The sequence below is a fragment of the Pinus tabuliformis genome, chromosome Q (assembly GCF_031772625.1).
Source record: "Pinus tabuliformis cultivar Carrire ecotype Pingquan chromosome Q, CPIR1, whole genome shotgun sequence".
Classification (NCBI taxonomy): domain Eukaryota; kingdom Viridiplantae; phylum Streptophyta; class Pinopsida; order Pinales; family Pinaceae; genus Pinus; species Pinus tabuliformis.
In genome coordinates this window covers 1066491432-1066563520 of record NC_142296.1, presented here as the reverse complement: position 1 = coordinate 1066563520, position 72089 = coordinate 1066491432, and the positions used below count along the sequence as shown (strand labels likewise).

Below are 72089 nucleotides of genomic sequence, written 5' to 3'. Positions count from 1 at the left end.
GGCTAAGTATTGGCCAAAGGAAGTCATCAGGCGGAGGATAGGAAATACTTGTGCAAGTTAAGCTCAAGGTTGAGCATAGCATAATGTATTCATCAAAATTCTTTGACCAAGGGTGCAAGGAAATAGGGACTTGGAGAGCTGCGGAATTGGCTAAGTGTTGGCCAAGAGTTTGCTTGTGAGTTGGAGATTTATTTTACTGAGTGCTGGGATTGTTCTTGTGAGAACAATCATTGTAATCTCATCTTGATTTTTTGATATATGCAATACTAATAGTGGGGTTTTGAGCTGTGGCTTTCCCCATATATTTTTTGTGTTATGTGTATTTGATTTTCTTCCTCTTGTCAATTATTGTTTTGCTCGATCTTTATGTGCTTCCATTATAAAGAGTAGAAATAGATTCTTGTCTCTTGCTTTAGTACATTGCATGAGCTTGTGAATCTATGGGAAAATATATACACTCATGTGTACCACGATATACCAACACAAAATTAACAAAACACTAAACACTAAAATAAACGTTATTAATCATAATTGCATATAATAAAATTACAATGTCATCATGAATAGAGTAACAATGCATGTGCATTATGCCTTTTCAAATACAAAGCCCTTAGATACATTTGTATGCTTTGACTATTGTTTAGAAACTTAAGTTTTTCCTCTCGCATAAGTATGAGTTGTCCAATCTCTGGAAAACTATGAATGCCTCTTCTTCTTCTACCTCTACAACCTCCTCGATCAGTGACTATCAAGGTTGGATCAATTCGGTACCCTGTATACCAGACAAAGTCGTTGTTGAATCATTATATCCAAAAAAGCTAATACATTGAAATCCGTGCAAAGATAATTTACCATAAATTGCCTGGAAATTGCTACTTTACTTCTCTTAAAGCACAAACTTGATCTACTTCAACCTTTTTTATTGCTACTTGAAATTATTCATTTGATATAAGCCAACATGAGTCAGTCCAAAGGACGACATTCATATTCTCAAATATATCCCCATTATGCTTTGAATTATGTGATAATTATATTAGATTTAAGGACTATAATGTTAATTTCATCCATGGCTTCCTTCCTTTCTTCAATTGATAGAACTAATAGAATATAATCTACTCTGGTAAACAAATAGAAGAGTTTAATAACTTCTTCATCAACTTAGTTTAGCCATTCATCTCACATTCAACTCTAAGGTCATGCATATCGATGTTCTGTATGTGGGTGTCATGAATTTGGGCTATTAATGAAAACCTCGTTATGGTGTTTAATAACCATTCTAAATCTGTAAGATATACTAGTTACTATTGATGTACGACAATAAAGCCTTGGAAAGCCCACCTATTTATTGTCGTTGTCTTTCTATGTAGGAACAACTACGAGCTGCATCCACTTTCCATCTTTTATTACATCGACGTTCCTTCTAGATCCAATGCCCCAAACCTCTTCGATTGGACAATTCAGATGCATGTTGACCTCCCACTACCACGAGGATTTAAAATGGAGTCACAATCTAATGACATCAAATATCCAGGATCTGTTTGATTTGACGACCCAACAACATATCGCCCCCCAACTAACGTCAGCGCTAAAACAAACTTGTACCTGTGATGAAATCCAACGCCCTTGGTTAATCATAATCAATGACCCTCATCCATAATATATATAATGAATTTCAACAACTATACCCCATCTTGATGTGATCTGAATTTAAAAAACTTGAAGGTTTCATAAAAAAGTTTGCAAGCAAGTTTATGTCTTGTGGGAAATGGATCAATTTGCAAAAAGCACATAAACTTAGTGTTTTTAGTTAAGTTTTACAGAAATAAAATAGAGAAAAAAAACCATGAACAACATCACACAAACAACAATTTGATGACGAAGTTCACTCCTCTTGGGCTACGTCCCTAGGTCCAGCTTCCAATGTCGGACCTTTATATTGTATGCTCAAATATGAAATTACATTAATCTACATAACTCAAATTGCAAAAATGATACTACTATTGAGTTCAAAACACTCAAAAACCCTTGTCTAGGCTATTCTTGGGCTCAAAAAGGCTGAAAAATGACCAAGTTAGGCCTCTTTCTACAATTCTCTGTTATTTGTCCTGTAAATTGACAAAATTGGCTAACTGTGCTACGAAATCCACCTTTTCGTTGTCCGTCGAGCAACAATTTCGCATGGGACCGACGGGATTCCTGTCATACTTGGTGCAATTTGTCGCCTACTTAACCATGCTCATAAGGCCTTAAGCGTCGACTCCTTAGCTCCCGGGTCCTGAGCATATGGCACCATGTGATTGGGGGTTGGGCGCGGGAAGGGTGCCATACGCCCGCCCCCGCTCGAGCCTCCCACTAATGGTTTTCGGTTAACAACAAGACTGGGGGATAGGGCTTATCTCCCCACCCTCTTTGTTATGCTCCGCTCACATTTTCAGATTGTTCAATGCGACCTGGGGCCAGGGCTAACCGCCCGACCCCTCCACCTTTGCGCTAGGGTCATGTGGTATAACATGTGACTGGGGATGGGGCCATGTGCCCCGCCCCCTCCTCCCAACACTAGAACAAAGTTATTTTAAATATAAATTTTAGGCATAATTATAGCAAGCACTTCAGTTGCCCTGTTGGTTCAATGGTCTATTTGTAACTGATAGGTCGTGGGTTCGATCTTTGTGGGGTTGACCCATAAATTTTTTGACATAGTTCTTGAGGGCCATGTGGCGCCTCATGATTGGGCCACCTTGAACCAAGTTACCAATGAAAGTGCACCAACATTGCTAGTATGGCCTGCCATGTGTAAGCATGGGATTGGCCCATTTGACATCGTACCCTACATAGCCAGTTGATGATGTCATCCTACGACTTGCCCAGTCAGCAGCCCAGTCAACCCTACACGTTGACTTTTTAGTTATTGGGCAAAAACTTTAGAACATCATAATTTCTTCATACAACATCAAATTGAGGCGATTCAAATGGCATTGGAATGAGGATGATGAACACTAAGATTTGGCACTAGTTTCAAGCAATTTTGAGCACTTTGATTTTTGAGCATATTTTTTTATCCCCTGGATCATTACTCCCCACTATATTTTTTTGGACCACCAAAAGTTTGTTTTAAACAAGTAAGTGAAGGTACAACTCCCTCACTTTCCCGGTCTCAATCCACCTTGATTTACTTAGATTAGTACCTTTGAGCCCCACTCCAAGATGCTCCACATTGCCTCTGCATGAAGTCCTTATCCTCCTGTAAAGAATAGTATCTTGCTACAATTCTTCTAAATATTCAGGAGAAAAATCTTCTAAAGATGGAATCCGAACATTCTCTCCTCGATCATCAATCAAAAGAGGCTCATATAATCTCAAGTTTTCTACATTCACAATAGAATAAATTTGCATATAAGGTGGCAAATCTAATCAGAAAGCATTGTTATCAATCTTCTCCAAAATTTTGAAAGGACCATATCTGATTGGCTTGAGCTTTTTACCTTCACCTTGAAGTCTGTCCTTGCTAATGTACAACCAAACTTGATCTCCCACTTGGAAATCACGATTAACCCGATGTTTGTCATGTTTTGCCTTGTACTTGGCTCTGCTTTTCTCAAGCTTCTCTTGTACACTTTGATGCACTAGCTGGATTTGTTCAATAAAATGCTTAGCCTTGTCCACATCACTATGTCCATCTACAACAATATCTTTGCTAAACACGAAATCCAAAGGGGACTTTGGCAAATAACCCAAACAAGCTTAGAATGGAGATACTTGTGTAAATGACTGCTTGGCACGATTATAGGCATGTTGGATGTAATGCAAATGTTCATCCCAAAGTTTAGGATGTTTACCACAATATCCATGAAGGAGATGCACTACTATTATGTTTACCACTTTTGTTTGCCCATCGGTTTGTGGATGAAATGTTGTGATGTTCTTCAACTTGGTGTCCAAGAGTTCCCATAAACTTGACCAAAACTTCCCGACAAATTGAGAATCTTGATAAGAAATAATAGAAGTGGGCAATGCAAATATTACCCATATGTTTTGGAAGAACATCTTTGCCGTATGTTCAACTATAACATGTTTCTTACATGACATCAACACACACATTTTGTTGAAACGATCCACAACAACATAAAGATAATCATGAAACTTCTTTGACATTGGTAGTCCTCCTACAAAATCCATAGAAATATTTTCCCAAGGACGAGAAGGAATAGTAAGTGGAATGTACAAACACAATTTCCTATTGTTAGGCTTGCTAGTAACAAACATGGAACATCCTCTTACATATCTTGAAACACTTTCATTCATGTGAGGCCAATAACAATACCTCTAAATTTGTGCAACTGTTTTGCCTACACCAAAGTGACCAACAATAAGAGAAGTGTGGGCTTCCCTTATGACATTGACTCTTTCACCCTGTGGAACACATAACTTGCCAAGATGATACAACAACTTGTTATGAACATGATAATCCAACTCTTCAACATGATTGCCTTGAATCAAAGTTGCATAAACATCTTTAAAATTGTCATCTTGAGCATATTGTTCAATATAACTTTCATGCATGATTGAGTTATGCTTAAGAATGACATATGCATTAACAATAGGCCTTGATAACATATCAACAACTTTATTGTATATACCTTTCTTGTACCTAATTACCAAATGAAATTGTTGTAGGAATCCCATCCACTTGAAATGTCTAGCTTGTTGTAGCTTGGTTTGCGATTGTAAATATTGCAAAGGTTGATGGTCAGTATGAATAATCATTTCCTTACCCATCAAATAATGCTTCCATTTCTTCACGTTTTGTACCAAATCATACAACTCTTTATCATAAGCTGGATAGTTAATTATTGTATTGGTAAAGGTTTCAGAATGATAACAAATAGGCTTACCATGCTGCATCAAAACTGCTCCCATGGCATAATCACTTACATCGGTTTGAATCTCAAATGGATGCTTAAGATATGGAAGTGTTATAACTGGTGTTGCACTGATTTTATCTTTCAATATATCGAAGGCTTTCTGTTGCTTGCCTCCCCATTGAAAGACATGTTTCACACTTGTTAATGCATGTAATGGTGCTAGAATGAGTGAGAAGTTAGCTATAAATTTTCTCCAATATTGGGCTACTCCCAAAAAACTTCTAACTTCTGTTACATTATTAGGTTTAGGCCAATTGAATATAACTTCAACTTTTGAGGGATTAGTCTTCAATTCACCCCCTCCTACAATATGACCTAGATAAACCAAATAGGTTTTCCCAAATTCACACTTAGACATCTTCAAATAGAATTTCTCTTTCTTTAAGACATCTAAAACTTGTTTGACATGCTTGACATGCTCTTCGCGAGTCTTACTAAAAATAATAATATCATTAAAGTAGAATATGACAAAATCATACAGGAATGGTCCTAACACATCATTCATAACTCTCATGAATATTGCAGGTACATTGCAAAGTCCAAATGTCATAACTAACTGTTCAAACAAACCTTGTTTTGTCTTGAAAGAAGTCTTCCAAATGTCATCTTCAACAATCCTTATCTAGTGATAACCACTTCTCAAATCCAACTTCGTGAAATAAACAACATCCTTTAACTGATTTAGCAAATCATCAATACAAGGAAGAGGATAACGATTCTTTACCGTGATTTTGTTCAAAGCTCTAAAATCCATACACATGCGTTATGTACCATCCTTCTTTGGAACTAAGACGATATGATACCCACAAGGAGATGTGCTAGGCATGTTGACCCCTTTGTCAAGAAACTCTTGAATTTTCTTATTGATTTATGCATTCTCCAAAACTGACATTCTATACATGCCAATGTTTGGAAGAGGTGCATCCTGCTGCAATTGAATCTCATGTTAGATTCCTCTTTTAGGAGGCAACCCTTCAAGTTCCTAAAACATCTTATCATATGTGTTAACAACTTCAACCAAATCATGCTTGAGTTTTGAATCACATCCTTGGAAAGCTTCAGATTCAACAGTATCTTTGGGTTTGATCATCAACAATACAAAATTCTTACTAGCATTAACAAGCCTTTTCATTTGACCAACACTCACAAGAGATAAGTTCATCTTCTTGCGATGTGCTCTAACAATATACTCAACACCATCTTTAAAAAGATGATATTTGTTCTCATGAAGATAAAATATGGCTTTTTGGTCATACAAGTATGGACTCCCTAAAATAATCCTGCATATTCCAAGTGGTACAACATCAAGCTCTGCCTCATCTATAAAGTTTGCAGTGATGACGAATTTTAGTTTACACTTTCTTGTCACTTGAAATTTGGCATATTTACATACCCAACCCAAAGGGTAAGGTTTAGGATGACGTGTAGTTTCTACGTGTAGTTTCTACGTTTAGTTTCTTGACAATAGCTTCAAAAATAAGGTTAACTTGGGATCCAATATCAAACAAGGTATCAACTTTGGTATGTTTTGTAATGACCCTAATATGGAAAAGCTCAATTCTTTCTTTATCATTTTGAGACTCAATAGGCTTACTAGAAGAAATTTTGTACTTGCAATATAAACTTTACCTTTCATTCCCATGGCTATGATTTTGGTTTCATCTCCTGAATCAAATCCTAGATCTTGTTGAGTTGTTGCACCAACCTTTTGTTTCCCCTCGTTATTGAACTTCTTTGGTCTCATTTTTGGATGTAGTTTCCAACAATGGTCTTCATCATGGCCTTCTTTAGAGCAATTTTTACAGGTAAGTTTCTCTCCCTCTTTCTTGAATGTAACATTATGTTTGCCTTTGCCTTTAAACTTCCCCTTTCCTTTGTCTCCAGATTTGGATGACTCCATGCTAGTCTCTTGAGGAATATTCTTCCCTCTTGCTTCTAAATGAGTTGTTTGAAGACATGCTTCATCTAGATTGGTGGGATTAAACATACGAATTGTATGTCTCAAATAACTATGTAATCCACCTATGTATTCAAGGAGAGTGCCTTGTGAAGACAAATCTACACCTAAGATTAAAGATCTTCTTCTCAATTCTTGTGTGTAACTTTGAACAATCTGACCTTTAACTTATCTAAAATTTTGTGAATCCATAATTGCTTTTTGCATGTAAGCTAATGGACAAAATTGCCTTCTTAATGCAACTATAAAATCAATCCAAGAAGAGATAATTTTACCCCTTTTCTTCAAATCTTCTTGAGTTCTGGCCTCCCACCAAACGAGGGATGCACTTTCCAAACGAAGAGAAGCAAGTTGGATCTTGGTCACATCATCCTTAATCCTTTGAATCTTGTAATAGACTTCAATTTGACAAACCCAATTATCCAACTTTTCAGCATTTACTTCCCCATTATACATAGGCAATTCAAACTTGACATCAAGCTTTAACAAATGAGACTTAGCATCTCCTTTTCAAGATCTAGGAGGAGTATGTGTAGGTGTTGAAGGAGGTGAAGAAGGAGGTGAGGATGGAGGTGGTGGTGGAGGCTTGCTCCCATCACCACCATTACCTTTTTGATGATTTGAACTCTCTCCTTGCAACCTTGTTGTCCTCTCTTCATACAAAACTTTCACCATTTCAAACATATCATAAAAATCCTTTATGAAAGCTCTCTCATCCTCAAACATCAACTCATGTCCTTCTTCATGTGCCATGACTGGTGGAGTTTGTGACCTCCTTAAACTAATTTGAGGGTTTGGCTCTTCAAACACTCCTTCTCCTCTTTTCAACTTTAACCTTGTAAGCATCAAGAAAACACTTGCAAACATAGTCAAACCTTCAAAACAACCATGCTCTGATATCAAACTGATTTGAAATTAAAAAATTTGAAGGTTTCATAAAAAGTTTGCAAGTAAGTTTATGTCTTGTGAGCAATGGATCAATTTGCAACATCACATAAACTTAGTGTTTTTAGTCAAGTTTTGCAGAAATAAAATAGAGAAAAATAAACCATGAACAACATCACACAAACAACAATTTGATGACAAAGCTCACCCCTCCTGGGCTACGCCTTTGGGTTGAGCTTCCAATGTTAGGCCTTTAAATTATATGCTCAGATCATGAAATTACATTAGTTTGCATAGCTCAAATTGCAAGAATGATGAGTTCAGAACACCCAGAAACCCTTGTCTAAGCTCTTCTTGGGCTAAAAACTGACAAAGTTATGCCTCTTTCTCCAATTCTATGTTATTTTCCCTACAAATTGACAATTTTGGCTGCAAAATCCAATTTTTTTTTCCTGACCGTTGAGCGACAATTTCGCCTAGGACCGGCGGGGTTCCCGTCACAATTGGTGTCATTTATCGCCTACTTAACCGCTCTTGTAAGGCCTTAAGCGTTGACTCCTTAGCTCCCAGATCCTGGGCATATGGCACCATGTGACTGGAGGCTGGGCATGGGTAGGGTGCCACGCACCCACCCCTGCTTGAGCCTCTCACCAATAGTTTTTAGTTAACAACAAGATCGGGGACTAGGGCTTATCTCCTTGCCCTCTCTGCTATGCTTCGCTGATGGTTCCAGAGTGTTCAATGCCACCCGAGGCCAGGGCTAACAGCCCAGCCCCTCCACTTTTGTGCTAGGGTCGTGTGGTACAACATGTGAAAGGGGTTGGGGCCATGTGCCTCGCCCCCTCCTCCCAATGCTGGAACAAAGTTATTTTAAATATAAATTTTCGACATAGTTATAACAAGAACTTTGGTTGTCGTGTTGGTTCGACGGTCGGTTTGTAACTGATATGTTGTGGGTTCAATCATGACAGGTTCAGCTAGTCGACCCATAAAAAATTTGACACAGTGCCCGAGGGCCACGTGGCGCCCTCCCATTAGGCCACCTAAAACCAAGTTAACAATGAAAATGCACTAACATTGATTGTACGACCTGCCACATGTCAGCACGAGATTGGCCCGTTTGACATTGTACCTTGCACAATCAGATGATGACATCATTGTATGACCTGCCCAGTCAGCAACCCAATCAACTCTGCAAGTTGACTTTTTAACTATTGGGCAAAAAATTTAGAACATCATAACTTCTTCATACGATGTCAGATTGAGGCGATTCAAGTGGCATTGGAATTAGGACGACGAACACTACAATTTGGCATTGGTTTCAAGCACTTTGATTTTTTAGCATATTTTTTTATCCCCCAGATCATGATATGTGCCCCCATTAATTTAACAATTGTGCTTGTCATCAAAATCAATAGCCCACAACAATTCTGCCCCCCAGTGACGTGAGTAAGCAGAGGGGGGTGGGGGGGTTGGTTTGCACTCTCAGATCCACCTTATAGTTCTGTCCCCCTTAATCTAATGGTAGAAATTTTACTTGCCAACATTCACACTTCTCGTGAATGGTGGGGTGGGGTACCCGCATGACGTCACCGAGAGGAGTGGGAGGGATTCACAATCGCAGTTATGCCCCCTCCCCAAAACTCTACCCTCTGACGAAAATTCCATCATGAACTATTGACAATTTAATTGTGTAAACTAACAATAATTAGCTGAATGGATCCTCCTATCCATAATACTCGCCCTTCTGGATTTTCCAACCTATCCAATATTAACACCTTCTTTACCAAATTTCGCCTGTTGTTCCACCAATTCTAAGCTTGTAAATACAATTCATCCTTTTCATTCATCATTCTTTTATATTTTCCACTCCTTATGAGTCAAATCAAACAATTCATCTATAACCTGTGATTTTCCCTAAAATAATGTTTCAGCCCACAACCACATTAGCACTTGCTTCCGTTTTAAATCAAAGTACATAGCCTATCAGTGTATGACACTTGTAACAAAACAAATTAAATACAAATTGTCATGAATTAATGAAACAAACCCAAGGTAAAAACTTCTTGTCACTTGTCATTGAGATTCCTGTCACAATTAAGGTTCCGGTCTTGGTAGGTTCCAAATCTCTTTATCTCCATAAATTTTATATAGCTTTCCACCTTAGTTTTCAGAATCAGACATCGGGCCATCCACCAGGTGGTTTTGGTGCGGCTCCTTTAGAACCCAATATTAAATAAGACGACACAGAGTCAACATAGCTGTAGGTACCAACCCACCCATCAGGTCGCTCTGTACAATTAATTGCCTTCCTATTTCATTGTAATGTCCCAAATTAAATTAATTTTGTTAAGAAGAATTCCCATTTTTGCAATTTGGGCGTTGGGAATGTTTTGGCATGAAAACTTAGGAAAAGTGGGTTGAGGGAGTCCCCACTTAATTTTTGGGAGAAATGGAGGCCACCAACATTAGAGAAAAAGAAAATTAAATTCGTAGTGGAATATGGGGTGCACATGAAGTATGCACTTGGGGAAGAAGGAATTTGAATTCCTTGAGGCAAATCGAATTGGTGGAGGGACCCACAAGGGATGCATGACCAATAATTATAAAAGGAAGGAATGAGGGAGTAATAGGGGTCTTGGGTCTATTTGAAAATTGAATTTGCCTTAGCTAGTCAACTGAGCCAATATTGTGTTGTTTAGCACACAAGTGTCTTTGAGTGGAGATCTCAACCCTTGCTTCGGTGGACTTCGAGTGCCAGCCTTAAGAGGGAGTTCTACTTCGTTCTAAGTCGTCCCAACAACAATGAGTCGAGTTACAACAACAATAAGTTGAGTTACAACAATGGGGGAAGTAACAACAAGGAGGTCAAGTTACACTCACAGGGAAAGGAGTAGTAGGAGGGCCGAGTTACAGCAGCAAGAGGGTCGAGTTACAACAACAGGAAAATAGTCGCAAGGAGGATGAGTTCCAGCAACAAGGAGAGTAGTAGTAGCGCAGAGCAGGGAGAGTAACAACATCGCAACCATTGGAGTGAGATTTGTTGGGGCAACATTATCCCAGGGATTTTGGAGCTAGGGAGTTGGGAGATCATTTGGAGGGCCATTTGAGGAGGATTTATGGAGTTGAGAGTGTAGAGATTGACATAATCAGTCACAACAACAAAATTCGTATTTGGAGGAGGGCCAAGCTGTGAAGAGTTAATTTTTGAAGGTTGTAACCAAGGGAAACCCTTTCTGGGTTTTGGGCAAGGATCACAATCCCAAATTCCTAGAATTTTTTGGGTACTCTAGAGTGGGCAAATCAGGGGGCGAAGTCAGGCATCAATGTAGGTTTGGAGCAGCAACGTAGGAATTGGTTATTGCAGCTGTTGGGCTTTCTTGTCCTCATCACCTGGTGCTTGTAGCTTGCCTTGTGCAAGCCCAAGTGCACTTAATCCATTTCTTTGTACCACAAGCTGATATTATTAATAAGATCTTGGCAAGTTTTAGGATTCGCAGAAAATTTCTGGTTCATGTGTAATTGTTTCTAAAAATTTATATGATATTGTATTTGCATGTCTTGTTATCATTGTAAAATTTCCATTAGGAACACTACATTCACTTCCAATATACATTCTCCATTGTTGAATTAGATAGCTAGCCACACACTAGACCTTTCAAGTAAGATGCATTCTATTGGAGTACTGACCCCCACCCTGCTTATGTATATGAAAGTACCCCTAACACCCTACCCCGCATCTTCTGTATATCAATTCGCGTCTCACCAGTCATTGATTTGTGCCATGAAACCTTTGCTATTGATCCTTGTCGTCAGAGCATTACCATAGACTGCAATGTCAACTACAAATCAAATCAATCATGATAGCTAGTGTCATATCCTCTACAACAACGAATCACGTATTTTTTTTTCCTATTTTAAAATTATTTTCCAATGTCTAACAAATACCAAAATTATATCGCCTTCCACTAAGAAAATTATGTCACATCAACACTCAGCGTATGGAAAATTAGAAACAAAATTTAAAAAAGTTAAAAATATATTTTTCAATTTAGAAATAATCATAATTTTTCAAAAACTTTTTAGTTAAAATTACAAAAACTTCGAAATTTTTTTGACAGGTAGAAAACTATAAAGCTATAACCCTGAGACATTTTTTTTAATTATTATTCTTATTTTAAAATATATATGCAACATAAATATCTCACATGACACAACCCATTTCTCTATACTACACCATAAAATGCACATCTCAGCCAAGATTGATTGCTACTCCATTCGTAAATACTGCATTTGACTGCAGCCATCTAAGTTTACTCAAAAAGTCCATTACATGCACGGCTTCTAAAACGTATCCCAAAAGTTGGGGATGAAGTTGGCGGAGCAGTTAAGAATAGGCATAGATCAAAAGTCAAGAAGGTGGAAGGATTTCACTGATAGCTTCGGTGGGGACGTTAATACTCGGTTTGTTTGCAGATATACGATTTTTAATGAAAGGTTAAAAATAGGCGGCTCGCACCTGGCCTGTGTCGGCCAGACCTCTCTTACTCTATTCCATTCTATTCTCTATTTGCAATGGAACAACATGGCCGACCAAAAATGCAAAGCGTATGAGCAAGAAGAGGTCTGATCCCTGGAATTGAAACTCTCTATGGCCATTGCCCCCGGAAATCCAGGGTCGAGGGTTCAAATCTGGGCAAGGTATGATTCATCTCATCTCGCCGTATAATCGTCTTTTTTCGTTTTTTTACCATCTAGGTTTTGTCTGATTTCATCTCGATTTTCTGGGTAGGGTTTGGCTCTTCCAGAGTTGTATTTTTTCGTATGTTTATAATAAGGGATGCGCCATCTCGGGAAGAGGAATAAGGATGTTCTGAACTTTTGTGCTTGATCGGACAAAATAGTCAAAAGCAAAGAACACAGAGGATAGTTTTCCTGTATCTTTGCTAAATTGATATAAAGACTCGAGGGTTCTCGTATCGGCTCTGTGAAGAGCGGTAATATAAACCCGATGGAAGAAGACGACGATTTTGGAGATCTGTATGAGGACGCTTTAGAGGAAAATTTGAGTTTTCCACCAAATCCCGCGCCCGTAAGATCTCAGGTCACTTATGAACAAGAGTTCGATGACGATGAGGAGCTTTTGTATGGGAAAGCCTCGCCATCGTCGTCGCAGCAGCAGGCGCCCAGGGCACCTTCGTTGTCCCAGCAGGCGCCCAAGGCACCTTCATTGTCCCAGCAGACGTCAGTAGCAGAGGGTTTTGACTTATCGGTGAACGAGGCGCAGCAAGACACGGAACCCGGTGGCGTGATCGAACAAGATGGGGCTAAAGAAGAGTCCGAGACGAAGTTGAATTATTCAGAAAATGATGAAGTCGGGTCTCAAGCACAAGGTTCTGTTCAAGGCGATTTTGTCGAGAAGACAGAGATCAATATGGGGGGGCGCGAGGATGAGTTGAATAAAGAGAATGCCGAAAACCCAGTCAGTGGGTCAGTGGCGTGCGAAACGGACCAGGAAGAGAAAAACGACCGAGATTTGGCATTTGCACCAACTGAGCTCCCAGACAGCGAAAATGTGTTTCAATTTGAAGTGGAGAATGGTCTTCCTCAGCAAGACGATATTCCAGGTATTGGCATGGTGGTGAATGGTGTGACAACTTCAATTCCAGGGCTCTCGAGAGATTATGGTGAGATAGAGGAAGACGGGGAAGGCAACGGAGAGAACTGGGTTGCTGAAGGATCTTCTGCGAGGCAGGATTTGACACCTCCAACGGACTTGGCTGTTGCAGAGAGTCAAGGATTACAAGAAGACAATGGATGGGATAGTGACAGTGAGGATGATTTGCAAATTGTCCTCAATGATGATCGAGCGGTTTATCCCAATGTAGAGAGAAGGGAATGGGATTTTGAGGAAGGAAGCGAGGATGAAGATGGGGATGATTTGGTGATTGTTGCCGGTGGTGATAATCCCATTGAGGAGCAAGAATGGGGAGCCGAAACCACTTTACCCTTTGAAGGTGCAGTACCTGCTCCTACTGACAAGGCTTTACCAACAGACAAAACTGGTGATGATAAGGGGCAGACAGGAAAAGGTAATATTGGTATTGGAAATGCAGTTGTTCCAAGGGCTGGCTACGGCAGTCAGCATTATCATTCTCACTATTCACAATACAAGGTTTGTCTCTTTAAGTTCTGTTTTTTATTGCTCTGTCTGAAGACAGCCCTGTCCCATTTTTTAGGGAATAAACACCAAAACACCAGGAAAATTTATCTTTCCGAGTTAGAAGTTACTTGGTTTCTGCTATTATTATTTTTGCTCAGTTTGACAATTTCACGAATACTTTTCAATGATGAAATTTCATAGATAAGTAGGTTGAGTTATAGAGCTGCTTATGTAAATCTGTTGGTGTCCGAGGGAAGTTTGAACATGTCTGTACATAAAGGTTTTCTTTTCATTATTATTGTTAACATTGCAAAATTGTGTTTTATGTGATTTGTCTATTTTTATTATTGATATCAAGGAAAACTTGAATGCTTAATCACGGGATCTTTCTGATCACATGTCCACTTGAGTGCAGTATGTGAGGCCAGGTGCGGCATCAATTCCAGGGGGGATTTCAAGTGCTTCAGTTGGTGCTCCGAATCACAGTAGGCATGCTATCCCTAGTGGAGGTGTCTGGGCACCTGGCAAAGGTGGTGTACCTACCACTGGAAGAGGTGATTGGTCCTCTAGTGGCGGCAGAGGGTTTGTGCAAAGAAGTTTTCTCTCTGGTGCTGGCATGCCTCCTTGGAGCAATGTTCCTGGAGGGCGTGGTTTTCAGATTGGCTTTGAATTCTCTCTTCCTCCTAACAAGTAAGTAACATGTGAACTTCACGTTTTGTACCATAATAATATCATACATTATGACATCGAACATTGGAGGGAATGGTTGTAGAGTGTGGGGTTGTAAAATTTGGATCAATAATACAGGACAACAAAATGGTCCTCTGGAAAGAAGCCCTATGGCTATGTGTAATGATGTAACTGCTTATTAGCAGGACTTGTAACTGTATAACAATGTTATATAAATGTAGTAGTCTCTCCTTTGAAGGTGATGGCTAATTTTGTTATCTCTCACTGGCTTCTCTTATATATTATGTTGCTGTTAATACATCGATTTGCTTCAAAGTCTACCTGTAGTAGGTGGAAGCTTCATTTTCATTTAAAAGGGCAGTCTTATCTATCACAAAATGTAGTTTGTTTTCTAGGGCACTGGTTGCAAATCTTGCTACATCTGTGGATAATACCATGATCCGAGACATCTTGATCAAGCAGCTGAAGTTTTGCAATTGACGGCGAAAGCAAGTTGATGAACCGACCCCACTCCAAGTTTGATTTTTTCAAAGCATTTTCTCTTGATTAGATTGAACATCAGCATATATTTAATGAGTTTTCTTTCTCAGATTGTAAAGGAATTGAGCTTCAGGCATTCTACTGATGTCCCTTGCTTCATCCTGGCACCATTCCCTTTCTGAAAATTTCTTTGTTGGTTTGGTGGGGGGTCATACTTGTCAAATGGAAATAGCCTGGTCAGTAACTTTGTCAAGACAACATGGTTTGTTCATCAGTGAGCTGCTTCCATTCTCGGCCTTTATTAGGGCTCTGCAGATGGTTGTTTTTTGGTGGTAAATTTGATAGAAATGGGTGCTACACATGCACTTGCATTTAAGTGACTCTCATCTTCATCCATCAACAGAAGCGCACCATTTGTGCACATGCTGGCCTCTGGGAGAATAACATCAGATATTTTATTGTGTGTTTTCTGAGGGATATTGATGAGGTGTATTGCCATGGGATTTGTTTTGTTTAAAGACCACTTTTGGGAAGTTTGGACTTGCTTGAAGTGCCTTGTTTGGTCTTATGATTTTCTTTAATTTACAATTATTGCTTGCAGAGATACTGCTGCCTGATCAAAATTTATTTATATTGTTTTTTGACTTTTTCTATTGAGTTTGTGGCGCTTCTATGATCACATATTTACATTGCATTTAGATTGATATACATAATGTAAATTTCAAAGGTTTGATATTTCTATGGGTTATTCCTTGCCAACTTTGCCATCTTACCGAGGTAGCAGGTTGAAGGTGTTGATTATCCATTTTTCCCTCGATGCTCACTCTGCAGGACGGTATTTGAAATTGACATTGATAACTTTGAGGAGAAGCCATGGAAGCTTCCTGGAACAGATATAACAGATTTCTTTAACTTTAAACTTGATGAAGACAGCTGGAAGGAGTATTGCAGAAAACTGGTATGATCTATTCTGCCAAATATATTTAAATACTGATTATTCTCCATAAATTGTTATTAGTGTTTTAGTGGATGTTAGTTAACTGCAAAACTCAGAATTTAGGGGCTCGTTTTGGCAGGAACAACATAAGTTGGAGGCAACCATGCAAAGCAAAATTCGTGTCTATGAAAGTGGGCGTTCTGAGCAGGTGGTCATTCCAAAAGACAATAAATATACACTGGCTGTATTTTCAAGTGTTGTCATTTCTTGCTGTTTGTATATTCATTTTTTGGGCTACTTGTGAATTAGGAGTATGATCCGGACCTACCAATTGAGCTGGCAACTGCCACAGGCCGGAATGAAGCTTTTGGAGAGAGTACACAGCATAAGCTCTCTGATCCAGGATCTGCAGCTTCAGTTGGTCGTGGAAGGGGTTTGGGACGTGGAAGGGCAACTCTTGTATGTTATTGCTTACACATGCTCCTTTCACAATGTGGTCTTTAATTAGAATATACTTGTAATGTTATTTAGATTGCGAGCATATGTCAATACATTTATGATCTACTGAATGTTGCAACATATTTTTGTGCAGCCAACTGGTAGAGCTATACAGGTAGAAAGTGGTGTTGGTGAAAGGCGTCCTTCAGTAGATTTTAGACGGCAACGCAATCATGATGCTGATGCTGTAATAGAGGTAAATGAAGTTTGCTCTTGTGATGGTGTCGCACTTTTCTAGAAAATCATATTTTGAGCTGTATTTCTAGCTTCTTGAGAGGCATTCGCTTTTGTTGAAGCTCTTGTTTTTTGTCTAATGATATTTCCACTAAATTTTGTTGTTTTTGTCATGGGATCAGATTGTCTTACAAGATGCATCAGAGGATGACACCACTGGTCCTTTGAAAGCACCTGAGAGTGCAAATGATATTATTGAAAGAGAGGAATCAGAAAGGGGAGAGATTGAAATGGGATACCAGAAACAAGTAAATACAGATTCTTCCTTGCAAGCACGGCATATGGAGTCATGGGAAAGGGATGATGTCAGTAAGAAAATAATCTCTGGAGGTGCAATGATACCTAGAACACTGCATCATGGAGATGGGATTCTACCTTTGCCACCTGGTCCTCCTATTCATTGTCAGCCAGGTTCTAGTGCAGGACCAATGTTCCCAGCCAGGATGCTTGATCAGCAACATGTTAACAGGTGAAATTTAATTCAGGACATTCTCTTTTAGGGTTTCATATTGTTATTCAGCTGTGCCCCTAGATGCTTTACATGTATGCACTTGCAGTGATGTCCTTGCCACAAAGTTAGATTTAATCTTGCCAGAAACCTCTAACTGCTCCATACTTTTCTGCAAAGAAAGATTCATATTCATCCATTTTTTTCTTTCTTTTTAATACTTTCTTCTGTCACTGTAACATTGATTGTTTTTGAGGCCAACTTTATGAAACTGCTTAGTCAAGACTCAAGAGTGACCTTTTGTCCTCCTCCTTTGAGAACTGCTACTGTGGTGCCTCACACGACTAGATAGCACTGCATACAATAAAAGTCTTATGAGAACTTAGGATGGGAACATCAGAAGCAGTATAACAGTGAACATATGGCATAGTGCCCATGCAAGCAGATAATATCCATGCAAGCAGATAATATAAAATGCTTAAGTTTGCAGTAATGTTTAATTGGCGACATTTGCCATTTAGTTTTCATGATTTATTCACCATGCAGTCATAGCATAGATGTGCAGTATAGCTTCCAATTTCACTGGTTACTATTTGTTCTCATGTAATAATTGGCATACTTATATGGAAGCTTCCATGGTTATTTATCTCAGAGACTTGGACTTTTTTCATTAGCTGATGTGTCTATAAACTCAGTGCAGTGGCTATTGCATGTTCACTGTATGCTTAGGAAAATTTTTCATGGTTGACCAATCGGCTATATAATAAATGAGTTGAAGGCCTTTAAGTGATGCAAATGCATTTTGGTTACATTGGATAATTTTGTGGTTATCGCCTCAGTAACCTTTAGTGGTGTCCTTTTATGAAGAAACTGCTGCCTATTTTAAAATTAAAAACTGCTGACTGTTCTAAAATTAATCTCTGCTGGCTAAACTGTTGTAAATGCTCTTTGATAATAGGTTCAGTTCTCTTAGATTTAGATACCCAACTAGTATTTTAAAGATGCGATTTCATTCAACCAAGTAATTTTTTAATGGATGGAAATATTGATTACTGCCTGTTGCATTTTGTACGTGGTATTTCTTGCCCCTAAATGGCTCTTGTTCTGTGAATTTTAGACTTCTTCTGGAGCAACTAATGTCAAGGTGTCCCTTTGAATTTTTATTATCAGTTTTCGTCATTGTAATTTTATCAGTTTCTGTTGCCTTGATCTATCTTCCATCATTCCTTTACCTTTATATATTCACTGCCATATTTGTAACATTCCTTATCAAATAAGTCACCTTCCTCGAGTTTCTGTATAGATGTGAGTATTAATGTCTCCTTAAAAGCATTTAATTAACTATGCTGGTAGATCTGAACTTATCTTTTTGATCTGATGTTCAAGCAGACGGCCACAGTTGGTGAAACCCCACAAAGGTTTTCCTCAAATAGGAAATGAGTACAGCAATGGGAGTATTGCAAATCAAGATGCCAGAGGTGGTAGAGCTGACAGCTATCGAAAGGAAGTAATAGGGGATGGTGTGGAAAGAACAGAGATACTAGAAATAGGATGCACAATGGTTGACACTGAGAGAGAGCCCACTCCAGATGTAAGGTGCACAAATGTTGAGCAACATCCCATGAATGAATTGCAAATCAATTCAAGATCGGATGGCCAAAGCAAACCAAATTCAGAAGTCAAACCTGATGACGATACTATTGACGACCATGGCTCAGACCATTCTGTGAAAAGGCAAAAGTTAAGTCCACAAAATGAGTCACCTGCAACAGCAGCAGGCTATTCTCATCATTTCAAGGTATCAAAGAGTGGAAACAGTAAAGCAGAATCTGGAAATAGTAGGGGTTATTCTAAGGACCGAGGTAATAGCAGGGACTGCTCCAGAGGTCGTGGAAATGGTGAGGAAGAGATATCACAATACAGACCTTCAAAAAGGATGGCAAAGGAAGGAAACAAGCTCCAGTCTGAGGAGGAACCTTATCTCTATCAGAAGGAGTACTTGTGGAACAGTAGACACAGTAATGAGAGAGACAGCAGGCATCAGAGAAGCAGAGAAAATCCAAACCACCATAGAGATGACCAGTATCCATATCATGGAGACCGAGAAGAGATATACCGTAGGAGAGTTAAAGAAGAAAGAACTGATAAGCATAGGGAAAGGGGAGAATATGTTAAAGCCTGGCAGGGGAAAAATGAAGATATGCGGAGTCTAAGAGAGAAAGATGAAGATTCACGGAGGAGAGATATCCTTACAAAAGAGGATGGTTTGCAACACAGGGACAGGGGACATGACACTGAAAGAGATGACAGGCAAGATCTCTTGAATGTAAGAAAGAAGAAGGATGAAGATGATTGGAGACCTCGGCTTGATAAAGAAGACAGCAAGCGCGGAGAGAGAGAGGATAATATTCCAGTGCGGCTAGAAAAAATGGATGATCCTTACTTTAGAAGAAAGAGGGATGAGGACCTAGTTTGGAAAGAGAGAGCAGATAAGGTCGAAATAACACGAGATATGAGAGAAAGAGAGGATATGGGTGGAGAAAAGCATGAGAAGGCTGATGATTATCGCAGGAGGAGGAAGGAAGAAGACTTGCAAAGAAGAGAAAAATTGGATAAAGATCAAAGCATTAGGGATCTCAGAGATAAAGAAGATATGGCTAGAGAAAAGCATGAGAGAGAATATGGCTATCTGCGAAGAAAGGATGAAGACTTGTCTAGAAGAGAGAGATCGGACAAGGATCAAGGCATACGGGATCTTAGAGATAGAGAAGATATGCATAGAGAAAAACATGAGAGGGATGATGAGAGCCTTAGGCGAAAGGAAGAAGACTTACGTAGGAGGGAGAGAGCAGATAAGGATGAAGGGCTGCGGGATCTGAGGGAGAGGGAAGATATGAGCAGGGAAAAACAGGAGAGGGATGATGATCACCATCTTAGACGAAGGGAGGAAGATTCCCGAAGGCGAACTTTGTTTGATGACTCCCGGGCAAGAAAACAGAGGGATGATTCCTGGAGACGAAGGGAAAGAGAAGATGAACATTGGAGAAAACCAGGGTTTGAAGAGGTGCATGCTAGGAGAGATAGAGAAGAGGACAAGTCAATGCTTGTAGGTAGGAGCAGGCATCATTCTGAAGAAAAAATGTGGCATGGTAGTGACAGGGAGAGAGGTCGCAGCAGAGAAGAGGCTAGTCTCTCCAATATTGACAAAGATCGTCTGAAAGAGAAAAGGAGACATGAAGAGCAACGTGGCAAGGTTAAAGAAAGGGTAGATGACACATCAAGATCAAGACACCATGAACGAGATGACATGTATTCTCGGATGGACCGTGTGATTTATGATGATAGAAGTTCACGGCTGGATCGTTCACATCTTCGATATGATCACTCTGGCAGTGCACACAGTGGAGAAGACCAGAAATTGCACTGGGAGAAACGATCCTATGATCATCGTAATGGTTCAGCTTCTGGCTTGGTCGATGACAGAGTTCGGCATGACCATGCATTAACTAGTAGGAGGAGGAAGACTGAAGATTATCACACTATGCATCATGAAAAGAAGGTAATCTTGATGCCTTTAATTCAGAAAATTGATGCCTCCTTTAGTGCTACATAGGTTGTTTCTTGTCCTGGGAAATACAGAATGGTGTTTTTACCTATGTCAAATTTAATCTTAGTCAACACTTCTAGCAGTATGGGAAGTTTGCCCAGGTGATCTTAAGATGTTCAGTGTTGAGATTAATCTCAACTATTTTGTAACATGCCGTCGAAAGTTTAATTCTTTTTGATACTCATTCTACGTTTACAAAGAAATAAATGGCTGGAAAGAGTTGTATTTCTTTGTATCATTTCACTGCCCATTTTTGATGTCCTGTTAAACATAAAAGAAGTATACTGGTAAATGTTTTATGATGTATCTTTAGTAATTGTTTGATAAGTTGGTCTAGATCACTTTTCAAGATCTGGTGGAGTCAGGTAGTAATTGATTGATAAAGTTGGTCTAGAGCACTCGTCAAGTTACTGATAGTGTCAAGTTCCCTTCAAATTTATTTATTATCTGATTCTGTTTGATATTTAAGCTCCATCTGTGCTTATGCAACTATGTTTGGATATTTTCATATAAAATAATGTTGTCTCTCTTTTCATTATCTGTGTTCCTGGCACTCTTTTTTCTCTGCATACTATTTACGACATGTACTTGCATGCCTGGTTTGGTAATTACATTGTACATCCTTTCTTTGGCTAAAAGTCAAATGCTTAACTATTTATGAAATATTAACAACAAAACTGTGAATTTCAAAAAGTTCACAACTGAAAGCTGTACATTTGTACAACAGTCTTGGTGTAAATGCAACCATGGTTGAACCATCCGAGGATTAACTATGGCATAAGAAACATATTGCTTGGATGAGCATGTTCAACATTTGCAAATACTATGCTTACTGGGTGACAGTTGAGCAGGATGCAGCCACAGCATTATTTCCATCCCAGTGACAAATAATGCATATGAAATATATCATAAGAGAACAGGATATTTGTCTTGCATGAGACAGCAGTATTTTTTGGTTTTGCACATTAAAAAATGGAATACTGGGTCAACATGATGGGAAAGAATTATGGACATTTAGGAAAAAGCTATTTGCATAGTCAATGTAAGTATCAAAACTTGCATTTGGATTTCATCGGAATTGAGCCAGGGATGAAGGGTAAGGATACATAGATAATGGGGCAAATATAACCAGCTAGAGACCTTGAATGTAAAGTCTGTCCCTGGGGGTTTGACCATAGTTTTCATAACCATCCCCATCCCTGAGTGGGAGCACTCATAGCACCCTTGGGAGTGCGCTCTGGACCTTTTGGGCATGCACGCTGCCCATTGGGGAGCGTGGTGCTCCCAAGGATGCTCATAGAGCCAAGGAGCATGCTCCCAAGGCGCTCCTTGGACCCTACACGCTCGCTGGACATTCCCTAGTGGTAATGATAAATTCTTAAAGTAAAATGATAGTTTATCCTAAATTTTTTTAACACGACCATTACTTGTTTTAGGATGTTTGAGAGTGGTACCACTCTCATCAGACTTGCTATGGAGAAAATAGAATTTCATATCTCATTCAAAATTTAGCATACTTATCAGTTCTGAGGATTTTAGAATCAGCAGGATTGCAACATTTCTTGGGATTCTATCACATATGAGGGCATGTGATTGGCATTTAATCAAGAGCACCAAACCCTATATGTATCCCAATGTTGGTGGTGTTGATTGTTGAAATCCTTTATCCTGGCCTTAGCAAAAATGTGCCTTTCACTCCAACCAAAATCATTGATTGGGCATGTTAGGCTTTTTCTACCATATTTTAAGGCTTGGATTAGGCAAATGTAATCAAAATTGGGTGGCATCGCTTGATGTACCTAGAGTGTTGGAAATTATATGGTGGTGCAACTAGCTCAGTTTATTGTTTTGGACCTTCTGGTCTTCATCTTTCAGTGTGTAGATGGTCTATGTGGTAAACATAACTCTTTGGCCATGTTATTGTTGACATTTGCAAGATAACCTATCTCATTCCATATGTTAATGATTTACTTTCTATTATATGGCTAAAATTTTTGTATGTTTGTTTGTAATTGATAGAATCTTGATTTTAGGTGGTTGGTGCTCAAATGGTTAATCATCAATGTAGTATGGATGCCACTTCTATCTTCATAGATGTACGAACCTTTTGGTCTTCATATTTCAGTGTGTAGACGGTCTATGTTGTAAACATAACTCATTGGCCATGTTAATGTTGACAGTTGCTAGATAACCTATCTCATTCCATATGTTAATGGTCTACTTTCTATTATATGGCTCAAAAATTTGTATGTTTGTCTTCTATCTTCATAGATGTACGAATATGCATGTTTTCATATATTTTGTAGCTAATTTGGCATTTTATATGTTTTTTTGAATATATATATAAAGTGCTTCTGAGGGAAATTGTATACTTTTACCAGTAAAAGTTGTGGCACAATGATGGAAGTAAATTACAAACAGATACTTAAATGTGGCATGATGAAGTTGGAATTTCATATATCACTACAATCAAAAAGTTCTTCCCAAATAGTGATTCTTGCATGATAAAGGATAAAAGGAAAATGTTCAAATGCTTCTTATTACGCATAAATATGAAATCAACTTGTAAAAACAATTTTCATTTTTTTCAACCCATAGATAATATACTTTAAAAATCACCCCAGTTATAATATGTGTGAAGTGTAATGTCCTCTACAAATTGAGGGTGAATGGACTTAGTACCCTATTTGTCCCCATAGGCTATAATCCTTTATAAAAGGGATAAGAACCCGAAATACCCATTGTTGGGCAAGTTTTGGGTCAACTAGGCGAAAAAACCCAAAATTGGGGTTTGACTAAGATACACTTAACCAATTAAGAAGATGAAACCCCTCATGGAAGTCTATAAATAAAGGAGGATTGAATTCATTTGGATCATCAAGTGAGGATCATTTCATTTGATTTTGAGCTTTAGCTCTGAGGGTTTTAAGACCCTTTCTTCTTGTCATTTTCGGTGGTGAAACATTTCACCCTAGTTGACAGTGTCTGTATTTCTCTTATTTTGTTTTGGGCATAGGAGAACGTTTTGGAGACAATAAATTATTTGTGGTTTTGTTTGGGCACAGGATCATTTTCTAAAACAACGAGTGCTCGGTCTAAGATTGGTTCGTGGGTTTGGACACAAAAGTATACAAGGCAGTGAACTCCTTGCATTTAAGGTGGCTCGTAAGCCTACAAATGGAAAACAACAATGGCAGCGAGGTTCTTTGGAACAACACTATTTATGGCATACGGTTAACTCCTGAAGTAGTAGAGTTCACTTTGAAATCATCGAGGGTTTTCTTTGAACAGATTAAACACAAAAAGGTAGTGCTATCATTTCTCGAAAAACATGTGAAGATTTTATCTTGAAGAAAGATCACATATTATAATGGCCCATAATTGACAACGAGACTATTGTGGTTGTCGGGTTGATTTGGAATTTTATAATCAACGAAGACGAGTTCAGCTCCAAGATCAAGAGCAGAGTTGGACGCAGGTATTGAATACGATTCAGAAATGGTAGGAATTCTCATTGTGACTCGAGAAGGGCTGCAAAAGCAGAAACCCTTGTTTCCAGAGACAAACTCAACATGGAAGTTGAAGAAGGAACACACCAGCAAAAACATTTGTTTCCAGAGTCAAACTGATCGTGGAAGTCCCATGAGGAAGCAAGCAAATTCGTGGCAACTAAGTTTGAAGTTGTGAGGATTTTCTGTAGCGGAACTGTTGGCATCAATTTAGAGCGACTTGTGGTCATGAGTTCTTGTTGGACGTTGAATTATATTTGTGCTTCGAATTATTTGTGATACCTTTATTAGTGTGGGTCAGTGCATTGCTTTGAAGTAGCTGTGCTACATTAGTGTGGTATTTTTGCATTGTGAACAAATAACTATATTTATTGTTTGCCATATTCTGTCACTTGTTTAAGAAATTGTTCAAATTGTTGCATCAATGAGAAGGTTGACTGTAGATTATACTAATGGCATAGAATTATTGTATACTGGGAAACTTTGGTAAAACCCTAGCATATTACAAAAAAAATTGCCCTAGTACATTATAGTGGTATTAGAGCGCAAAACATCTTGCCAACTATGACTACATGAGCTTTGTATGTTTCCTGCCGATACAAGCAATGTCACTATAAGGAAAAAAAAGGAATAACCACCGTTCCGCCATGGGAGACAGAACAAGTCAAGGAGAACATGACCTTGGTATTCTACTTCAGGAATTGATACATGGACAACAACAGATGCATCAACAACTGCATCATCAAGGGCAACAAATGATTCAAGGGCAACAATAGATAGCACAGGTATTGACCCAAGGGCAACAACAAATCGCAATGTTGATCGCTCACCTCACAAGACAACCAAATGTCGCTGCCACCAATAGAACTACCACAGAGGGAAGTGGAAACCATAATCTTGGTCTGCCCAACAACCAAGCAAACAACAGAAAGAGCAGTCGACCACTTCTACCACAATTCACAGATAATCATGTGCCAGCAACCCAAGAAGCAGTTGAGCCAAATCAACTCCTTAACAATTATGTTCAGGATTATGCAAGATTGGAAGAAAATACTCGAGCAACTATGACCTTCAACGAGTATAGCAACTTCCGATACAGGAATAGACCTCGAGGACAACTTAATGGAGAATTAGCTTGCAAGGTGAGTAAACTTCCTTTACCCTCATTTGATGGATCATCTAAATGTATAGCAAGGGCTTGGGTGCAAAAATTGGACACCTACTTCAGGCTAAATCCTATGGCTGAAGCAGATGCAATCCAATTTGCCACATTACATTTAGAAGGGGAAGCACATGAGTGGTGGTATCGGAGCAATTTGCAATTGCTTGACGGCAAACAATTTCGGGCAAGGGGGACTGCAATGTCCTCTACAAATTGAGGGTGAATTGACTTAGTAGCCTATCCATCCTTGTAGGCTATAGTCCTTTATAAAGGGGATAAGAACCCAAAATACCCATTGTTGGGCAAGTTTTGGGTCAACTAGGTGAAAAAACCCAAAACTGGGGTTTTGAGTAAGATACACTCAACCAATTAAGAAGATGAAACCCCTCAAGGAAGTCTATAAATAAAGGAGGATTGAATTCATTTGGATCATCAAGTGAGGATCATTTCATCTGAATTTGAGCATTCGCTCTGAGAGTTTTAAGACCCCTTTCTTCTTGTTAAAGATTGCACCTTAGTTGACAATGTTTGCATTTCTCTTATTCTGTTTTGGGCACATGAGAGCATTCTAGAGATAGTAAATTATTTGTAGTTTGTTTGGGCACAAGATCATTTTCTAAAACAGTGAGTGCTTGGTCTAAGATTGGTTGTTGGGTTTGGGCACAAAAGTATCCAAGGCAGTGAACTTGCGTTTAAGGTGGTTTGTAAGCCTGAAAACGGAAGACAACAGGGGTGGTGAGGTTATTTGGAACATCACTATTTATGGTTTGTGGTTAACTCCTGATGTAGCAAAGTTCACTTTGAAATCATCGAGGGTTTTCTTTAAGCAGATCGAATAGAGAAAGGTAGTGCTGCCATTTCCCAAAAAACACGTGAAGATTTTATCTTGAAGAAAGGTTGCAAATTATAATGACCCGTAATTGATTGCGAGACTACTGTGGTTGTCGGGTTGATTTGGAATTTTATAATCAACAAAGACGAGGTCAACTTTAAGATCGAGAGCAGAGTTGGACGCTGATATTCAATATGATTAAGAACTGGAAGAAACCCTGGTTTCTAGAGACAAACTCAACGTGGAAGTCGAAGAAGGATCACACCGGCAAAAACCTTCGTTTCTAGAGTTAGACTCATTGTGGAAGTCCCACGAGGAAGCGAGCAAATTCACTACAACTAAGTTCGAAGCCGTGAGGATTTTCTGCAGTCAACCATTGTCATCAATTTAGAGCGATTCGTGGTCACGAGTTCTTGTTGGACGTTGAATTATATTTGTGTTTCGAATCATTTGTGATACCTTTATTAGTGTGAGTTAGTACGTTGCTTTGAAGTAGTTGTTCTACATTAATGTGGGATTTTTGCATTGTGAACAAATAACTGTATTTATTGTTTTCCATATTCTGTTGCTTGTTTAAGAAATTGTTTGGATTCTACTAATGGCATAAAATTATTGTATATTGGGAAAATTTGGTAAAAACCTAGCATATTAAAAAAATTGCCCTAGAATCAGAATTGGAACCAATATTTTAAAAATTGGTTGAATCAGAATTGGAACTGTTGGAAATACTGTGAGGGGGGTGAATCAATATTTCTTTTCAATTGTTATTTTTACCAGTTAAGATCATTTATAATTAGATCACAAAATGAACAATGATAGAATAATAATTTTATTAATCAATGACGAGGACTCCAGTCCTCTTTACAATAAATCCAATACAGTAATGTGTAGGGTTGCAACCCTGGCTGAAGACACCAACCTTCAATCTCCCAGGCTCCAACCTGTATTTTTGTCAAGCACCGACTTGGACTTTCCAAGGCTCCAACCTTGTTAGACTCCTATCCTCTAGGGATCCAAGCCTCAGCTGTAATTCGTCAAGATAAGTTTGATGATTCTTTATGGCTCCCAGTACCTTTTGCAACGAGCCATGTCTATCATTAGTAATGCCTCCACTTAATCTCCATGTCACTTCATCAATGACAACCTTGCTTTATCATGAAGGTGTCTCTACCTCTTCATGGTACCCAAACAAAATCTCCAAGGTTACTCCATGAGGACTTTAGCAAAGCATAATGTCTCCAAGTCTTATGTTCTTCAAGTATTCCTTGCAAATTCAAGCACAAATCCAAACTTGCTGTTCTTCAAATCCGAGGTTCTAATCATAGAATACTGTCCTTTGTTCCAGACTGTAATATCATTGGTTCGAGCTTATTTCTCACAGGTCCAAGGTAGTGATTGTACCTATCACAGGAGACAGTCTTAGTTTCTCCACAGGTGGTTGATCCTATTCTCCAAACTGAGCTTCAGTAGCCTTCACACAGGTATAGACTTTTGCAACCGAGTTTAGGCAGACTATCCCACTGTTTCCAAACATAGATCCGAACTCAGGTTCCCTTCCACAGGTATTCGAACTGAGACTTAACTCCACTGGTCCGAGGTTATCAAAATCCGAGCTTTTCACAAATCCGAGACAGAGATATAGAACTGATCCGAGCTACTAAACGAACCTCCACAGGACTGTCCTTCAGGTCGAGGTCTGCACTTCTGTCGAGCTACAAAAGATCCGGGCCTTTGCAAATTCGCTGTAGCTTCGAGCCTCTCATAGATGTCTGTTCCACTTAGTTCAACCCTTCCAAATGTGATTGTCCACAGAACTGGGCTTCACTGGAAATGTCCCATAGATCCAAGCTCTTACGGCTTCATCTGCTTCAGATATCTAGTGATCCTTCTCGACCTCTAAGTCTCCTTTCCTTTACTCTTTCAAGTTCACGAGTTGTGAACTGTATCTTCCTCTCTGTGATGGATGACTGAGATCGATGCTTGATAATGAAGTATTTGACTTGTATTTATATGAGTTTCGCCAATAAACGAAAAGACACGTTTATTAGAGGAGAGGCTGACTTGTGCATGAGGTGGCACATTAAAAGTATATTGGAAGGGGTATTTGTTAATAATCAACCAAATATAACATAGTTTCATTGTTTATGGAAACTATATTATAATAACAACATAGGAGGGGCTATAACTTTTAAACAATGTGAAACCATATTACAATGGATGCCGGGAGGTCCCACACGCCACATCATCACCATACTCCCGCACATCGCAACCACATGGATATCAAAGATTTTTAAAGTTGTGCACAAGCCAAAGTTTCGATATGTCAACAATGCCGATATTGCGATATCACATATCGCTCTTACTTGCTCTGACCTCTGATGTAACGGATGCGATATTTCAATAAAATCGTTTTGATAAACCAATCGGGTCTGCAACATATCGTAATCACAACTTTGGTCTTATCAAAGGTTTTAACATGACATGCATGCAAAACTTGGGATAGGAAAGTTCCGACGTACGAACACGATATTATATGTTAAAACGTTATGGTAAGGCCAGTGGGGTCCACAACCATATCGGCAATCAGAGCTTTGCTCTCATTAGAAGATCTTATCGGAGGTGCCATTTCAAACCTACGATAAGGTGGCAGATGCGATTGAACAATTAAATTTGTTATTAGATCACATCGGGTCCGCATATCAGAAGTTGGAGCAAATCACATATCAGAGATCAGAGTTTTTTGGGTGGAGACACATAACAAAATGCCGATATGATTTCTCCGATTTGGTTCTGGATATTTCGCCGATATCGTTTCTCTTTGCTCCTCTGATATCACTGTTTCTACCCTTTGGCTCTTTCTCTTGGGCATATGTGGTCTTCTCTTTGGATTTGCTCCTCCTTGGCTTGTCGCTCATGCGCTTGACTTCCGATGGCTCCGATCTTCCGATGGCTTTCCACCTCACTCCTTGGGTCCGATGCTTCTATTCTATCTGTATATACATTCAATGCTTATGCTATATTCAATCCATATGGTCCTCCATCTCATCATATGATCTCCAACTATGTCATCATGTCCTTCATCAAGGATATCATAATATGCATGAGGTTATGGCATCTTCATTAGAACTTTCATCACTATGATCAATGGGCAACATCACGGATCACAGGAATTTGCCATCACAAACAATGCCATATTTACATCAATGACAACCTCGACTAACAAGAACTATTAGTATAGTTGGCAAGACCTCTTGTTACACGCCTAACCTCCTAAATGACCTTAAGGAGATGGGGGCCATAATTTTTTTCACCTTTTTCATTCAACTTGAACTCAATTTTGGAGGCTACCATCGTCTTCTTCTTGACAAGAGCTTTCCATCGTTATAAATTTTGTCGAATTCCAAATATGGGGTACTAAATTAGGGTCCCTTGAAGATTCAACAAATGGTGCCATGTCAGCATGATTGTACTATTGACATGTGGCACCACAATTCATGTGTCACCTTGAGGGTTTTGCTCAGTTAACACCGGGGCCACTTGGCCCTACTATGTTTTTCTCTGACCTCTACATATATTGCTTTTATATTTATTAAGATGCGATTATAAATTAATTTAATTATCTCTCTCTCTCTCTCTCTCTCTCTCTCTCTATCTATATATATATAATGTATATGTACAATACATCCACATGGGCTTTCGGTTATTGCGACTTGGGTTTCCTCCAAAATTCTTCATAAAACGGGTTTAAGTCAGGGTAGTGGAGTGTTGAGAAGGAGTCTTTGGTTCTCCTTCAGGTGCTCTTGACGCTCCACACCTTAATGCATAGGTGCAAACTCAAGCTATAGGCTTGAAGGCTTGCCCTTGATAGATCCAAAGGCATACAATTGTTGTCTTTCATCAGGGGCTCTTGACGCTCCACACCTTAATGCATAGGTGCAAACTCAAGCTATAGGCTTCAAGGCTTGCCATTGATAGATCCAAAGGCATACAATTGTTGTCTTTCACCAGGGGGATGTTTCTAAAACTAGTGCTTATACATTTATAGACACAACGCTCTAGTGTATGAGCTCTGGTTTGTGGGTAATCATATACTAGTCTACACATATTAGCATTATGTTATGACACAACCCAAAGGCTCTCACTTTGCCATCCAAGCATGAATGCCTTGGTGTGTGTGCGTGTGTTCGTCACTTCAATATTTGAGAGGCATATATAGGTCCAGTTGGGCCATCGCAATACGTATAGTTGACGGGCAAGAAATTATGGCTTGGAAACCATGTCGAAGGAAATAACTTATGGGCTTAGTGAGCCCATTGCAGAGATGAGTCAAAGGCACAATACTTAAGGCTTGATACCCAAATTCTAGGTATGAGGCCCTTCCAAATTTTTTACATTAGAGCATAATACTCTAACAATAGCTCCTTAAATTTATTCAATGGCATGCCAAATTTGTAACCTAGAAGATTTCCATTGTACATGAAGAAAACTTACGGGGAAAATTTAAGTGCACCCTTTCCTTAATCTGTTTGTGTTTTGAGATTAAGTTACACAGATTTATTTGTTATTAAAATCCTCTTATGCATTAAAGGAGTTATGATTTGGAATGAGCTTGGAGCTTGTTTGTCATTTCTTGTGAGATCTTTGTGGTGGATTTGGCATCTAAACTAGGAGGCTACAACCCATCTACAATTTTGTAGGAGTTCTTCGTTGGATTCTTGTGCCCTTTTATCTCATTTGCAGATATGTTGAATTTGCCATGGTTTTTCTCTCATAAAATTGCAAATCTGAAATATATTTATTTTGCTGCAAAAATAAAGATAGAGCTTGCATATATGCATTTGTAGATTTGTATGTATTGACCAATGTTCCACCATGTTTCCTGGGCGGTGGGATGAGGGAATAGGGAGACGCACAAGGGGGATACGTGGGAGCACCTCCAATTTTTTGGCAGATTTAGGAGGGATGGCAGGACGTCAGGATATACATATATACATGAATATTATAAACATGATTCAAATTCATATGCAATAATGAAATACATTGATTCATACATCATAAATGATTCAATAAAATAGAAATTGTAAATATTGTATCCATTGATTTAAATTTATCATTCATTATTCTAGAGTTTGATTGTACTAAGTGATCAGATCAGAGTCGTTCTCATCTGTGTGTAGGGTTGCAACCATTCCCATTCTAGAGCTATTGTTGACGAGCAATCATTGCTGAAGCGACTATCGACCGAGGACAACTACTCCTCATCGCTGAAGCATAACACTATTCATTCTTTTGCCGACTATCGACTGAGGACAACTACTCCTCATCGCTGAAGCATAACACTATTCATTCTTTTGCCACCGCCAGGGCCATATGCAAGTGTTGATGACGAGGTCTCTTGAGTTGAAGGATTCGAAAATGTAAAGCCAACATCAAAATTTATTTGAAGGCATAAAAATACTTCCCCATACCAAAATCCCTACAACTTTAAACCACACTTAGGGCGCCAATCTTTCTCCAAAAAAATTAAATTAAATGGCCCAGATTTTGCAAAGGCTCATCATTTACCATTAGTGTCATGCGAGGAGGTAACTCTGCAAATGAATTGTGATTGTGCATTAAGGCTGATCATAGATACATACATGGACGGAGAGACTCTTCGGCTTCATCTCCGAGTGTCTCTTCATATTCCAACTCTCCTTATTTTCTATTTACATTATTTTACACATATTCACCCAATCCCAAGGATTAGGTGTCAACATTCCCCCCCTTAATCTAAAGGGATGTTGGTGAGTCCAAGCATCGTTCTGAATCTTTCGAACTTTTCTCTTCCAAGCACTTTGGTGAAGATGTCTGCAATATGCTCAGTTGTGGAACAATGGCGTAGATAGATTGTCTTGGCCTCAACATGATGTCGAACGAGATGGTATTTTGTATTGATGTGCTTCGTTCGATCATGGAAATTTGGGTTCTTGGCCAACTTTATTGCAGAAGTGTTGTCAATCATGAGTGGAGTTGAATGCACTTGTTTCACCTGCAAATCTTCCAGAATTTTCCTGAGCCACACAATTTCCTTTGTTGCTTCTGCTGCTGCCACATATTTTGCCTCTGTTGTGGAATCCGTTGGAACTGATTGTTTGCGTGACCTCCAGGAGACAACTCCTAATCCAAGGCTCACAACATACCCTGAAGTAGATACCCCAGTTTCTTTATCTCCATCGAAGTTTGAACCAGAGTATCCAATCAAGCTGAAGTCGCCCACTTGTGTATACTTAAGTCCAAAGTCTTGAGTTCCCTTCAAGTGCTTTAGAACTCTTTTTGTAGCAGACTAATGTCCCTCACAAGGCCTTTGCATAAACCTGGAGAGGATTCCAACAACAAATGAAATGTCTGGTCTGGTAGTAGTCAGGTAGTTGAGACTTCCTACAAACTGTCTATACTTTGTTGCATCCTCAAATTCTTATCCTTCAGTGGATGTGAGCTTTAAGTTTTATTCCATTGGAGTAGTCAAAGGATTGCACTCAGCGATGCCAAGCTTGTTCAACAGATCTCCAATGTACTTCTTCTGAGAGGAATATAAACTTCGAATGTTGAGTTACTTCAATACCAAGATAGTAGTGAACATACCCCAAGTCTATCATTTCAAAACCTTTCCTCAATTCCTTCTTTATGGATGCAATATAGCTCTCATTGTTCCATGTCATCAAAAGATCATTTACATGCAACACAAGATATATACAACTGTTTTGCCAACTTTCTTGACAAACAAAGTTGCATCATCAAGATCATAATGTTTGAAGTTGAGTTTCAGAAGATGCTCAGTTAACTTCTCGTACCAAGCTCGCGGTGCTTGCTTGAGGCCATACAAGGATTTTACAAGCTTGCATACTTTATGTTCCTGACCCTCCACAACATCCTTCTGGTTGGGACAAAAACATTCTCTTTCAGATCTCCATTCAAAAAAACAATTTTTACATCCATTTGATGGACATTGCAACCGTTCTGAGCTGCCAAGGCAAAGAGTGTCTGGATGGTAGCCCATTTTGTTGTGGGAGCAAAAGTCTCCTCATAGTCGACCCCCTCCTTCTGTGCAAAACTTTTGCCACAAGCCTAGCTTTATGCTTGTCAAGTGAGTCATCAACGTTATACTTGTTCTTGTAGACCCACTTGTAGCCTATTGGTTTGGTTCCCAATGAAGGGTCAACTAGCTTCCAAGTGCCATTTTTTATCAAGGAATCATTCTCTTTTTGCATCGCCTCTTTCCATTCATCATAAGAAGCGACTTCTTTGAAGGAAGTTGGTTCAAAATCTGAAGACAAATTATCATAAGAAACATCCATATCAATAGGTGAATCAGAATTGTCTACTTCACCTCCATTTTGCTTGGTTGAATTTCTTGTTCCTGTCTTTTCAACCTCATCAAGATGAACACTTTAAAGTGTTTTTATCAACCATTTTGGAGGACCTTTCTAAGATGGCCTAGGCTGCTCAGTTGATTGAGTTGGGGCTGAATCAAGATTGAGTCTCCCAATTTTGTTAATCATATCACTCAAAGTGCCATCAGTGGCTGGAGCTTCATGTGGGGGAGAGAGTGCTTCAGAAGAAGATTCCACAGATTGATCTAGTATAGGAACCCCCCTTCAAGATGTGGAATCTCATTATCAAATTCTTGAAAGGACTTGGCATGTCCGAATCTATCCAAACGACCTTGAGATGCTTTACTGAAGGAATGTGGCCATACCACATTTCATAAGGAGTCTTGTTTCTAATAACATTAGATGGAGACATATTCTTTATATACACAACACATAGAACTGCATTAGCCCAAAACATCAGTTTAACATTCTTGAAAAACATTATGGAATGTACCATATTTAAGATCGTCTTGTTCGTTCTTTCAGCTACTCCATTCTTTTGGGGATTATATGGCATAGTTGTTTGATGTTTCATCCCATGCCGACGAAGATAGTTTTCAAATTCATTTGAAGTGTATGCTTTTCCATTATCAGTGCGAATAAAGCCAATATGAGATTGTGCATCATTTTTCTTCAACAAGCGAAGGCTGTCATAGTTCAAGTGTCCGAATCTAGCATGCCATAAAAGACTTGATGGAAATGTACCTTCATCATAATGAAAACTGTATGAGAAGTTCTGTGCACGAGCAGAGGTACCTTGCAGCATCAGAAGTCTTTCTTCTTCTATCCCTGTCATGACAAGTGAGTGATCTGATGCTTTTTTGATCTCAACCTTGCCATCAAACATATGAATGGAGTGTCCTTGTTGGCGGATGTGGACCAAAGACAACAAGTTTCTCCTCAGCTCCGGGAGATATAAAACATCATGTAGAAGAAAGTCTGGAAGACCAGGTAGTTTGAGCTTGATTGTGCCAAGCCCTGATGGCTTGAGTTTTGACTTGTCTGCAAAGTATACTGCTCCATCAACATTGTCAGTGAATTCTTCAAAAAAATCTCTTTTAAAAGTCATGTGGCAAGTTGCCCTTGAATCAAGCAACCAATCATTTTTCCAAGAAGCAAGTGAAGCATTAAATAAGTCTTCAGTTACTCCAATATTACAATGTGCCACAACATAGTGAGCAGATTCAAGTGCTTTACCTTTCCTGTTGTCATTGGTTTTACCCTTGGCTTCATTTATTTCCTACTCAGTTTTGTCCAAAGGTAACTTACATGTGGATGCATCATGTCCATCTCTATTGCAATGTATGTAATGAAGATCAAACTTTTCTCCTTGGAACTGTCTACCCCCTACCTCTAAAATTCCTTCTTCCTCTTCCTCTTCGGCCACCTCTTCCTCTAGAAGAATCTTGTGCATGATTCTTCTCTTTATGTGCAAGACACACAACTTCTTCAGAAGATTGAGGAGCTGTCTTCTTCCCAAAAGCCTTCTCTCTCTTAGCAAACTTCTTCTCAAGGGAGTCAAAGGTAATCTCCTTGAGGTTTCCACTTGCTTGCAATGACTCAAGATAATTTGAATAAGTGGGATATAGTGCCTTGACATAAGCTATGAGAGGAATGTCTATTTGAACACCAGTGGTTTTTATATCATGCATAATGGATCTTACTTCTGATGCTAAAGCAAGAGGGTCATCATTTTTCAATTCAAGACTGAACAATTTAATCATCAATTGGACAACTTCAAGTTTAGAGTGTGAGTCATACAATTCCTTCAATTTTTGTAAGGCTTCAAAAGCATTTGAAATGGTGAAATATGGCGACTCACCTCTTCATTTACAGATGCTGCAATCAAGGCATAGGCCTTGTTGTTCTTATTTTCCCAAATGACAATCTCCTTATCTGAGGTGGGCTTTGCAGGTTCATTATCTCCTTCTCCTTCACAAACTCTTTTCCACAACTCATTGAAAATGAGAGTGTTTTATCTTCCGTGACCATTCAAGATAGTTCTCTTTTCTAGAGAGAACTACTCCAACAATAGATATCAAGGAATGCATTTTTAATATGTGTAAAAATGTACTCTGTTGCAATATATAAAGAAAATTTGCACTTATGGTGGTGAAAACTCCAATTCTGATATATATAACAAAGGTATATTTGGGGGAGGGAGTATATGGGGGAGGGGTCAACAATTGACCGAGAGTCGACAACGTTATACCATTTAACGAAGGGAGCGTAGTTGTATGTGTCGGGGCGGTATGTAATATATGCAACAACAAATATGTAATATGGGCAACAATGAGATGTAATATAATGGTAACAATGAATGTAATATGGCACAATAATACCGCAACGATTAAAAAACTTGGAGTTGGAATGGTATTACCACGTTGTGGTATGGGGAGGGTGTTTAACCAAGCAACACAATAATATTTTGAAATGCAATTATATATTGACGCCGCATGCATTAACAACCGAGAGTGGGAGCATAGTGGTAAGGAAGTGTGGTATTGCGGAGCCATAAAGGGTGGTTTCAAACGAAGTGTGGTATTTTGTTTGTTTTAAATCACAAACGAAATGAATTGTTATATATTCAACGCGCCAATATTCAATGGAGCCACAATTATATATGTAATGGATGTGTTATATGTTGGACAACGTGGAGGTGAGGTGCATTGTGGTAATATAATTGTGATATATATATGACTGCGTGGACAACGAGGATATATGATATGATAGGCGTTAACTAGAAGTATTATATGACCACCGGAGGAGGCGATGCTGTAACAGAGAGAAACGACGGTAGAGAGCGGTTTAGAGGGCCACAAAGGATGGTTTCAAGCCTGCAAAGGAGTCGGGAAGGAGGTGGTATTGTTAACTAGCAACGTAATTAGTGAGGACAACATAAATCAATGTATATATATGCAGTGACAGTCACGGTAATACCACCATCGGACTCAATGTAATACATTGTTACAGTCACGATGCCGATAATACCACATAGACTGCATTCTTAAAAAACAATAAATGTTTCAACCCACAAAAGTTCTAGTTCATACCAACGAAAATACCATTCATGCACAGAGAATCACCAGCGTTCAGAGTCAATTTGCCGCTCGGTCTCTACGCATCAGTCTCATAGTCCTGAGGTCGAGAGTGCACGCAACACACTGCAAAAAACGAGTGAGGTTCGGTTCTTTGATGAGAAGATGAGGAATTTGTGTTGGCAAAAGGCAGATGTGTCAGGCTGCAGAAATGCAGAACATGGGCAGGAGGGAGTTACAAGAGCAGGAAGGGAGCCAAAAATAGTGGCTGGGACCTGAGCTCTGATACCATGTCAGGCCAGGAGGTAACTCCTCAAATGAATTGTGATTGTGCATTAAGGCTAATCATAGATATATACATGGAGGGAGAGACTCTTGGGCTTCATCTCTCAGTGTCTCTTCATATTCCAACTCTCCTTATTTTCTATTTACATTATTTTACACATATTCACCCAATCCCAAGGATTAGGTATCAACAATTAGCTAAAAGATCCCAACCACGAAACGACATACAACAGAACATTATAACTCCAATTCATGTGGACTTCAAATCAAACCTTCACATACCAATTCCAGCCATTCCAGCCACATTTTTGCACCAATTTACACAAAACAAAGCTCAAGCACTTCAATTCTTGCTAAAGCCAAAAAATAAATTATTGTTAATGTTTTCGTCTGTGATTCTCTTAATGCTCAAGACGAGGAAGGCCTTACAAAGGTTGTGTTAGTTTGACGTTGAGTTGCCAGAGCATCATAGTGTACAAAATAAGGTGATTTCTTAAACTTCCAGGAGAACACAAAGACAGATGCAATGGTTTTCTAAAACAAGCGCTAAAGAGAGCAAAGGGAATCTGAGAAGCCAAAATGGTAGAGCAATAGAGAGATACAACGTGGGTAACGTTTTTGGACTTGCAGAGTCAGGAGGCAGATGAAACAACACAGGCATGTTGTAGACCTATCAGATAGGGATGGAAAGGAACATTTTTGAGGGTTGCAACAACAACAAAATTGATGGGCAGAGGGACAATGAAGCAGAGAATGGCACAAAAAAGGCTAAGGGAAGGCCAAAACCAGCGAGATGCATAAATTACCATAATTTATGGCTCTCACACAATTGAGCAGGCTAGGACGACACCTATTCTGATACCACACTCACAAAAGAGACAAGATTTAGATGAATTGTGTGATACATATTATACACAAAACATACATATAAATGCATTTGTGTGACCCTTGGCTTCGTCTACCAAGAGATCTCTTGGACTTCTCATGACTATTGGCCTTCACTTGAGGCTATTTGCCTTCCACTCAAGCGTTTCTGCGAAATTTACATAACCTCAAGAATTATGTTTCCAACAATTATTATCCTTTCCATTTCAAGGATGATAGCAACATGGTCATAGAGATGCTCATTACAAACCCAAGTTCTTATTATGTTTGTCTTTGATATTATCCTCTTTGAAAAAACAAATCTATATAACCTCTTGTATATGCTGCTCACTCTAGTCTTGAAGTTTCATCATGTTTGCTTGAGTTAATTGGTCGTACATCACACATGGCTAGCCTCCTTGAATTTATGCAGAAAGAAAATATGTGAAAAGTGTAAGCAATTTTCCAAATCTTAGTCCTTGTAAATTTTGATCACCTCATATGATTATCATCTCGGGAATGGAAACCTTGTTTAAAGAAATTTCCTATCTAAGTTTACCACTAGGAATTCCTTTTCTGTTTCTAGAGAATATAAAATAGTTAGAATGCTTCTATGAAGCATATAAGAAGATGTCTGTTTGAAGGAAGATTTCCATCTTGACACAAGACCTCCAGATCTTCCTTTTAAATTTAAAAACTTAAATTTCCAATCCTTCAAGAATGATGACAATATGGCTTCCATTTTTGAGCTTTCCTCATGATCTCTTGAAGGACTATAATATCATGTTTATAAATAGTATGCATTCTTTAAGGGCAATTTTTTTTTGGTATTGTATGTTCTTATAATTTTATTTTTACTTTTATTTGTGTGTGTGTATATATATATATATATAATTGTTGTTACGGTTACTGCTTGTTGGACATCCATATACATGGGTAACCCTAGGAGAAAGTTTTTCTCCTAAGATGCAAATTTCTAAATATCGGCCTCACATGATCCTTACACATCAACATTATATACCTCTCACCCACTCATTTGTCAATCATCCCCTTAATTAGCATGCTGACCCAATGAAGGTAGGTCAATAACCTTGAAGTGCATTAGCCATTGTTTCAAATTAAGGGCCTACATTTAATGTTCTAGGGCATTTAAATAAGGATCACAGGTTGAAATTTGATAATGGAACAAGATGCTACCTTAGATGTTGCCTATTTGAGGTAGGATGTTGATTATTAATGATGACATGGCACACCAGTTCATGATGTGGGCTCGAGTAGGATGATGTTGGGCTTGAGAGAGCACTTTTGGATGATGAGGCATGACTCTTGACGAGTAGACATGCTCATTGGGCCACTTATTGCACCTTTTGATGGAGAGACATGTATTTTCAAGATGACATCACTCTTTGAGGTCTCTACACTCTCACACGGTGCCTAATTGAGGGGATTTTGGCTTGATTACCTATCCACCTTGTCTCATGGATTTGTTATCATTAGGGGTTTAAGCCAAATTAGGGCGCTTGATTACCCTCATATAAATAAGGGAGCACTTAGCTCAATTGATGGATTGCACACTTGAAGATCACACATCTCACTACTGCGAGATAAGCCAAAATCATCTGGTTTAGACTCTGAATCAAAGTTAGATAGGGAAACCCATTGCTCCTCCTCATCATGATCTCCAACTGCAACTGTAGTAGTAGCACTATCAGGTGCAATGAGGGGGTTGGGTAGCTTTTATAGGCTTGGGAGAGGTTATATGGACAAGCAAAAAATCTAAAACCAAAAAATAACCAAGTTTGGAGTTTGCTTTCCCTCCAAATTCCGCCGCTGACCGGGTTTGACTGTTCGGCCGGTTTAAGTTGGACTCGGCTCAGCCAACCGGTTTTTTACTGAACCGGTCGAGTCGGTGACCGACTCGGTCGGTTCGGTAACATACCGGCCTTTGAACCGGTTTTTGTACTGAGCTGACCCGGGCAGGGGTCTGACTCGACCGATTCCGAATTGGTTCGGCCGGTTTTTAAAACACTGATAGGAACCTTTGAACTCAAATTTGGGAAACCCTCCAATCCACCTTAAATCCTAATGTCTTATCCTTATTCTTGGTGTAAAATCATTGTAGAACTCTTTGGGGGCACTTTAGCTTATTTGATCCTTAAGATTGACCAGGGAAGAGTTGGATATCCATCCTTCCAAAATGAGCTGAGTAGTTATTAAGGTGACAATGGTGACATTCCCATTGTTGCACTTGGTCTAGGTTACCTAGTGAGGCTTTGCAGTGGGTGCTATATTTTGCTGTAACAATGCCCATACCCCTAATATTGAAGGAAAAAATGATCATTGAGTAACTAGTGTAGGGCATGACTTGCTCTAAGGGTCCTTTATATAGGTTTTTTTGTTTACCTACTTGTATTTCTCGCTTGATTTTTCTTTGTGCCAATGACAACATGGATTTACTCGCTGGGATTTTTGAAACTTTCAAAGCATCAACATCTTTGTTGATACCCCCTCCTAAATCTTTTAGCGTATTGGCTTCCTAGGATGGAGAGTATCTTGTTGTTTTAAAGTGGTAGAATTAATGTCTTAGGGTTAGGAATTGTTTGGAAAATATTGGATAAGTGAAAGTGATATTTATGTGCATTTTCCAGCCTATTTTAGGGCTGGCGTCCAAGGTTCAAGTGCTGTTATATGTATTTCTAACCATATAAAATTGCTGTAATTTATTTGCTTGTTTGCTCATAATTTTAGTCCTTAGTTTGCTCATAATTTTAGTCCTCAATTTGCTCTTTATTATCATAGTTTTCAGGGCTAAATTTGGTGCTTTCATAACCTATTTTATTGCTGCAATTACTGGATTTTCGAACTAGTTTATGATTGCTAAGTGCAATTTCTTGATTGTGTGTGTTTGGGAACCTATCTCGAGTCTCTATTGGTTGACTTAAACCTCTAGATTGAGCCATAGGAACCTTGAAACTCAAATTTGGGAAACCGTATAATCCACCTTAAATTCTAATTTCTTATGGAAAATGATTGTAGAACTCTTTGGGAGCACTGAGCTTATTTGATCCCTAAGATCGACTAGGAAAGCCTCCCTTGTGTTGGATATCCATCCTTCTAAAATGAGGTTAGTTATTAAGGTGACAGTGGTGACACTCCCATTGTTGCACTTGGTGGTCTAGGTTACCTAGTGAGGCTTCGTTTTGGGTGCTATATTTTGCTGTAACAATGTCCATACCCCTAATATTGAAGGAGAAAATGATCATTGAGTAACCTAGTGTAGGGCATGACTTGCTCTAAGGGTCTTTTATATGGTTTTTTTTGTTTCCCTATATGTTTTTCTTGCTTGATTTTTCTCTGTGCCAGTAAAAACATGGATTTACTCCTTGGGATTTTTGAAACTTTCAAATTACCAACATCCTTGTTGATACCTCCTCCTAAATCTTTTAGTGTATTGGCTTCCTAGGATGGAGAGTATCTTGTTGTTTTCAAAGTGTTAGAATCATCACTAGACGAACTAAGGAGAGTGTGTTTTGGACCCAACCACATCTGTTTCTCGTCCTAGGGATCTAGTACACTGTAGTACACTGTATGCAAGCACATTTCTCAGTCCTCAACATCGGTTCTTGCACACTAGGTTTAGATATAAAGGTCCTACCTCTCTCTCTCTCTCTCTATATATATATATATGCAAAAATTCACAATATATAACTAATTCAGAAAACCATTAATGAATTTCAAATTTGGAAATACCATTCTATAGAACATATGGCTAGACCAAGAAAAACAAAGAATTATTCTTCAGTGGTTCACCTAATTTGAGAAATATTTGGTGCCTAAAATGCTGTTGAAGGGAAGGCTTGGTGTTAATCTCCTTTTCTTAAACTACTTATTGTTAGTTTTTGAAGGAAGAGGGTTTGTTCAGTTGGTGGAGGTCGGGTCCGTGTTTGGAAGGCAAAGCGAATTCATTCGAGAGGCAGAGGGAGTCTAGACGGTTCGGTTGGAGGCAGATCCAGGGTTGTACGAATTGCTCAGAGGTAGCAGTGCGAGTTGCCAGTGTGGGGTGCGAGCAGGGAAAAAGACGTAGAGTTGATTTGCAGAGGAGATCTGGGATCTCCAATATATTTTGCCAGTTTATTGCTGGAGGATAGACAGTTGAGCATCCAGTTGTAATAATTCTCAAATTGCTGCATAATAAAATAAACCCTCATTTGTTGCACCAATTTTCTCTGCGGTGTTTTTCTAGGAATGTTTAGTCCAAAATAATAGTATTGTGTGTGTGCATCTATTTCTCAGTTCTGTATTGTTTATAATTCCGTAGTGTTTTTATTGTGAAGAATGCATCGGTGATTTAATCATTATTCGCTGTAAACAAATAAACTGCTAATAAGTTATAAGATTAAACTCCAGTTGTTGCATCTGTGGAAATTTCACATGGTATCAAAGCTTTGTTGATCAGATCAGAGGCTCAGAAGTGAAGGAAGCAAAATTGTGCAGTTTCAAAGGTAGATTTGAGCACAATATTTCCAGATCTACGTAGGCCAACCAGGTAGTGCGAATTGCTGGAGGAAGAAAATTGATTTCCAGATCCAGTGTGGAGGAAAATTTGATTTGCCCCAGTAGTAGTTCCAACAGTCTGTGGGATTGCTAGAAAGAGGTTCTAGTGAGTAGATCAGTGATTTTGCAGAGTAGATTGTGGTGCAACAATTTGTAGCAAGGTTTGTGGTTGCAACTTTGCGCAGGGCAGGAAGAGAGAAGCACACGAAGAAATATGCCCAAGATTTTTTCATTGTATTTGAAGTTCTTAATTTTCTAGTATGGCCGTAGAGAGATTCGACATATTTGTCTTCTAGGTTGGAAGATGAATCTGCTCAGATAGCTTGCCTCTATAGCTCAATTTCACAAGGTGTCTGGTATGTAGACAGTGGAGCGTCAACTCACATGACAGGAGTTAGAGACTACTTCTCCAACTACAGGGAGGAAGTGATGGACTTCCAAATCCAGATGGGAATTAAGACTAAATGTACTCCAATTGGGAGAGGTACCTTTAATATTTAGAGGGAGTCAGGAGCAAGCACCAATGTTATAGACGTGTTGCATGTGCTCGACATAGGTATGAACCCAATTTCAGTATCAAAACTACAGGACAAGGGATATGGTGTCTACTTTGTAGGGAAGGAGGTGTTCATCAAACACCAAGATTGGAAAAAGGTGAAGCAAATTGAAGTTCGTAGCAACAAGTTGTACAAGTTGCAGCTCAACTCTGCAAAGGTGCTAGTTAGCAGCAACAATAGTGATTGCAGTAGTAGTGGGAGAGACCTGAATGAATTATGGCATAGGAGAATGGGACATTTACACCATGGAGCACTTAGGATGCTTAGGGAGATAGTGATAGGTGTTCTAGAATTGAGCACAAAACACGATGATGTGTAGGGGTGCGTAATTGGGAAATATGCTAAGGCAACATTCCCAAGAAGTGATAGTAGATTAGATGATGTGTTGCAGCTTATACACTCAGATATTTGTGACTGTATGTCCATCATATATCTCGGAGGGTACGAGTATTTCATCACCTTCATCGATGACTACTCCAGGAATTCTTGGATCTACTTCTTGAAGACCAAGGATGAGGTCTTCAGTTGTTTCGAAGAGTTTAAAGTTCTAATGGAAAATGCAACAGGGAAGAGGATCAAGGTACTTTGCACAGATAATGGAGGAGAGTACACCGACAATGACTTTATGGGATTCTATGCGAAAGAGGGCATCAGGAGGGAGTTTATAGCTCCATACAATCCATACAAAATGGAGTAGCGGAGCGGAAAAATAGATCTATAGTTGGGGCAACCAAAGCTATGCTGTATGACCAGTACATGCACAAGTTTCTATGGGTAGAGGCATGTAACACAATGGTGTATATATAAAATAGGGTTCCTCATAGGGTGTCGGGGGAGATAACACTAGAAGAGGTTTTCTCCAAGAAGAAGCCTTAGGTTAGTCACTTCAAGATCTTTGGCAGTGTAGCCTACTGCCTTGTACTAGATGAGAAATACACTAAGTTAGATCAGACTATAGAGAAGGGGTTACTCGTTGGGTTTAACAAAACCTCAAAGGCATACATGATCTATATTCCTAATAGCTGGAAGATCATCATGAGACGAGATGTAAAGTTCATGGAGGATAGAGCCTTCAAGAGATCTTGCGAGATGCTAACAGTTGATCAGAGTGTGCCAACAAAAGCTCTGTTAATCCAACCATAGGGGCAGTGATAGGGATAGCCGTAGGGACATTCACAAGGATCTAGTGCAGTTACCAGTACTAGCACAACCTTAGGTGCAAGAGATCTAGTGAGTTCGTAGCAGACAGGGTAGTAGAGGCAAGATGAGGAGTTGGTTAAATGACCCATTGTTAGCGATTGAACTAGTAGAGAAGTTCGTTAAACACTAAGGGATGTGGAGGAGTTTATGGGAGCTCCTAGGACAAGCAAGAGAGAATGCAGACAACCAAATAGGTACCAAGCATTGGTACCACAAGTTGTTGAACCTTTTAGCTATTAGGAAGTTGCACATCATCAGGTATGGTAGGATGCCATGGTGGAGTATAGCTCCATCATGATGAACGTTGTTTGGGAGGTAGTGCTGAGACTTGTGGATAGGTCAGTTGTGGGCTCTCAGTGGATCTATAAGATCAAGTACGCTGCAGATGGTAGCATGGAGAAGTACAAGGCTAGGTTCATGGCAAAGGGGTATGTGCAGAAGGAAGGCATAAATTATGAGGAGATCTTCGTCCCAATTTCCAGATATACTTCCATTCGGTCAATTATATCTCTTGTAGTACAGATGGGATGGCAAATTCACCAGATGGACTTAAAGACAACATTCTTGAATGGGGTGATAGAGGAGGAGGTATACATCGAACAATTAGAGGGCTTCAAGATACATGAGAGGGGCACACGTGTGTAGACTGAAGAGAGCACTATACAGGCTCAAACAGGTTCCCAGGGTGTGGTATGGTCGGATTGACAACTACTTGTAGCAGATGGGATTTGTCAAGAGTGATGCGGATCCCAACCTTTATGATCTGATGGTAGAGGGTGAGCCACTCATCCTAGTATTGTATGTGAATGACCTTTTTCTGAGAGGGTCATTAGGGTTCATAGAGAACTGCAAGAGGAACTTGGCAACAAAGTTTGACATGAAGGATCTGAGATTGATGCATTACTTCCTAGGCTTGGAGGTATGGCAGAGGATGGGGAGATCTTCCTTGGTCAAGGGAGATATACTACAGAAATCTTGAAGAGGTTCAGGATGTAGGATTCTAGGTCTATGTCCACGCCTATGATTACAAACTGGAGGAAGATCAATGCATTAGACGACAAGGATGTTAACTCAACCTTGTATAGACAACTCATCGATTCACTCATGTATCTGGTCAACACCAGATTAGATATTTGTTTCGTGTTCAACACTCTTAGTTAGTTTATGGTGGGACTTAAGAGAGTGCACAGGACAACAACGAAGCATATTTTGAGGTACTTGCATGACATAGTTGAGTATGGGTTGAAGTATATTCAAGGTGATGGTGTCAGGCTATGTGGATATACAGAGGTAGATTGGGCAAGCGATTCAATGGATCGGAAAAGCAAATCAGGGTGTTGCTTCAGTGTTGGATCAAGGTTTGTATCTTGGTGCAATAAGAAGTAGAAGTTTGTGTCATTGAGCTCTGCAGAAGCAGAGGACATGGCAGCTAGCATGGCCTCATGCGAAGCTATTTGGCTTTGGAAGCTGCTAGTGAGTTTGTTCCATAAAAGCATGGAGACGAACTGCGATAATCAGAGTTGCATAAGGCTCTCTGAAAATCCAGTGTTTCATGATAGGTCGAAACATATAGACTTATGATACCACTTCATCAGAGATTGTGTGCAACGTGGAGCAGTCCAGCTACAACATGTTCCCATAGAGTAGCAGGTTGCAAATGCTCACGAAGGCTCTAGGAATAGCTAAGTTCATCTATTTCAGAGAACAAATGGGTATAATGGAGAACACCTTCCTCTCTAAGAGGGAGTGTTTGTTTTTGATGGACATGGTAGCATCAGACAAGTGTTCTAGTCTCAGATGATGTTAAGAGGCTCAGGAACACTAGATCTCCAAAACCCAGGAAAGGTTTTGTGAGATAAGCTTGGGAAACACCTTAATTAAATTAATTTGCCATAATTAAAATATTTCCCGAGTCTAACATTGTAAATGTGGTAAATTAAAGTTAATTAATTAAGGATGCCCGAGATTTGCTCTAGAGGCTTCTATTGATGAAGTCTAATTGATATTAGCTGTTGATGGAGATTAAATCGTGGCCGTTGGCACTCCAATGAGAGATTATAAGAGCAGGTCGAAGGGCTCGGGGATAACATGAGTGTGATCATTGTGAACAAGGGAGATTGAGCTACCCAGTTTGCAGTTTTTAGTGAGGGTGAAATTCGAGCCAGGGAAAGAGCATCAGAGAGAGGGAGCAACAGAGATTTGGGAGAAGAGATCTAGATGAGATCTTCCTCAATTTTCCAGTTTCCAGGAGGTAGGAAAGAGGAGGCCAAATTATCTGCAGAAGAGGCCGAATTGAGTAGTGGGAGTTGGCCAGTCTAGTGGTGCGAGTTGTCAAAAGAGGGTTTGTTCAGTTGTCGGAGGTTGGATCAGTTTCTGGAAGGTAGAGAAAATTCATTTCCAGAGCAAGAGGGAGGCTAGATGACTCAGTTGGAGGCAGATTGAGGGCTGCACAAATTGCTCAGAGGCAGTAGTGCACATTTCAGGCAGCAGTGCGAGTTGCCAGTGTGGGGTGTGAGCAGGCCAGAAGAGGCCGAGTTGATTTACAGAGGAGATTTGGGATCTCCAGTTTATTTTGCTAGTGTATTGTTGGAGGATAGCCAGTTGGGCATCCAGTTGTAATAATTCTCAAATTGTTGCGTAATAAAATAAATCCTCATCCGCTGCATCGGTTTTCCATTCGGGGTTTTTCCGGGGACATTTAATCCTAAATAACGGTATTGTGTGTGCGTGTCCATTTCTCAGTTCCGTATTGTTTATAATTCCACAGCGTTTTTATTGTGAAGAATGCATCAGTGATTTAATCGTTATTTGCTGTAAAAAAATAAATTGCTAATAAGTTAGAAGATTAAACTCCAGTTGCATTCGTGGACATTTCACATTTATGTGTGTGGAATAGTTTTGGTGAGAATGAATGAAGGTAATAATGCCAAAGTGATCTATTGAAATTGAATTTCCCATAATGGCTTTGATTTCCATAATTATCCTTCCAATCAGAATAGGTATAGATGAGGGAGGGGGGTGGGGTGAGGAAGCAATCTATGGTAGGGTATGTTATATTCAACCACATTCTCCACCACTTTTCTCACTCACTAACTCACTATCTATAGTAACCTGCATAAGACCATGTTTTATCAATTCAATTTTATAATACATTATATTCAATGTTTTCTACCATGAATTTTAAATTTGGAAATGCCATGAGACATAAACATTGGGGCTCTAAGTGGCTTCTAGATTGTAAATATCATCATACTGTAATCAAATCAGCAGTGTTTGCATAGTTGTGTGGCTCATAGCTTTTGGGAGGTATGGTCTATTAGGTTTCGTTTGCAGAGATCCTGGAAGCTGAAATGTTGAAAAAGTTGTTTGGTATGTTGAACGCTGAAAAATATGTGAAATTATACTTTGTATGTGTGAGGGTTAGTAGAGCAGAATCTGCCACCAAATACCTAGAAATCAGGGTTCTGCTTTATTTTTTAATGTTCAAATTGAAGTTCATGAAAATACAATATAAGGTAAAATTCACCAACTATTAATCTTTAAGTATTAGTATTAAAAGTTAGATACTTTCTGGGTGTTGCGTTTAGGGATTTTGTTTTTTTGTTTTGTTTTTATTTTTCTTATGTCTTTTTGACCATTTTCAGTTAGAAACATGGGTTATGGGAGCCAAAACATTTTGGTTCTCTTTAAATGTTTCAATATTTGGATGGAAACTCTTGATTCCTGTTTCTGTTGACTGGTATGGTATTTTCAAATTTTGGATATGGAATGTTTCAGCAGCGTTTCCATGTCATATTCCCTCCGTTTCTGTCTCCAAAATGCAGAATTGAGTTTCAGTCCTCCTCCATAGAGGTCTCCACTGAGTTAGACTTTATGCATTCAATTTTTGTCTGCCATGTTGTTTGATCATCATCTCGTTTCCCAAAATGACCCCTTTCTAATGTAGAGGATTGATAAAAGGACTATACTCGAGGGAAAGCTATTCCCAAGACATTCACATTTTGAACATCTCTGATTGTCTCTACTTTGTGACAAATCACAAAATTTATCTGTTAGATTTGAGTGGTGAAACCCTGAGGTGTAGATTGATCAGAAACCATCCAAGTACAAGGTATGGGTTTACAGATATCTTGGCACCTCCTAGTCAATTTGGCTTGAACATCTTGTAGAGCCCATCTTTTCTTAAATTCTTATGTGATTGGGGCTTTGGCATGAGTTTTTTCATCCAATACTTAGTTCTGTAAGCCATAGAAGGTTTGTCATGGGGTGGCTTCGAGTTCTTCCAATTTGTTTCCTGGGCCTGTAAGCTCATTTTGAAGAGTCACAGATTAGATTTTGGAATTACCTCGTGGAGTTCTAGAAAAACTTGTTTTTCAATAGTATACTTTTTGTTGTTGTTGTTGTTGTGTACAAGTGATAAATCTCCAACTTAACCATCCTCTCTAAGGTTTATCACACATCTCCCCAAGTTTGAAATCCTTCTTAGTTAGCCCCTCGTTAAAGTTCATGCAAACTTTGTCTTCAATTCCCATTCACTTGGACATCAAAGCACCATTTTTTTTTGTTAAATAAAATGGGTTCTTACAATCAACATGTGCAAGGGGCAGCTTCCAACATGGTATATTACAATGAAGCAGATTCATCTCAAAACCCACAGAGGCTACCCTTTCTTTAAAACACTATGACTGGGGGATATCTTTTCTGCCAAATTTACCCAGGACTTTCTCTTAGAACCACATGAAATTGATCCACTTAGGCAGGCAGGACAGCCCACGAGGGATGAACATATCTATTGGGGAATTTGAACATTGGTGGGAAAATAATACATCTCTACTTTATGAACCAAAGTTCAACAAAGCTCCCATTGATGAATAAGTCTCAGTATTACTTACATCACTTGAGTATGTCTGCCCCTGAAAATTTTGAAGCACTAGCTCTGTTAACTATATTATATATTTTGAAAGGCCCCTTTATTCCACCCATCAGACTGCATTCCATATATGACTGCAAAGAAGAGCCTGTTATGGGGCTTTCACATCCATTGCCCTTGCAATCCATTTTGCTGCCCATACTGCCCCTTCAGTCCATATACCTCTTAAATCATGTGATGCAAACTCCCTAGATGTGTAAATGTCCTGTAATGATAGTGGTCTCTAAGCTCTGCAGACTTTCCTCCCTTTTCCCCCGTAAGAACTGCCTAAGGAGCATCTCCAATTGTGTCCTTTTGCCCCGGTAAAGAGGCATGAGGAATAATAGATATATTCTTCTTGTAAGGTTGTATTTACTATATTGATTCTCCCTGCAAATTGTATAACCTGTTTGAAGCATATCTGAAATTTGTTTTCAATCCTTCTCAACTCCAGCTTGCATGAGTTTGCTAGAGACACGTCAATTCCAAAGGGTTTTTTATTCCACCACATAGATGCAGGAATAAGCCTAGAGTTGTCCAAATTCATATGTGGCATGTGCAATTGTATCAAAATCCATGCGATTCAGTTTTGGATCACTGAAATAAATATTTGCCTGCCAAGGACTGCATCATTTCCCAACGAAATTTAAAAAAAGGTCAAGCCTTTTGTTTCTCAAGAGTTGTATCTGTTGCCTTTACATTCACAAGTCCCTTGCAATTTTCATTTCCATCTGTTATCATCTTATGGGAGCATCTTCATATCCCTTCATTCCACAATGGATTTTTCTTCTGCTCATCTTGCGTGGCCCAAATTATTAAAATAGTTTGTTTATTCATGATTGATACCAGAGTTAATTTGTTATTCTCTTCCTTTCATCGTCCTTTTATACCAAGTCCCAACACTGTATGTACTATTTTAGTCCTTTTGACTACTTTTGTGGTGTTTTGAACGACATTGATAAAATTATCTTATCTTTATCCGTCCACTCTATGTCACATATTAAGAACATATGCTTGATATTCCAAAAGATGGAGAACTTCTGTCCAACTGTGTACATTCATGAAGATTTGACCTAGATCTGTATTTGAAATTCTAGCTTTCATAACACTGACTTTTCTCAAAGCTGTTTTCAGTTTGGATTTATAGATTTTATAACACCAATGATGTACAGACTGATATTTTTTCTTAATTTGCAACTTGGTCTTTCACACATTAAAATTTTATTCCAATCTATTGATGCCAAAATATTGAAACTCCACCATGGAATTCTGTGCTATTTTCTGGTTTCTAAATTCTATATTAAGAACATCGAGAATTTACATATTATTTATTTATTCTCAGTCTGGGGTTAAGACTATCTTTTTGTTTTTTTATTATCTCTTATGCTTATCTATGTGTTTCTCTGGCAATGAATCATTTTAATGGGGAGAAGATTGTAAAGGAAAGAGTTGGTACGCTTTTGTAGTTCATGTCCTGGCAGAAATGTGGTTTTGAATAGTGCAGGCTGTTTTTATAATTACCCTTAATTTTTTGATTTAATTTCAAGTCTCATATACCATGGTTTCTTTTCAGGAAAGCTTTCCTATATAATACCAGAACTATATTGATGTCTATTCATCAAATCGTATGATATGGAGGAAATCCCGGTGAGTTGATCCCACAACATGATAAGGCCTCTCTTCCCTGTTAGTGGTTGGTCCCTTCAGCTTCAGTGCCATATGCCTGGCACTGTTTGATGTGACAGCAATGCCTATATTTTTTGGAATGCTGGTTTCACAGTTGGACATGTTGTTATTGTTCTTCTGGATAGAACTGTGTAGAAGTTTTTAAATTGGATCTAAACAAAAGATAGAATTAGTGGCAAAAGCAGAACTCCCCCAGCTGAAGATATTGTATTAGGAGTATCAGTGACTGCTTGCTTTTTAGGTTTTTTATTTTTATTATTATGGTGAGTTGTCATAAAAATAAATTTGTTTAATTTTAGCATTATTGTTACTATCTCGATCCTAATTTTTTTAGTACTGGAGTGAGTTTTAGGGTGTTAAAATTTTATAAGGTTATTAAATATATGTTTTGCAGCAACTAATTGTTTTTGGTACTGGAGCGAATTTTACGGTGATAAAATATTCTCATGTGATAAAATATATTTTGGAACTGCTATGATGTTTTTTTTTCATATTCTCATTTCTTCTTTTTCGGTAGGTGAACACATGTTCTGCTGTTTTAGTGATCTCATTGTGAATAGAAGTGCTTCCACTGCTTGTTTTCAGGTTGTTATAATGCATGGACTTTAATTTATGTAGGTTTGGACGTTAGTTGTAAAATAACGTTTCACAGAAGTATGATTATATATTTTTATGTATTTATACCTGGAGAGCTCTACACATTGGAACAAACATTTGGGTTTTATGTTCACAAATGAAAGCAGACCTTTAAAGTTTCACCCTGGTTTTCCCTCTCCTGTCCATTCTACATTACTTTTTGGCGTTTCACATTTCCTGGTAATTAAAAATCTTTCTGTTTCTTTATCTTTGATTCTAATGTGTAAGAATTGGAATCCCAAAGATAAATCTCTGGACTAATGGCACTAGAAATTATTTATGTCTTTGACCTTGGTAAATATGTTTTCAATGTTTATATGGATTAATTCATATATTTGGGGTTTACAGTCATGTATTTTATAAATCATATGAATCTTCTCATGTTATGCAGTTCAGGTAAGATTATTATTTTATGTTTTTGATGAAGTAAATATTTTTTACAATGGTGAACTGAAGCTAAATAGGTACGGATTAATTAATATATTTGGTGGTTAAATTAGTGTATTTTATAACCGTATGATTTTGTATGTAAGGTGTTTTATGCCACATCTTTTCATTTTGTTGTTGGTAACTTTTGTTTAATCTTTATTTTGTACTAGTTTATTTTTTTGTAGTTTTTAATGGCAGTGCCGTGTTTTCATGGTCTCAAATGTCCACCTGTGCCATTTTTTTTTATGAAGTTTATCCTATGATGCTTTTTGTACTCCTGTCTTTTGGACTTACAGGCTAGCTTCTTTTTACTTTGCCATGCTTGAGATATTTTGTTGTGAATTAAGGTTCTTAATTATTATTTGCAATGGGTTGTGCTTATAAGCCTCTAACAATTCCTTTACTTCTACAGCCTTTGGAGAGAAGCACTGAAGATCAAGAATCAGGAAGTGTCTGGGGTGGCAATGCTGATCGTAGAACCCACAACCGTACAACGCCCCCGGGTCTTTCTAAGAGGATGCACGAGCAGGAAATGACAGATCGCTATCCTTCAAAATTGAAACGAGTTGCTGCTGATGACAGTGCTTCTGAGGATGAACATGTCAAAAGAGGTCGCTCCAAATTGGAACGTTGGGCCAGTCAGAAAGAAAGGGACGATGCTAGTAAATGGGATAATGATACAAGCAAACATCAGAAGACACCTGTCAACCATGAGGAATCTGCAGCTGGAAAAGAGGAGCAAACAAAGATGGAATGGAGTGTTGGTACAGAGTCGAAACGGAAACCTGGAAAGGAGCGTCCACATTCAAGAGAGCAAGATGATCATACAACAAATCAGGATGGCAAGGAGGCTGTTTCAAATGAACATGTTCATGTTGCTGATGGTACTCGGTCAGATGCAGATCAGGGTGGAAGCAGACAACATTTTGAGACTGTAGCAAAATTGGAAAAGCGTAGGGAGCGTTTTAAACAGCCAATTCCAAATGAAAAAGAAACCCAAAAGAAGACTGAGAATGAAGCTCTTTTAGAAAATGAGACAGACGAAGTTAAACAAGAAAGGCCTGCTCGAAAAAGGAGGTGGGGTGGCAGTAGCAGCTAATCTCCTCTTATTTACGTCTTCTTTAACAATGCATTTGCATGGTTTTTGGTGGGTGAACTTAGAGTTGCTTTTATTACAATGCCTCTCTGGAAGGTCTTTGACCAGGGAAAAGTTTTATATTAGGCAAAAAATTTATTGATTGCCATGGAAGGTTGAAGTTTATATTTAGGGGCAAGAATGCACTTCTGCAAATGCAGGAGCTTGTGTAATCATTAAAATTGAAAATGTTATGGTGGATGAATTGGCTTCCAGGCTGCTGGACTAGTCATTCTGAACTTAAATGTAATTGATATTTTCAGTACTGTTCTTTCCTTGTGTTAAGAATATAGTGCATGTCTTCAAAGAGCAGTGTTTTCCATGAAACTGCAAACAGTTTTTGTTCAGTTGATTTTAGACACTGGCATTGTTTATATGATCCAGGGCACTCCTGTTAGGGTGAGTGTATATAAGCTGAGTGGATCACACGTCTCTCTGGCCCTTGGGCAACAGCATTTTTGTTGTCAAAATCCAACAATCTGTATGGAAGCAGAGGCACCATGCAGAGAGACCCTGTTTTAATTTCCGACATATGCTGTATATTTGGATAAATATCCAACTTATTCACAATGTATGTAAGCATGACATGAGTATACTACCTTATTGGAGGTATATGACAATAAGGTGCAGATGTGCCCTCTATTAGGGAGAAAGCTAGTGCGAAGGCAGAGAAACAATGTAAGAGCTGGGAGAAAAAAGATTCTCTCAATTGGACAATACTTTTGCATCATTTATTTTTTCGTACTTTTGAGATTGTATGATGGACATTAGGTAGCAGTCTTTGTAAATTAGTCTCTCTATGCTCCTCAAAACACGGGAGTTGCATATGAATATATGAATAGCTGAACGTAGAAGGCAAGATTGGCTGCCTGCAATTGATATCTTGCCAATCAATAACATATAAATTCATTCTTTTATGTACATTAGGTAGCAGTCTTTGTAAATTAGTCTCTCTATGCTCCTCAAAACACGGGAGTTGCATATGAATATATGAATAGCTGAACGTAGAAGGCCAGATTGGCTGCCTGCAATTGATATCTTGCCAATCAATAACATATAAATTCATTCTTTTATGTACTTTTTTGCATGATTGGCAACATTTGAGATGTTGCAATCCTCTCTCCTTTTGGCTTTTGAGATGGGTAAAGAATGCCTCTTTAGGGCAAAAGATACACTGGTTGTATTTCATTCTAATCAATGGTTTCAACTTCTTAACCACCTTTAACTACCTTTAAAAAACAGGACTTGTTAATTGCATGAAATGGTCATAATGCACTTGATACACACAACAAAGATTTTAATATCATTAAAGCTACTTAGTTGCCTTTTCTGATATTTATCTGTCGACGGAATTCATACGCTATGAAATAAAAGCATTTGAGTACTATAAAAATGGTGCAAACAACTAGAACAAAAAATTCGGATTTTCATTTTAAAAATTGAAAATGCTTTGTTAATTGTTAATCACTTAGAACTATTTGTCAAGTATTTAACTAATTATGGATTCTTGACCATTTGGCTGGTCTAAATCTGATCCGGCGCCGGAAAATCCCAACGAGACCACTACTGCAGAAGTACCATTCTACATGATACGAACAGTATCAGAGATGTACACGCATCCGAGCAAAAGAAATACCTTTGGCCATATTATACACATTTAAATCTATCTGCCTTGCTGCAGGTAGATTAAACTGCAGTTGCATTTACTCTGTTTTCAAGTTTTTTCATTAACGAGAAGAGATACAAAGGGTCTGCTCTTATTGAATATATTCATTGTTTCCACATGCGCAAACTTTGAAACTTCTTAAGTCTTTTAAAGTTTTCCTACTTGTATATTTTGATTTCATTAGAGAAACCATTTCGATTTACCATTGCAAAGGCAGAGAAACCAGATTACTTATCTGTCTCTATCGCAATAAACATCTGATGTTTTTATTTAGTAAATAACAGGCGATTTTTATTACTACAATGTTTACACAGCATATAAAATAACCATGTCACCTTTAACTTATTGCATTAGGTAAAATCTCATGATGATTTTTCCTAACCTATGCAATGCTTTGTTTGCCAAGTTTATTCTGGACCATTCCTTGGACTTCATCTCTGACCTTCATTGCGTTGAGAGGTGCTGTTGTGCTGTCCAGCCCGTATGTAAGAGATGTTTTCTTGTTTTGTTATGTAGGTAAATATTTTGATTTAGTCAAATTACACATTTTAATTAATAATAATTATTAATATTAATTAAAATGTGTTTACCCAGTCAAATTTAAAAAAAAAAAAAACAAAATAAAGTTAAATAAATTAAATTATTGGACTCAGGTTTTGACAACCCATTGTTTTGCTCATGGTTTGAACAACCCATAGTTTTTCCCATAGTATTTACTTTAATGTAGGATATTTAATTTTAACTATATAATCATTAAGTTAAATATACTAACTATAGAACTCCAGGTTTTCACAATCAATGGTTTTGACAACCCATGGTTTCTTTGATGTTATTCTTCTTTAACTATTGACCTCAAAGTTTTGACAAGCCATGCCACGGTGTTGCCTATGGTATTTTTTTATTATTATCATGTAACCTATTTAAAGACAAAATTTCAATGAATTTTACTTTTATTCAAAGAGACATTTGATTTTAAATATCGATTCTATAATTAAACAAATTAAACCAAGCGTTCAGACATGTTTGGAGCAGGGCGTGAAGGGACAAGTTTGACAACATAACTCATATATCAGCTTCATATGGATGATCATGACTTATTAGTTTTGATGTTGTCTCCTTATTCATTGAGCTATTTGTCAAAGTAGTCTTCGAAAGTCGCTTCATATCTTGTTACTTTATGACATTACCAATCTCAAGAAATTCTTTTTGAATCATTTGTATATTTTTTTTTTGCAATTTCCCCTCTATATCCAATTTATTCATGGAACATGTTGACAAAATAGCTTTAGCAAGTCCCCACTTGACCCAAATGTTGGAAGAGATTTATTGATGACACATTTGTTATTTCACCTTATAGGCATGAAAAATTAGATCAAGATTTGAATCATTTCAATAGTATTTAAAAAAAATTCATTTACCATGGATGTAGAAAAAAACCATTATCTTGTCATCCAAAATTGCAATGGCTCTTATCTTACAAAATGTACATAGGAAAAATCCAAACCTTAGCTATATGCAAATATTACCCTTATCCGTGAGTCTCGGCTCTTGCTAAATCATAAGAGATGGTATATCTGGCTTGCAGGTTGCTGGATATACTCTTGGTGTTACAGTGGCCGCAACGAGGGTTGATCCTAGTTCTCCCTTAGATTAGTCCATACTCCCCTTATCCGTGAGTCTGGGCTCTTGCTAAATCATTAGATTTGGTATATCTGGCTTGCAAGTTGCTGGATATACTCTTGCTGTTACAGTGGCAGCAATGAGGGTTGATCCTAGGTTTCCATTAGATTAGTCCATACTCCCCTTATCTGTGAGTCTCGGCTCTCGCTAAAACATAATATTTGGTATATCTGGTTTGCATGTTGTTGGATATACTCTTGGTGTTACAGTGGTAGCAACAAGGGTTGATCTTAGGTCTCCCTTAGATTAGTCCAAACAATTACTGATTCACCATGTAGTGATTTTTTTTTTGTTCTATGCATAATTAAGAATAAAAATACCAACTACATGAAATATTCAAATATTCAAATAGAATAAGAAAATCTGACCATCAAAATTGTGATCAACTCCCAACCATGGGCCCTCCACTGTTTTTACGTTACTTTCATTTTCTATCCTTCAAAATTTCCAAGAACCAACTTTAGCAAAGCACCCACTAGCACCTTTCAAACAAAAGAATCTTTAAGAAAATTTGTAGGCATTCTATACCAATCTTCTATTAACGAGTGTTTTTACGTTACTTTCATTTTCTATCCTCCAAAATTTCCAAGAACCAACAAGGAGAAAAGCACCCACTAGCACCTTTCAAACAAAAGAATCTTTAAGAAAATTTGTAGGCATTCTATACCAATCTTCTATTAAGGAGTGTTGTAGATGTTTGGATTCCTCACCCTACCCATAATAAATAACAATCTGTGATCCTCCAAAGGTTGTTAGCAGCAAATAAGAGATTGAGAAAAAATGTAAATGTTTTTTGTCCCCCAACTTCTTAATTATTTTGGACATACTACACTGCTCCATTTAACAAAAATAACTTTACCAGAGAGCTTTTGACCCAACCATAAGAATTGGAGCTTATCTCCGAGAGAATTCTTTTTGGCATTGCTTCTATAGAAAACCAGTAGAATTAACTACTATTTAAACTGACTTCAATAAGATTAGAAAGAAGCCTTAATCACCCTCTGCGAGAAAGAAGCCTAGAAAGAAATGCAAGCTTCCACGCTTCCACTTTTCTGAACAATCAATAGAAAGATTAAAAATTTTGATTTAAAAAAATAGAAACCTAATTACAAATAAATGAATGTAGATCAACATCATTGAAAATGAAATTACCAAAGTCCAAGCATCACATTGTACTTCGACATGGGAATTTTTTTTTGTTTAAAAAGGTATATAGACAAACTTTGAAATGCGATAGGGTTATTTGATTTTATATAGTGTGAAAAAACATCACCGATGCCAATGACTCTTCCAAAAACACAATGTCCCTACCAAAAGATAAAGAAATGCATCTGTACACAAAGTCACAGCTTGACTAGCTCAGCCTATCCATCTTCTCCAACCCCACTTTTATGACAAATGTTTTAGTTGCAGGGGTGAAATACATAAATTAATTGACTGTATCTTTTCATACACAGAGGGTAGTCACAGGGGATAAAGAAATGCATCTGTACACTAAGTCACAGCTGGCCTACCTCAGCCTTCCCATCTTCTCCAACCCCACTTTTACGACCAAATGTTTTAGTTGCAGGGGTGAAATACATAAATTAATTGACTGTATATTTTCATACACAGAGGGTAGTCACAGGGGATAAAGAAATGCATCTGTACACTAAGTCACAGCTGGCCTACCTCAGCCTTCCCATCTTCTCCAACCCCACTTTTACGACCAAATGTTTTAGTTGCAGGGGTGAAATACATAAATTAATTGACTGTATATTTTCATACACAGAGGGTAGTCACAGGGGATAAAGAAATGCATCTGTACACAAAGTCACAGCTGGCCTACCTCAGCCTTCCCATCTTCTCCAACCCCACTTTTACGACCAAATGTTTTAGTTGCAGGGGTGAAATACATAAATTAATTGACTGTATCTTTTCATACACAGAGGGTAGTCACAGGGGATAAAGAAATGCATCTGTACACAAAGTCACAGCTGGCCTACCTCAGCCTTCCCATCTTCTCCAACCCCACTATTACGACCAAATGTTTTAGTTGCAGGGGTGAAATACATAAATTAATTGACTGTATCTTTTCATACACAGAGGGTAGTCACAGGGAGTTTTATTCAGATTCTCAAGAGTTTAATATAAACAAAAGCGATTGTGGATAGACATGCTTTGCTGGTTACCATATCATGTTCAATTCAATGATAAAATCCACAACTTGACATAAAGTGCTTGTCAATATGCTTGTCAAATCCCCTCGTTTTGCATATGGTGAATATAATAATAATGATGATGATTTTCATACTTCTGATTTCTGATTTTTTAATGCCATGGACAAACTCGATAACAGAGAATTCTCCAATGTATTTAAAAAACAGATAGAAACAGAGAAGAAGCATGAGAGAATTCTCTGTTGTATTGAAAAAAAATTCAGCCAACGATGGATTCAACTTTGTTTCTTCTGGTTTTCGGGTTGTTGTTTCAGCAAGCAATGGACACTCATGTTAGTAGAAGGATGGAAAAACCAAAATATCTGAGGATTTTGCAGAAATCTTTATATATATGCTGGTTTTAGGGAAGTTTTGGTCCTTTTCATTCTAAATGGGGGCAATAGATCTCATTTCCTCTGGGAATGTAGTCTCCACATCAGCTTCTATATGACATATGGTCTCCCAGATACTATCTGCCCATGATTTGATAACTGTCCCATGATGTATATCTTCCAGATATTATCAGCCTATGATGGATATCTTGCATACACTATCTGCCACATTGATGTATAATTTTCATCTTATATAAATATAATACAGCTTTTTTTCCTTACTGAAAAAAGCAATGGACACTCATGTGAGTGGAACCTTCTCTTTCGTGAACTCAGGAGAGTTGGGAGAATATGTTGTCGAATACGATGCCAATTACAGAGTGGCTCCACTGGCAACTTCAAATGGCATCTTCCAGCTGGTTTTCTTCAACACCACGCCCAATGCCTACTCTCTGGCCATTCGGATGGGCTACCATGGAAATGCAGAAACCATGAGGTTCGTGTGGACTGCCAACAGGAACGATCTCGTCCGAGAGAATGCCACTCTCAAATTCGGCACCGACGGAAACCTCCTTCTCTCGGATGTAGATGGGCGCGTGGTTTGGTCCGGAAACACTTCCAACAAGGGCGTCGTGGGAATCGAACTCCGGACCAACGGCAACCTGGTGCTCTATGACCAAAAAAACAGAACGGTGTGGCAGAGTTTCGATCACCCGACCGATAGTCTCTTAGTGGGGCAGTCAATGAACACTGGGGGCGTGAAGAAACTGGTGAGCCGCGTGTCGGACAAGGACGGATCGTAGGGCCCTTACAGTCTTGTAATGGAAGGCGGAGGATGCGCTCTGTATTCCAGCTTTCCGGACCCTCTGCCTTACTGGACTCTCAGCGTCTACGACGCGAGTGTAAAGGACATCTATGCCATCACGCACACCTGCAAGAAGCCGGTGAGTAGCATAACGTTCCTGAGCGATCCAGAAGCCGAAAATGGGTTTCGTCAGGAGATGGAGATGAAGTTGGCCAACTTCACTGCGGCACCAGAGTTCAGGGCACCGGAACTCTGCAACCTCATTTCTGAAGAAACCACCACGACTCTCTATGGTTTTAACATCCCCAGATTTAACACTACTCTGTCCTTTCTGAGATTGGACTCCGATGGAAATCTGAGAATGTATAATTACTCGCCCGATATCGAATTGAATACCTGGGATATTACATACCAGCGATTTGGCTGTTGGCGAGGAGTGCCTCAGTGTGGTCTTCCGAGGAAATGTGGAGGATTTGGGGTTTGTGAGAAGGGTCAATGCGTGGCCTGTCCTCAAATCGATGGCTTGAAAGGCTGGTCTACTAGCTGCTCGCTCCCTTCCCTTCCAAACTGCAAAGATACTTCTTCCAATTCTTCTGTCGATTTCTATAAGCTGGTGGGAGCCGAGCATTTCTCCAGCAAATATGTGAATGCAAGCCGAACTGGAAAAACAAATTTGGAACAGTGCAGGAGGAGGTGTTTGAACAATTGTACCTGCGCGGCATTCTTCTACCGGGAAGAGTCATCTGCGTGCTTTCACACCCAGACTGTGGGTACTCTCAACCAGCTTGGGAATAGCACGCACCTGGCATTCATCAAGACTGTCAAGACGGTTTAACTGTTCAATCACAATCTTCATTTACTTGTCCATCAGAGGACTATTTCTCTTGTCCTTGGTTTTTAATAAGATATAATAAGACACAAAAAGTGGCTGATCATGTGCCCTGTAGAAGTTGTATTGCAAAAAGATGCAATTGTTCTGTTTTGGGTTAAGCATGGATTGCAGTTTTGAATTGGTAAATTTTAAGATCGGGTAGATTATGAAATGTTACTGTTTTATTTGAAAAAAAAAAAAAAAAAACCCTTTTGTCTTATTCATGTTTGAACTTGGAATTTCATAGAACATAGCATTTTAGTATTAAGGCAATGGCAAATTGAATTTTCATAATAATAAATAAATTAAAATTCTATATATGTGTATGAGAAAAACATTTATATTTTCAAGTAATGAATATACATATGGTTATTTGAAAAGAGGTCTTATAGAGATACACATGTTTTAAAGCTACTTCTATTTTTTAAAACATTATTTTAAAAGTACATATTTTGACATCCATATTTGTTATAGTTTACATCAAAAACTTACAAAAATACTAACTTTCTTTCTCACATCTAGCCTCAGATTATAGAATTAAATAAGTAAAACTATGTGGAGTCATATTCCCCCCAACATGAAATTCACTAATGTTCGGAGATCTAGGAGGGAGGGACAACTTCTCCTTGGAAAGAGATCAACATTCATATTTAGTTCCTGAAAATGTGATGAAAGGAGAGTCACTCGAAAGGCTCGATTGATTCATGCAAACCTTGAAGCAAAGTGTCAATATGAACATTCACCACTGAGGCTATTTTTAAAGCCCAATCGACAATCTATTTCAAGTCGCCCATAATATATAATTTTTTGGCACCTCTTTTAGCGCAACCACAAGGATAGTCCTTAGAGCTATAAACTCCACTATATTATTTTAACCAATGCCTTCTCTACCTAATGGACAAGCAATGACTTGTACTTAGGTAGAGCATAATGCCCACACCACAATAGGTGGATAACCTTGCGAGCTAACCCCATTGAAAAAATGATCTTACTAGCTAAACCTTCAGGGGAATGTCAACATCTCTAAAAGCAATGGAGTTAGTAGCCCGCCAAATAACATAAACAAATATGATAGGAAAGGCTTAAAAAAAAATACCAACTAGTTTGCTAGCCAATTCCTCATGCTTTCCTCCAACCTCAAGTTTAACTGGGATGACTGAGGCTTTAATTATGCTAACAAAAACCTTAGGATCTATTTTTCACAAGGACATAAGATGAAAAGGTGAGGAATGGATTCCTGCTCTTGCACAATGAACACATGTTAGAGCCAAATCCATCCCCATTTTAAGCCATTCTCCCAAATCAATAGTTTATTGGATAGTGCCATAGTTAATTTGCACTTCAAAGGCATGATTCTTCCAAAGAATACTTCATCACCATTCCTTATTGACATTGAATTAAGATTAATAACTACTATGTATCCCAGTTTTATTGAATACTCTCTAAGCCTACTTTTTTCGACCAACAAAGGATACCAATGAGGTGAGACAATTCCTTTGCTTCCTAATCCTCTAATCCTAAGACCACAATGGATTTCTACCCTAGCCTCCCTCTAACTTGTGGAGACTGAGCCTGTGCATGCTTAAGAGTAAAAATACCAACTGCATGAAACATTCAAATGAGAGAATCTGACAATAAAAAATCCTCACTAACTCCCAACCATGGGTCCTCCCCTATTTTTACCTTCCTTCCATTTTCTATCCTCTAAATTGTCCAAGATCCAACAAGGAGAAAAACACTCACTAGCACCTTCAAAATAATAGAATCTTCAGGAGACTTTCTAGGCATTCCATGCCAATCTTCTATTTACAAGTGTTGTAAATATTTGGATTTCCTCACCTTACCCCTTAATGGATAGCAACGAGTGAGCCTCCAAAGGCTTCTAACAACCAGAGATTGAGAAAAAAATGTTAATGCTTTTAATCCCCCATCCTAGTTGTTTTGTTGATGCTACATGGCTCCATTTGATAAGAGGAATGTTGCCATTAAGCTTTGACCTAGACCAAAAGAATTGGAAGTCTATCAACTTTATCTTGGAGTGAATTCTTTTTGACATTGTTGTGATAAAGTTCCAATAGACTTGAATACTTTCGAAAATTGACTTCAATAAGATTAATCACCCCCCATGTGAAAGAAGCCTATTGACCTAGAGAGAAATGTGAGCTTCCACTTTTTTGAACAACCATAACCAATCAACGAACCTGTAACTATTTAGGTTGAGCAAAAAGCCAAGGTATTTAAATCTAGAATCAAGCTCTTTTCATGGAAATGGGAGGAGTGCCCATTGAAAAGAAAATTCTAACAACCCATGAAAAATAAAACACAATTTCAAATTGTTGATTCTCATTCTCGTTACTAAATTCCAATAAATGTCCAAAATTCATTAAATTAAGGAGTTGAGATATTGATGCGAGCCCTGCACAAAATGAAGCACACCATCCATGAATAAGAGATGAGAAATGAATTCTTGAACTGACACCTTAACTCTAGTGAGAGTTCTTTTGGATCTAGCATCATGAATGGGTTTGTTAAGGACCTCTACAACAATAAGAAAAATAAAGGGTGACATTGGACACCCCTACCTAAGCCCCCTAGAACCTCGAAATAATCTTGAAGGAGACTCGTTGATGAGCATAGCAAAAGACAATGATTTGACACACCCCGTAATCCAATTAACAATGGAAAATCTATTCTCATATTCAATAGAACCAATTGCAAGAAGACCCAACTTACTCTACCATAGGTCTTAAATTGATCGATTTTTAAGATGGTTGTCAACTAATTTGACTTTTTCATTGAATGAATAAATTCTTGATCAATTAAGACATCATCGTTTGTTTTCCGATGTTATAGGAACCCAAATTGTTCATTTGAAATTAACTCACTCAGATTTGTCCTTAATCTCATGGCTATGATCTTGGCCACAATCTTATAAATCACATTGCAAGATGAGAATAGATGATAATCATTGAAAGAAACACCATCTTGGTTTTTGGGGATGAGAGCCAAAAAAAGAAATTGAGTTAAAAGACCCCAACATTTTTTCATACCTCTGAGACTCCCTAACCACCTAAATCAAATCATGTTTTAGAAAATCATAGAATACGATATACAAATCCACCATGAACCCACCTGGACTCGGGCTCTTTCCTTTTTGCATGGTGGCAAGGGATGCAATAATTTCATACTTGGCCACTACTTCTTCCAAAGAATGACTAATGTCATCCAGAAAAACAAGGTTAAATTTTGAAATTACTTCCAAGATTTTGGGAATAGGATAGGGCCCATGGGCTCCTTGAAGATCAAATGGAAATGACAATCCCCTTCCTTAGTCATATCTTTATAAGAATGAACAACAAAACCATCTGTTCATTTAATTTTCCAAATTGAGCTCAATATTTGTATATAATGTGCATGTCGATGAAAAAAACCTCTTTTATCCAAATCACACTACTCTTGAGTTGTCATGTTGTTTCTCCCTTTTTTAATAAGGAATATCACTAAGCTTCAAGATATCATAATTGAGATAGGCCTGAATCAAAAAGAGATATGACAACATTATCTCCATACAATCTTGCAATCCAGACTTCAACCTCCTTAAATTTGCCAAGAGTTCTATCATGATAATCTTTAACCCGCTTCTTGGTGAATTCTTTGAGCTTTGAAAGATTTTCAACAAATGGATACATAAGGGATGATGGAGAATCTAGAGATAGATGCTCCCAATTATCCTCGACCAGCTTCCTATAACATTCTTCTGCAATCCAAGAGTGGTTGTATTTTAAAGGAGAGGGATGCTTCTCCCCTTCCAAATTCGGTGAGTGATATGAAAATCCTCCCATGGACACCCAAGATTTCATAAGGAATGATCCTTCCAAATAGTGTTCAGACACCAAAAAATGATCGAGCCATTTTGAAAGGACATCTTCATTCACATGAAAATCTCTCCATGTTGGCATCAACGTCATAAGAGAAACTCCCACTAAAATGTGCTTCGTAAACACTCCAAAAGGAATCACCTTGAAGATCATGTATGGGGATTTCTCTAGAAACCTCTCTTAATGATAATGATCAATCTAAATCATCTCCAAATAGAAGGTGAGGAACATCAAAATCTTTTGAGTATGTCAAACCTTCCCAAAAGGGAATTCTATCCACATACATACCATATATATTCAGAACCACGAGCTTAATATCAAGCTTTTTAATTTCTAACTTGCGATATCCCCTGGTTAACACTTTCCCTTTTGTAAACAAGGGTAATTATTTTGAAAATGGCTAAGAAAGGGACACAAATTCCAATTGCTTGAGGTAGGAGGTTGCTTAAGAAAATGGTTGTTCTTTAATATTAGTCCTAGTTGGTTGAAATCAATTAAATGTGTTGATTGTGCATTGAATTCAACTGAAAAGGGAAGGGTTGGTCCAAGTGTCCTTTAGCCTAAACAACAAGCAAAGAAAAGGACAAAATTTATGAGCAGAATGGGTTGTGTTGTTAGGGGATGAATGTTGTGTGATTTGTGGGAAGAAGGAAGGCAATTAATTTTTTGGAAGGAGGGGGGGGGGCATCCATTCATCCACAGATACATGCTCCCTCTTGGACTCACAAGTACACAAGCAGGAGGTATTAGCAGCAAATGCAATGTTCAGAGCTACATGTGTATGAGAACACAGAGCTAAAACAGAGACCAAGTGGTATGTAGCATTGAATTCAGCTCTAAGAAAAGGAGTACCAGTTGAGGAAACCTCTGAGTTAAGCTTACTGTGTGAATTTTTTAATAGAGTGTGGCTTGCCTGTAAGGTTGAAGAAGCCACTGGAAGCTTGTTGTTGATGAACCTACTAGATTTGGGAAGAATCACTGAGGTGCTTGTGAGGATTGTTGGGCCACTAGGAACTACCTGGGGACTATTATGCTTGAGTCACAGTGAACCACCAATAGAGATGTTTGTGAGGGTTGTTGAACCACCAGTTTTTTCCTCGAGATAGAAGCTCAGTTGTTTGACTCACTGTTGAACCATATGGAGAAGTGATTTTCAACCGATTAACAACTTGCCACTAATGAACCGTCCTGATAGTGGAATCTCTTCTCCTGGAAGTGAGTTGGAGTTCTCTGCATTGTGAAATGTTGGCATGACCGTGTGTATGCCTAAACAATGTGAGTCATAATGAGTTTAGTTGATGGGTGAAGGCATGAGGGGCCTTGTGACATCTTGTCTCAACTATGTTGGTTGATTAAAAACACTCAGAAGCACCCTGCCTCAAGCTTTCGAATCTGGCTCAGGGGTGATAGTTTCAAGTAAGGTTTGGCTGTAACTGCCTACGGTTGGGTGGAGAGTTGTTGTCCCAATCTCATTTTCCAACTCTAGTATTGATTTCAGATAAGTGTTTGTAACTGCATCTCCATTTTATTGAGTTCATGTTGAGTTGTAAATCCTTGTTGTGTTTAATATATGAAAGGTTCATGGTTCACTAAGATTAGAATGGTGAAACTTTGATGCATGTGTACATTGTTGTTGTGATAGTGTATCATTGTTCTTTATGTAGGGAACAATTTCATATATATATATATATATAACCTCTTGTGTGGGTGCAGTTTGCACTAGGAAACATTATTGTGTGTGGTATGAGCATTGGGTTCTCACTAGTTAGCTTCAGGCCTGTAGCATGGAATATTCAGTGACTCAATGTGTAGGTCCATGCCTGGAATTCCCGTGCATAAGAAGGAAATTCTTGAAGGCTTGTAATATTGCTAGTTATGTGCATGTATTCATGGCTTATGCTTATGATCGAACCATAGAGAGGGATTTCTTATTTACTCATGGAGTGATGGACTCCTTGTGATCTTCTTTGTATTGTATGTTCTTTGGTTTCTTTTATAAGCTTGTTTTTCTTGTTCATCCCTCGAAAGAATGCCTATAGATCTCTGAGTCGTGATCGGTCTGCTCCTTAGAAGATATTGAGGTCCTAAGGGACTGCAAACCTCTAAGAGTGTGAATGGAAAGGTCTTTGGCTTGGAAGGGCAATTCATTGGCATGAATCGACACATCCCTGGCTTGAATGGACAAGTCCCTTGCCTGGATCGACATGTCCCTGAAGCATGTCATGTATTATTAGAAACCAGGATAATACTGAGAGGGGGGTGAATTGGTATTGTAGGAATTTTAGAACTTTCTTTCACTTGCAATGATATTAGGACACCAAGAAATGTTTCAACAATTAATGCATATGAGCATGACAAGAAATAATATCAATAACACAAAGAACACATAAATTCTTCAACTATTCTTCAATTTCTTCACAAGTCAAGCTACAACTTCTTGTTACAAATTTCGATGGCTACAACTCACTAATTTATTAGCTACAACTGAATAGATCTACAACCCCAAACATTTACTAGCACCTAATAGAAGGAGATACAACCCTTAATATGCAAGCTACAACTTGATTAACATCAATGATCCATTTTTCATCCATTTTCACACTAGAACCATGAATGCCACCTCAAAAATAAATTAATTCGTCCCTCTAAAATAAATTAATTTGCCCCTCAAAAACTCACCAACACACCTTCGACAATATCTTATTACATAACACTAGAAGTATCAATTCACCTCTACTCACACCCTACTCAAAAATTTCTCACACCAAAATCCATCTAACCTGCTCTAACAATTCTGCTTATAAAGAAAATTGACTGATATTTTTAGCTTTTGTGATTTTTAGTTAAATTCACTAGAATCCTTGCATGAGTCTTTAATTTTTTCCTTTGTCCTATTCATTTCAGTCTTCTCAATATTTTCATTATGTTACCAAGCTTTCATCTATTGTTTAAAACTCAAATTGTGAGTTAAACTTCTATTTTTGGATATTATGGCTCTTTTACAAGGTTTAGTAGTGACTTTAGCTTTAGTTCTAACTTTAGTCGACTATTTTTTTTCAGCCAAACAACCAGATTTCCTGCTAAAACTCATCCGTGATGTCAATGATTGTGTTAGATTGGATAAATCCCACTTGTTGACAGGAGCGATCTCCCTAGATCCTAAAGGAAACTAGAAACAAACACACAATTGAATAATTCTTTCCCTAAGCTTATTTCGTTCAAATTGTAAATACAAGAGTAGGAGAATAATCCTCTTACCTATTTGTGAAATGCTTGATGAAGATCCCTAATCTGTCTCGATGAAGCTTCTCGATGCTCAAAAAGACCTGCAATCACAGACATAAAAGAGATCAAAGGCATATGCAATCATAACAGCTTAATCTAATGATCAACGAGATTAGAAATTGAGATTATCTTACTGAATATCAAAATAATAGTAAACCATTCATCATTTCAATAAGAAAATACAATGGGAAAAAGGATTCATTTGTATTAATTCAAGGATAAAGAAGAGCCTTACAACCTCTGCCTTGATGTCATGAGGTTCCTCCCAAATGCCTCTAAACCTCTCCTTAGCTTATAAGCCTTCCAATCTAAATCCAACAGCATAAGTGTATCTTTTCTGAACCTCCTAATCTGTGTATCCTCTAGTCAATTTATAGGCTAAGAGCAAGAAGTTTCAGATCCAAAAGAGAAGGATGAGATCCTATAATTGGGGGATTAAGGTTCCTTGATGAAAGGGAATTAGCTCCATGATCTGAGGGGTTTGGCTCGAATAGATATGACCTAGAAGCTTTCATTTGGGATATATTCGACCAACAATGCTTATGGAATTCTCTTTTTATTTTTTATTTTATTTGATTTATTTGCGCGGTCTATAGTGAAAGACAGAGCACATTTCTACACATTTCTCAGGGATAGAAACTGCAAATGCGCAGAAACTTACTAGGAAAAGCGCACATGTCACACTTAACAAGTCATAAAGCCATTTTGCCCAAAATTCACATCTTCTTCAAGCGTTTTTTATTGTTTTACTTATAAGGGAGTGTAATGGAACATGTTTGTGGATGGTGAGAGATTTGTTTTAACGGTCAAGTGTCACGGTGATAAAATGACGTGTAACAGATTTCCCCCTAAAGTGCGAAGTCTGAAAAATAAGTTTTAAAGATTGAAGTGCTTTGTCATGCCAAATATTGGATTGGAGATAATGGTTGGAAACCTGCAAGAAACATTCAAGGATTACAATGCAATATATAATCATCACTGAGATAGGCATTCCCATGCTCATAGTAAAACTAACTTAATGGACAAGTACAGAAAAAATAAAAAATTATATCAAGAGTAGACACAGTATGGACACAACCATCAACTATGAATTTGTCTACATAATCATGAATAGCTATCTCCTCACAACCTAGATTGATGAAACTAGATCTAGGGTCTTTATCTCCATCCCTTGATCCGTAGTACGAATCTAGCCATGCGAGCGAATGTTTCGAAGTTGAACATGGTAAAAACCACTTGATTACCGGCCAATGATGTGAACCATTAATGAGTGTGAGAAAAACGATCGATAATGACAATGGCTCTCAAGGTACTCTCAATACACTCTATAGAGTGTGAAAATATGATCTGAAGTCGAACACTCATAGAATTTTTTAATCAAAGGCCAATGATGAGAACATATCATCAAAAGCGAGAAACCTTCTATTAAGGCATGCATGCTTCAAGGTATTGAAGGTTTCTAGATCAACTTCCTAGATAATGAGTTGAAGTCGATAGGAAGCGACCCATCGCAGGAAAGCCTACGACACAAAACACAATGTCAAGTTTTGAAGAATAGTTTGCAAGGATTGACTCAGGGATGGTCGACACGATTGAAGGATAAAATTTGCAAAGGAACATGAACTGAGGTTGAACTTCTCTTGAACACATAGCGACACGACAATTGACTTGGCAGCATTTGACTCAACAATAATACTCAAAACTAGCTGAAGACTTTCAATGGGGTTCGATTAACTATAAGACAAATGGATTTCCCAACCCAGACATAGGTGTGATGGAGTGTCATGTTCAAGAGCGACATACTGCCTTTATAATGAATGTAAAATGAACACCTTTTCCCAATTTCCCCCCACCATTACTAGCAAGTACCTCTTTATTTTTTACAAGCTTGAGGAGGATAACATATGTTTCTCATGTAGTCTCATCCTTCTGACGAGTCCTCCAAAGTATTTTTAACAAACGCTAAGAAGGAGTGGTTGGGTCTTACCATGCTTAACGAGTCCAGTAAAGGGGTAACTAGATGTCATTTTCATGTTTAAAGAGTTTGAAATAGACACAAAAAGAAAATGCATTCAGTTCTTTTATTGTAAAATTTTAACGGACTTGGACAAAGTAAAGCTCAGTGTTTTTCAGTTTTAGGGAGTCAAGAGAAAAACATAAGTAAACTCTATCGTGTTCTTTTTCGTAAATTTATTCCCTCAAGCTTGAAAAAGGATAAAATAATACAAGAGAGAATTCTATTGACCATAGTTAGTCAACGTATACATTTTTCGTAAATAGTCCAGTTCAGTCGTAAAAGGGGTAAACTTATACTGAGTGGATGGTTGTTCATTTAATTTTATGAGTTCGAATAATCAAGTGCTCGACAATATTTTCATGTTTTGAGAGTCTGAAAAGGGCTTAAAAGAGGACTCTAGGGTTTCACTTTTTCGTGATTTTTAAGAGCATGAAAAGTGATAAAAGTCTGCTCACAGTCAAAATGATCCATTTTTATGTTGTAATATATTTTGCACATTAAACTCAATAAATTATCATAACTGCTCGATATTAGGGTAAAAAACACTAAAAATTTGACTTTTAAAAGGTCCTAGGCATAAAAATAATATTTTAATCACCCAAAAGCTTATAAAAGTTCAAAGCAATTTTATTTTTACCATTTGTTTTTTAACCAGTTTGAGAGTAGAAAGAAGGCTTTTTACCACCAAACTTTTGAGGTTAATTTCAAGAAATCCAGTGGAAGCAATCATGAATTTTCCTCCAGGTAATAGATCTCTTCATTATCTACAGTTTCATTTGTTTACATTTCAATTTGAGGCTTTCATTTAATTTTTTGGGGGGTTTCTATGTTAAAAAATCCACCATCGGGCCTGCGTGGGAACTCTTCATCGGGTCCGCGCAGGACGTTAATTTTTTTTGTATTGGGAAACACAATCTACACGAAAACTCTCCCGAGTATCCATGAAGCTACTCTCTGTTACTGAAAAGTGGTCGCGCAAACTCTGAGGGTTTTGAAAATGCAGAAATTTTGTCCCATAAAATCCCAAACTTGTTTTAAAAGTTATTCTGACTCCTTCTAAATGTCATTTTCAGGGCAATTGACCATTCAAAAATGGAATGGAGGGAGAGAGAACATCAAGCCAAGATTTAGCAGCTTTGGATGATCCAGCCACTTCGCAGGCTTTGAGAAATTGTGGCCTCTACAAATATTTGATTATTCCAGGGATGAAAGCTCAGGTAGAGCTCATGACATTGTTTGTGAGAAGCTAGCATGTCCAGGATCCATGAATCGTGATCGGGGATCATCGTGTCACCACTAATTTTGATGATATATACTTTTTTACAGGTCTCTCCCATAGAGCGGTTGATATTTCTTTATATGGGAAAGGTTGGGTGGAGATACTACTTTTGGATATCTACGATCATACTATGGAAATGCACAACTCAAGGAGCGACATGATTGATATTCAAACTATTGGGAAATTGGCCTTGAGGACCATATCACTGTTAGCAAACTGTGTGGTAGTGCAACCCTTCACTTGGACACAAAGGCCCAGATGCAGACTGTCGTGGAATGTTGGGAGTCCACGGTCTTTAATTGGTGTGAGGCAGTGGTTGTCAATATGAAAGGACAACTGACTAGAGCTAAGAATGGTAGACTAAATAATTTCGGTTATGGTGCCATTCTGATTTCTTTTGCTCTAGAGAGGATTCCACTCCTCAGGCCACAACAAATTTTAGTGGATGAGGGAGGGCCTTGAGATCCATGGATGTTGAGGTGGGTTTCACTTATGGCTCGTCATAGAGGTAATGGTTCGGTGGTGAGATATGATCTTGATTTTTTTGTATGTCTAGGTCAATAGATCATCTCGATCAAGGATTTCCCATATGTAGGGATGGACTACAGGGGTGACCCAGATATCCCACTTCCAGCAGGGACACAGTGGGGTGACCTAGGTAAAAATTTCTCATTTTGATGTTTCTTTTTAAGTTTTTAATTTTTATGTGTTTTTTTCTTTCAAGGCTAATTATTCGAAATGCATATGCAGATGTGGGCCCATTTCGAACAATATGGCTATGACGTTTTGACAGGTGGGGTGACTAGCCTATAGCAGTTGCAACACCCAACCCAGAGGTAGCAGACGCACTGGTTGAGCTAGAACCTAGAGAGGCTAATTATAGATATCCCAGAGATTGGGACTGATGATTTGCCTCTTCAGTACCAGAGGCATGTGGTTAGGGTTCCAGGCCCGCTCAGGCGATTGTTACGCCAGGTTTCTCTTGTTATATTTTGCTATCATGATCATCATCATGTTTAGCTACTTAGTCTTTTAGGGTTACATTTTGA

General features: G+C 38.4%; 1 protein-coding gene and 1 pseudogene across 4 annotated transcripts; both read left to right on the top strand.

Moving 5' to 3' along the window:
• The first annotated feature begins 12084 nt into the window (after positions 1-12084).
• FIP1[V] (FIP1[V]-like protein) lies at positions 12085-53780 on the top strand. Of its 4 annotated transcripts, XR_016249462.1 has the most exons (11): positions 12085-12465; positions 12557-13939; positions 14343-14617; positions 15929-16055; positions 16174-16242; positions 16344-16493; positions 16627-16728; positions 16889-17235; positions 18601-20773; positions 50717-50790; positions 52307-52488. XR_016249462.1 is itself a non-coding variant. In XM_089385783.1 (10 exons), the coding sequence occupies exons 2-10, from the start codon at positions 12776-12778 to the stop codon at positions 52991-52993; spliced, it is 5094 nt and encodes a 1697-aa protein (XP_089241909.1). In that variant the 5' UTR covers positions 12096-12465; positions 12573-12775; the 3' UTR covers positions 52994-53780. The 4 variants fall into 4 exon arrangements, 3 of the variants coding, with proteins under 3 accessions (XP_089241909.1, XP_089241908.1, XP_089241910.1); XM_089385783.1 differs by lacking the exon at positions 50717-50790 and having other exon boundaries at positions 12096-12465; positions 12573-13939; positions 52307-53780; XM_089385782.1 differs by lacking the exon at positions 50717-50790 and having other exon boundaries at positions 12096-12465; positions 52307-53780.
• A 5023-nt stretch (positions 53781-58803) lies between these two features.
• On the top strand, positions 58804-60696 carry LOC149223182 (EP1-like glycoprotein 2; annotated as a pseudogene).
• The last annotated feature ends 11393 nt before the right edge of the window (positions 60697-72089 follow it).